This window comes from Globicephala melas, chromosome 3, assembly GCF_963455315.2.
Source record: "Globicephala melas chromosome 3, mGloMel1.2, whole genome shotgun sequence".
NCBI lineage: Eukaryota > Metazoa > Chordata > Mammalia > Artiodactyla > Delphinidae > Globicephala > Globicephala melas.
The window spans coordinates 162,361,186-162,431,043 of NC_083316.1; the positions used below are offsets into that span (position 1 = coordinate 162,361,186).

General features: G+C 48.8%; 4 protein-coding genes and 1 pseudogene across 6 annotated transcripts in view; 4 read left to right on the forward strand and 1 right to left on the reverse strand.

Moving 5' to 3' along the window:
• Positions 1–10,172: 10,172 nt before the first annotated feature.
• LOC115865564 (small nucleolar RNA SNORA62/SNORA6 family) lies at positions 10,173–10,333 on the reverse strand (annotated as a pseudogene).
• Positions 10,334–39,489: 29,156 nt separating this feature from the next.
• On the forward strand, positions 39,490–52,767 carry YJU2B (YJU2 splicing factor homolog B). Of its 2 annotated transcripts, none has more exons than XM_030879894.2 (11): positions 39,490–39,536; positions 42,111–42,197; positions 42,288–42,512; positions 43,906–43,959; positions 45,418–45,500; positions 47,203–47,258; positions 48,933–48,993; positions 49,471–49,613; positions 49,709–49,881; positions 52,031–52,169; positions 52,280–52,767. In XM_030879894.2, the coding sequence occupies exons 3-11, from the start codon at positions 42,510–42,512 to the stop codon at positions 52,759–52,761; spliced, it is 1,194 nt and encodes a 397-aa protein (XP_030735754.1). In that variant the 5' UTR covers positions 39,490–39,536; positions 42,111–42,197; positions 42,288–42,509; the 3' UTR covers positions 52,762–52,767. The 2 variants fall into 2 exon arrangements, with proteins under 2 accessions (XP_030735754.1, XP_069901414.1); XM_070045313.1 differs by having other exon boundaries at positions 39,519–39,536; positions 42,323–42,512.
• Positions 52,768–53,630: 863 nt separating this feature from the next.
• Positions 53,631–59,212, forward strand: MRI1 (methylthioribose-1-phosphate isomerase 1). Its single transcript, XM_030879892.3, has 6 exons — positions 53,631–54,209; positions 54,285–54,523; positions 55,360–55,535; positions 56,877–57,053; positions 57,134–57,358; positions 59,059–59,212. The coding sequence occupies exons 1-6, from the start codon at positions 53,631–53,633 to the stop codon at positions 59,202–59,204; spliced, it is 1,542 nt and encodes a 513-aa protein (XP_030735752.1). The 3' UTR covers positions 59,205–59,212.
• A 1,290-nt stretch (positions 59,213–60,502) lies between these two features.
• Positions 60,503–63,541, forward strand: C3H19orf53 (chromosome 3 C19orf53 homolog). Its single transcript, XM_030879895.3, has 3 exons — positions 60,503–60,641; positions 60,719–60,774; positions 63,098–63,541. The coding sequence occupies exons 1-3, from the start codon at positions 60,545–60,547 to the stop codon at positions 63,239–63,241; spliced, it is 297 nt and encodes a 98-aa protein (XP_030735755.1). The 5' UTR covers positions 60,503–60,544; the 3' UTR covers positions 63,242–63,541.
• Positions 63,542–69,726: 6,185 nt separating this feature from the next.
• The window catches only part of ZSWIM4 (zinc finger SWIM-type containing 4), a 19,302-nt gene continuing 19,170 nt past the window's right edge, over positions 69,727–69,858 (forward strand). For both annotated transcript variants that reach the window (XM_030879883.2, XM_030879884.2), the window contains exon 1: positions 69,727–69,858. This exon is cut by the window's right edge and continues 239 nt beyond it. The gene's annotated coding sequence lies outside the window, so the exon portion shown is untranslated.

Consider the following 69,858-nt stretch of genomic DNA (forward strand, 5'->3'; position numbering starts at 1 on the left):
ACACAAGTGACCAGGAGAAGGGATGCACTGAGTCCTGCTGGGAATTTCCTCCCTCCCCACAACATGAAGTATTAGCTGGGTAGAAAGAAGAGGAAATCTGAACAGAACTGTGTTCCCAGACCTGGGCAAACTTGCTGTGCCCAACTCCTGTCTCTGGGGCCACTGTCTCTAGATGACTGGGAGATGTTAAGGAAAATTCCATATGCCAATATTGACACCATTTCTCAGCCCTTCACTCTCAATGTGGGTTCTAATCCAGTAATGTGGGGGCTTCTGCCATGGAATGCAATTGTCTTTGCTTGGGTTCCCCCAGAAGTAGATACTGACCCAAACACTCGTGGGTAAATCATTTATTCTGGAGGCGAACCCAGGAAACACCAGTAGGTGTTCAGGGATATGCGAAAGAAAGGGGAGGGCACCCGATACTGGTGCACAGATGAGCAGGTTTCCCCTGTAGGCAACTCTGGCCCAGCCCTGCTAGGAAACTCTGGGGGACTGCATTGGACATGCCCCTCAGAGTCATCCCACCCGAGGGCAGAGGGAACTGGGGTATTGATCCACCAGTTCCCATCAGTTGTTAGTTGACGGCTGCTGATGGTGACGGGGTGGAGATGTAGCTGTTAGCTGTTCATTCCCAGGCACTTCTAACCTGCTGGGCAGGCTTTGGCAACTTTAGGGAAGCCTGTTGGGCAAAAGATGCAGACACTAGCGGCTGGGAGTATCTACCAAAGGTTACGGCCATTCATCTTTAGCATCAGCAACTCATAACCCTCACGGTGTCCACTAGACCTCCAGAGAGCCCTCAGTTTCAGCCCTTTCTCCAAGTCTATTTCTACAGCTGTTAGTCAATTTTGTGAGCCCCTGATATTATTTCCAAAAAACTCATCCTTTAAAGCCAGTATGCACAGGATCCATTTCTGTTGCATGCAGACAAAAACTCTGACTGCTGTTCCCTGCCCTCCTACATTTGGAGTGAAATAATCTGTAAGTAACATAACTGGGCATGTAAAAACTTTTTTCCCAAAGATAATTTTCAAAGTAACACTAAGGAAATTAAAGAAAAAATATTTGTCCAGATTTCAGGGGCACCCCACATACTCAGGTTAATAGTCTCTGTTGAACTGCTACCACCCTGGTCCAGCCTCCACCATCTCCTACCCGGTCTAGTACAGTTGCCTCCTCTCTGGTCTCTGGGTTTCCACCCTCACTCCTCCCATCCCTATCTCCTCCCCACAAGCAGCCAGAGGGCGCTTGTAAGAACTTAAGTTAGATCATGTCCCTCCTCTGCTCAGAACCCTTCATGGCTCCCACCTCACTCAGAGCAAAAGCCAAAGTCCGTCTTGTAGCCCACAAGGCCCTGCCTCATCATCTCCCTGCCTTCACCTCCTCCACTGCTCCCCTCGTTCACTCTGATCCAGGTTCCTCACTATTCCACAAACGTGCCATGCCTGGTCCAGCCTCAGGGCCTTTGCACTTTCTGTTCCTTCTTCCTGGAATGCTCTTTCCCAGGTAACCGTGGGGATTGCTTCTTCACTTCCTTTAATTCCTTCAAAGTCATTGAGACCATCCCAAACCATCTGATCTAAAATTGCAAACAACCCTGTTTTAAAATGTAGATTTTATTATCATTCAGGTATGGTGAGGCCAAGAGATCAAGAGAGGACTGCCATGGAAAAGACACAGTTCCCAGCAGGAGGGGAGGCACACCGTGCCTTGAAGAGCCACACAGAGGAGCACCAGGATTGGTCAGGAGGCAGGGGGAGCAAGGGGAAACATGGTGGTTTCATTGTGGTTTCTGCAGAAAGGAATGGGTGAGGCACAGTGACCAGGCTTAGGCGTGATGAGTCTGGATAATTTCAGTGGGTTCTGGGCATAGGAACTGTCCTTAGTTGTCTGGTATCTGGCTCTGGAATGATTAGGATAGGTAGATAGTGGCCCAGAGTGTTGGAACTGATAAAAAGAGGTGATTGGGGTGTGGAATCTGGATTGAAGTCCTTTACTAGCTGTAAGCATTGGCTAACCCTGGGAGGGACAGTCTTTTGAGACTCAACCAGGCCCCAGATGTCAAAGCATCAGAAACATGGTTAACGCAGAACCCCGTGCCAACACTCCATTCCCTTTTACTGCATGGTTTTTCTCCACAACAATGAACAATCCGTGACATACTGTGCAGTTTACTTCTTTACTTTGTTGACTGACTCCCAGACTGGGTGTCAGCCCCAGGAAGCACAAACATTTGTCTGTTTTAGTAGTCCCTGTTCTAACGCCAGCACCTAGGACAGCACCTGTCACCGTGAATTGTATGAATGAACTGATCAATATACTCCAGGAGTTATGGAATGATTACTCTTCAGTAGTTGGTAGTGAAAGTCCAGAGCCTGCATAGAATCTTAGTGGTTTCCCTGATTTGACCCTCAAACACTGGGTTTCTTTGCATCCCCAGCAGAGCAGGAAATCTGCCTAGTATTCACAATCCAGTAATGGGGGAAACTGTATCCTGTGAACATCCACTTCTCAAACTTGATCCGTTCACAGGAGTGGGCATCTCTAGCTGGGTGATGCCCCTAGTTCTGAGCCAGAGGAAGGGGATGCTTCTCCCTGGAGGTGACTCTCGGTCACATTTTTCCTTCACCCCCTCCTCTGTCCTAAAAATAACCAGGATGCATTGAGCTATTTTTAACCTTAGGATCTAGGCTTTGACCAGGCTGGACTTAGCTGCAGCAAAAACATGTCAGTGGAGAAGGCTCGCCTCAGAGAGGATTTTGAGCATCCTTATAATGTGCAAGTTACAATATCTGATTTAGTAGATGGTGTGAATTGAGAGTTATTGGGGAAGCAGCAGAAGAAAGAGTGAAATGAAAGAATTTATTCATTCATTCAGTGCCAGGCTTTTTTCTGGGTACTGGGAATACAGTAAGGAAAAAGCAGACAAAAATCTGTGCCCTGGAAATAAACGGGATGAGCTTAGAATATCTACTTGTGTCTGAAAGCAAGGAAAGGGCTTTTAAAGACTAAGGGTTCTGTCAAAAGAACACACAAACTAGCCTGAAGGGGCTCCCCCTGGTCAAAATTGGGATAAGATCCTACCCTGTTAGCCAAAATCCCATGTCATAAAAACCTTGCTTACAGATGTTAAATTCAATTTCTTACAGCTCCAATCAGAGCAATTAAATAAACAGACTGGGGGCTTCCCAGGTGGCGCAGTGGTTGAGAGTCCGCCTGCCGATACAGGGGACGCGGGTTCGTGCCCCGGTCCGGGAAGATCCCACATGCCGCGGAGCGGCTGGGCCCGTGAGCCATGGCCGCTGAGCCTGCGCGTCTGGAGCCTGTTGCTCCGCAACGGGAGAGGCCACAGCAGTGAGAGGCCCGCGTACAGCAAATAAATAAACAAATAAATAAATAAGTAAATAAACAAACTGTCCGGAAGTTTCACACAACACGAATAAATAGCCAAATGCCAAGGATTTTTGAAAAGCAATATGACGCATTATTTCCTCTGGGATAGTCATACTGAACCATGGATTAACCAAACATGGAGCTGGCGCCCTAGAAAGTATTCTGCTATCAGGATGTGTCATTTCTTTTTTTTTTTTTTTTTTTGCGATACACGGGCCTCTCACTGTCGTGGCCTCTCCCGTTGCAGAACACAGGCTCCGGACGCGCAGGCTCAGCGGCCATGGCTCACGGGCCCAGCCGCTCTGCGGCATGTGGAATCTTCCCGGACCGGGGCACGAACCCGTGTCCCCTGCATCGGCAGGCGGACTCTCAACCACTGCGCCACCAGGGAAGCCCAGGATGTGTCATTTCTGATTGATTTATTCTACTCTGGAATAGTAGGAGCTGCCAATTTCTGGGTCCTTTCTGGGTCACTCTTCTACGTGCTTCAGGTACATTATCTCACTTGATCCTAACCACAAATGAACAAGTTAGGTTCTGATTACCAGTGTTTCCTAGAAGAGGCAACTGAGCATCCAGATCCTCTAAAGCACAATTTAGCAAAAAGGAGGAGGAAGAGAAGGATGAAGTATTTTAGTAGTCGTCTTTTTCTCTTTCAGTAGGTGAATAAGTCTATCAATCAGAATTCAATTCTGCTGCACAGATCAGGAAACTCAAATAACAGTGACTTAAACAAGAAAGAGGTATTTTTTTTCCCCATTGTAGGTGTACAGTGGTAGGCAATTCACAGCTGGTAGGGCATCCCCACAGTTATCAGGGACCTAAGGGACTTCTAACTTTTCGCTGTCTTATTTTTGGCTTCCATCCTCATGGCCACAGAATGGGTGCTACACCTCCGGCCATCATACACATGCTCCATGCAATCTTAAGAGGTAAAGGGCTAGGGCATACCTGCCAACTGAGTCATCAACATTTGAGAGTTTACTAGAAGTTCCACTCAATAACTTTCATTCATATTTCATGAGGCCACTGCTATCTGCATTAAAGGTTAGGAAATGTGCTTTTAGCTGAGCACATTGTCACTCCCCGTAAATATGGGGAGTTCTGTTAGAGCAAAGAATAGAGGATATATACTGAGGATGCAACAAGCAAGCAATCTCTGACACAATAAGCATGCTGCATTTCCCTTCTTGCTTTTATTTCTTGCACAGGAATTCTGACCCATGGCCCCTTGCCCTTACCCTTCAGTGCATACCAGCCTGTCTTCCAAATACCAGAATGGAAGCTTTTGTTGCTGTTGAATCATGCTTTGCCACACACAAGCCACAGAATTAATAGCCTGGGGAGCAGCCCTCAACCAGTAACTGACAGGAGTTGGTGGGTAAATACCTCAGCTCTCTCGCCCTTCAGTGGGACAGCTCTGAAGTGTACATGCCTTATGCTGTCTCCCATAGGTCCCCAAATAGACTTAAGCTCCAGTTGCTCCAGCAGGAAAACACACGAAACACACCCTTTACTGTCTTCCTCCCCTTCCTCTCTCCTCCACTGGTGTTTCTGGGGGTCACCTCCCAAATAAATTATTTGACTTCAAATCCTTGTCTCAGGATCTGCTTTGAGAGGAGCTCAAACAAGAAAGAAAGAAAAAGAAAGAAAGAAAGAAAGAAAGAAAGAAAGAAAGAAAGAAAGAAAGAAAGAAAGAAAGAAAAAACCGATTCGAAAAGATACATGCACCCCAATGTTCATAGTAGCATTATTTACAAATGCCAAGATATGGAAGCAACCTAAGTGTCCATCAACAAACGAATGGATAAAAAAGATGTGATATAAAATGGAATACTACTCAGCCACAAAAAATAATGAAATGTTGCCATTCACAACAATGTGCATGGACTTGGAGGGCATGCTAAGTGAAATAAGTCAGACAAAGACAAATACTGTATGATATCACTTATATGTGGAATCTAAAAAATAAAACTAGCTAGTGACTATAACAAAAAAGAAACACTCACAGATATAGAGAAAAAACTAATGGTTACCAGTGGGGAGAGGGAAGTGGAGAGAGGGAAGACAGGGGTAGGGAATTAAGAGATACAAACTACTATGTATAAAATAAATAAGTTACAAAGATATAAAATACAACACAGAGAATCTAGCCAATATTTTATAATTATAAATGGAATACAACCTTTAAAAGTTGTGAATCACTGTGTTGTACACCTGAACCTTATATAATATTGTACATCAACTATACTGCAATTTTAAAAATTAAATTAAATTAAAAGATCAGGGCTTCCCTGGTGGTGCAGTGGTTAAGAATCCACCTGCCAATGCAGGGGACACGGGTTCAAGCCCTGGTCCAGGAGGATCCCACATGCCGCAGAGCAACTAAGCCCATGCACCACAACTACTGAGTCTGCTCTCTAGAGCCCATGAGCCACAACTACTGAGCCCACATGCCACAACTACTGAAGCCCATGTGCCTAGAGCCCGTGCTCCACAACAAGAGAAGCCACCACAATGAGAAGCCTGCGCACTGCAACGAACGGTAGCCCCCGCTCGCCGCAGGTAGAGAAAGCCTGCATGCAGCAATGAAGACCCAACGCAGCCAAAAGTAAATAAATTAAATAAATAAATAAAGATCAGTGGCATGTCTACATGTCTGCTACAAAAGGGGAAAAGGTTTTGACCCCTTTTATTACCCTGGTAGTATCCAAACACTTCTCTTGCCATATCTAAGGTACTGAAAGTCACGTCTCTCTCTTTTCTCTAATAGAAAGAATAAACAGTGTTTGGTGTTCACCCATATGTTCTCCTCCATTTCCCAGACCCTCTTGCAGTTAGAACAGACCCATGTGACTCATTCTAGCCAACGGATTATCACTACCAGATGGAGGCAGTTAACAGCTGGTGTGCCCCCTCTATCCTTCTCTTCCCCTCCCAAGGTAGCTTTGGAAGCCTGTGAGAGATGGTGCTGGTGCAAAATGGAGGAAGGTTGGATCCCTGAGTCACTGCTTGGATGCAAGCCCTGCTAACCAGCTTCACAGGAACGAGAAACAGACTTGTGCTGGGCACAGCCACTAAAGTTTCCAGTTTGTTTGTTATCACCACTGAACGCAGCCTTATACTGACTAGCGAGCCTACTTTGTGGACAAAGGGAGAACTCTCAGGGAAATTTTGCAGACGTTACATGTCATTTTCCCCAGCTACAATTTGCATAGTTCATTTTCCGAGAAGAATTCACAGAACTTAGTGAAGAACTAAGACCTATAGGCAGCAGTTTGCTGATCCCCTTTTCATGAGAGAGGAGAAATCATTTATTACATAGTGGATGCCACGGGGTCTCTTTAAAGGGGATAGAGCCAAGAGCCTCTCCTAGGAGTGAGGCACATAAATCAGTTCACCCATGTGGGCCTCAGTTTCCCCATTTGGAAGGCTGTATGGGAAAGTCTCTGCAATCCATTCTCTCATTTTAAAAACTTTCCTTGATTTTAATTTCAGTCTGAAAAAAATCTGGGCAAGGGGAGAAGAGAGGAAATTTGGAAATAATTACCCTCCGTATCGCAACCCCTGAAGATCACAAAAAGGTTATAGTGAGCATGGGAGCAAGAATTCTAAAGCTTCTCCACTCCTGGGGAACCTGCTATCCTAAATTTAAACTTGGCAGAGATGTTGGCAACATCCTCAGGCCTCTTTCTGCCAAGAAACTCACTGAAATTAACAAATGGCTTATTTGCTTATGTTTGGTCTGTCCTCAGTACAGGAACAGTTTTCCAGGCACATAACTGATGATATCCAAATTTACTTGCAGTTTTCTCCTCTCTGCAGTTGTGTCATGTCCTCAGTTTGAAAGGTCACATTCGTCAGATCAGAATATGAGAGGTTGGCATGCAGACATCTCATGTAAATGCCTGAAGCAGGATAAGGAGGAAACAAACTTCTGCAGAAGAAACATCATAACAGCTCAGGCACAGTCTTAGAGTTGTACATATATTAAATTTAGTAATATCCAACTTTTTTAACCACCTGAGCTCCTTTGCCGTATGTAATTTCTTTTGCCCAGACCATTCCAATAAATTTGTAACCCGTAATAATGAATTTATCATACAAAAATGCAAAAGGTGAAAATGGATGATCTAAAATAACACAAATTGTTAACACCCTGGTCTAAGCCTCCATCATTTCCCACATGGACCAGTGCTGTTGTTTCTGCCCAGGTCTCCTGGCTCCTGCCCTCACCCCTGATGGTCTGTTCCCCCTGCAGCAGCCAGAGGACGCCAGTGAGCACCTGAGTCCAGTCACTGGCCTCCCCTGCTCAGAACTTTGCACAGCTCCCACTTCATTGGGATAAAAGCCGAAGTCCTTCCCACATCCCCCAAAGCCCTGCACAGTCTGCCGCCAACAACTCCCTGCCCTCGCCTCCTCCCACTCTCCCCCTCACCTACTCCCTCCAACCACACTGACTTCTTTGCTGTTGCTCAAACATACTAGGCATGGTCCTACCTCAGGGCCTTTGAACTTGCTGTTCCCACTGCCTAGAAAGCTCCTTCCTCCCAGCTTCCTCATTCACCTGCAACAAGTTTACTCAGTTCTCACATTTCTAACCTACTTCTAACCCCCTGAAACTGCAACTCACTCCCCAGCACCCCCCGATCCACTTACCCTGTTCTATATTCTTTCTTCCATAGTATTTAGCAACTTTTTCTTTTAGGAAATAACTTTTTATTTTATATTGGAATATAGTTGATTAACAATGTTGTGTTTCAGGTGTACAGCAAAATGATTCAGTCATACATATACATGTATCTATTCTTTTTCAAATTCTTTTCCCATTTAGGTTGTTATATAATATTGAGCAGAGTTCCCTGTACTATACAGTAGGTCCTTGTTGGTTATCCATTTTATTTATTTTTTATTTTTTTACTTTATTTTTGGCTGCATTGGGTCTTCATTGTGGTGCACAGTCTTCTCACTGCGGTGGCTTCTCTTGTTGCAGAGCACGGGCTCTAGGCGTGGGCTTCAGTAGTTGTGGCACATGGGCTCAGTAGTTGTGGCTCGCAGATTCAGTAGCTGTGGTGCATGGGCTTAGTTACTCCGCAGCATGTGGGATCTCCCCAGACCAGGAATCAAACCCGTGTCCCCTGCATTGGCAGGCAGATTCTTAACCACTGAGCCACCAGGGAAGTCCCTGGTTATCCATTTTAAAAATAGCAGTGTGTACATGTCAATCCCATACTCCCTAACTATCCCTCCCCTCACCCCCCTCCCCTCCCCCGCCGCCATAACCATAAGTTCATTCTCTAAGTCTGTGAGTCTGTTTCTGTTTTGTAAATAAGTTCATTTGTATCATTTTTTTTAGATTCCGTATATAAGCACTATCATACGATATTTCACTTTCTCTGTCTGACTAATTTCACTTAGTATGATAATCTCTAGTTCCATCCATGTTGCTGCAAATGGCATTATTTCATTCTTTTTAATAGCTGAGTAATATTCCATTGTATATAGGTACCACATCTTCTTTATCCATTCCTCTGTCGATGGACATTTAGGTTGCTTCCATGTCTTGGCTATTATAAACAGTGCTGCAATGAATATTGGGGTGCATGTATCCTTTTGGACCACGTTTTACCACCTTTTAACATACTTTATGTCTCGGGAGGTTTTAATATTTATTTATTTACTTTGGCTATACCGGGTCTTAGTTGTGACATGTGGGATCTAGTTCCCTGACCAATCTAGTTCCCCTGCACTGGGGGCATGGAGTCTTAACCACTGGACCACCAGGGAAGTCTCTATGTCTCGTGTTTATTATCCACCACCCTCCACTCGAATTGAAACCCCTTGAGGATGGGAACTTTGTTTATTCACTCCTGTAGCTCAGACATCGAGAAAGTACCTGGCCCATAGTAGGTACACAGTACATATTATTGAAGGAACGGATAAATGAACAAATGAATGACTTGCTTTACAATATCTGACTTATGGAAATTTTGGAATATCTCAGTGTTGACTTTTTAATAGGTTTTGATTTTCTTCTTCCTCCCTATTGTTTCCTGTTTGAGTTCAAATCCCATCCTTGGTCCTCTAGAATTCTCTCCACCCACAGGCATACAGCCCCCATGCTCCAACCTTCTTTATTTTTTGTTGTTTTTTTTTTAGAAACTGTTTATTTTCCGTCAACCTACTTCCATTTTAAGAGTTTGTGGAAGAGCAGCTTAAGACCACTCAGTGGTTGTTCCTACCCATTCAGTGGCCTGAGCAGTGGGAGCTGCAGACCAGTCTTCAGTGGCAGGCTGAGCACTCCAGCACTCCAGTGGGGAACTGCTGAATGGGCACACAGGGCACCTGCACACCTTCGGACCAGTCCGCCACCTCAGGCTGAGTAGCAGTGAACTCAGGAGCTGGAGCAGTCCATTCACCCTGAAAGTCCTCCTTGGTCACAGCTTTCTCAGCTGCCGCCTGCTCTTCCTTTTCAGTCTCTTCAGGATCTCTGTAGAAGTAGAGACCACGCATGACCTCCCATGGATGTTCACGGGAGATGGTGCCACGCATGCGCAGAACTTCCCGGGCAAGCATCCACCACATCAGACCCACTGAGTGAGCTCCCTTTTTAGGATCGTACAGCAGGATACACCAAGTTAGTCTGAAAACAGAAAGGCCAAACAATTCCTGAGAGGTCCAAGATTAAGAAATCATGGAGAAAAGCAGAAGAAAACACAGGTCATCTTTAAAATGTTTTCATCTCTCCTTAAAGCTTTCGTACATTAAAATCATACATTTGTAGCAAGTATTACTATCAAACTCCACTCATTGGGCCAGAGACCCTTGTGGTGTTAGCGAAAAACTTGCCCCTCATGTAGAACACTACCTACACTTGTGAGTTCATCGGCCAGTGGCTGTATTTTTACTAAACCTGAATCTCATGGAATAGTACCAACACCTGGGCCTTTCTGGGGGCATGACAGCTCTGTAGGTTTCATATAAACAGAGACCGGGGTTTCTCAACCTCTGCACAGTTGGGTCCAGATCCTTCTTTGCAGTGGGGGCCGTCCTGCACATTATAGGAAGTTCACAAGCATCCCTGGCCTCCACCCACTAGATGGAAGTAGCCCCCTCTGACCCCATTCACGACAATTAAAAATGTCTCCAGCTTTATCAAACTCTCCAAGGAGAAAAGGCACCCCAGGTCAAGAATCACTGGGTTAAATGTTCCTCGCAGATTACCAAACCCACAATCCAATAAACTTCCCAGATAGTGCTCTTCGGGTTCATTGTTAAGCTAGCACCATTTTCTTTTTATCCATGTGAGACAAAATCCAAGTGCACACTAGAGCCAAAAAGTCCCCAGCCATACCCAGAGGTGAGCACAACACCACTTCCACAACTTTCGCACCAAAATGGCATTAATTAGGAGGAAACATCAGATAAAGCCAAACTGAGGGGCATTCTACAAAGTACTCAACCTGTGCTGTTGAAAAGAATCAGGGTCATGCACAGCGTGGTGACAAAAGTTAACAATACTGTATCATATATTTGAAAATAAGATCTAAGGGAGTAGAGTGGATATATGTATACATATGACTGATCACTTTACTGTACAGCAAGAAACTAGCACAACATTGTAAAGCAACCATACTCCAATAAAAATTAATTTTAAAAAAAAGAGCTTATGGGGCTTGCCTGGTGGCGCAGTGGTTGAGAGTCCGCCTGCCGATGCAGGGGACGCGGGTTCGTGCCCCGGTCCGGGAAGATCCCACATGCCGCGGAGCGGCTGGGCCCGTAAGCCATGGCCGCTGAGCCTGCGCGTCCGGAGCCTGTGCTCTGCAATGGGAGAGGCCACAACAGTGAGAGGCCCGCGTACCGGAAAAAAAAAAAAAGAGCTTATGTCCCTGGTAATGGTCTGTCCTATTGATAACCTGGGACCACTATCAGTGTTAACATAGATTAAAATATTCTATTGAAATTCTTGATTTTATTTGTCATTTAACAATTGAGGGATTTACTACTTGCAAGGCACTGTGATGGGGTATTGGGAATGATTATAATATTTGCTGAGCACACACTGTATGCCAGACACTAGACAAAGCCTTTTCTGTGGGTTATTTTGTTCAATCCTTACAATAATCTTGTGAGGTAGCAGCTGTCCCACCTCTCCTCACTACATATTACAAATAGAGAAAATGAGATGCGAAGAAGTTAAAGCTAATTTTTTTTTAATTTTAAGTAAAAAAAAAAAAAATCTTAGGGAGCAGATCTGAAAAGTTGTCTTCACAATAAAAAGATTTTTGAACTATGTGCAATGATAAATGTTAACTAAACTTACTATGGTAATCATTTCACGATACATACATATGTCAATAAACAAGGACCTACTGTCTAACACAGGGAACTATACTCAATATTTTGTAACAACCCATAAGGGAAAAGAATCTGAAAAATACACATATATGTGTGTATACATAAATATGTATATATGTATAACTGAATCACTATGCTGTATACCTGAAACTAACATGACATTGTAAATCAACTACACTTCAAAAGAATAAAAAATATATATATATACATATATCAAATCATCATGTTGTACACCTGAAACTTATACAATGTTATATGTCAATGAAACTGTAAAAAATAATACATGTGTAAATGTATATACATATAAAGACAGACAGAGACATAGGGAGATGAAAATAACATGGAAAATGTTAATAATTGGAGAGTCTAGGTGAAGTGTTTGTGGATGTTCATTGTACTGTTCTTGTCATTTTTCTATAGGTTTGAACATTTTCAAAATAAAATGTTAGAAGAACAAGTTACCTAGTCTATTGCCAAAATTTTAATTAATTCAAGTATGGAATCTGGGTATCAAAATGCCCCCCAAGTTAGAGTTTAATAAAGGATATAGAGGAAGAATATTGGAGATTTTCAGAAAATACTTGGTTATCGATACACATTCGCCATGAATGATCTACATTTTCCAATCTCTACCCACAAGCAAATTGTGTTGTCCAGATTAAAGAGCCATTTTTCTCCTCTGAAAGTAGGAATGCTTTCAAGATTTGCATAAACCATTTCAGGGCCAGGGAACCTTAGGATAGATGCGAATCTTGGAATGTGGGTTGTTAGAATATTTTGAAGCTGGTGAGAAAAAAAAGACAGAATATCTGCAAGACAAAATAGGCATCTGCAACTCCCGGTCAACACAAAGATAAGTAGAAACGTCTCTGCCCTTGTGGGAACAGATTGAGTGGAAGGAGTTGATGGGTGTGAAGGCGATGCTGTCAAAATCCCGAAATAAAGATGTTCAAAACGCCCTTTCACAGCATGTCAGACAAATGCCGCGTGGGGACCTCGACATCCCACAGTGATGGAATGTCAAGCAGAGATTTTGAGAAAATGAGAGAGTGCGGAAGCAATGCATGAAAACATACCCTTTTCCTCTCTTTCCAAATCTGGGTCAAAGTGCCCAGCTGTGGAACCAGGACAGTTTCTCTGCTGTCTGGGAAGCAACACCACCTTATCCAAGTCTATCAGGGTGCCAGAATAGTTGGGCTTCCTATTATTAATTGATTTGTTTGATATACATTCACGGAGTGCTTACGTTCTAGGTGCTATGCTAAGCTTCGGAAAACACAGAGGATTCTGCCAGTTCCTGCCCTTGGAAGCTTGTAGTACAGTGAGGAGTACAAGAGAAGTAGTAACAAGAGTAAATAGTAACAAAGAGAAGTAGTAACGAGTGTGGTAGATTGAATTACTGGTCCCATTTCTTTACCCCTCCCCAAACCATACCCCGCACCATGGGACTTTACTGTCATTCTCACGAGAGATAGAATCCCTGCCCCTTGTGTTTTAAAATAGTGCATTTTAGGGGGAATTCCCTGGCCGTTCAGTGGTTAGGACCCCGTGCTTTCACTGCCATGGTCCGAGGTTTGATCCCTGGTCGGGGAACTAAGATCCCGCAAGCTGCCCAGTGAGGCAAAATAAATAAAATAAAACAATAAAATAAAAATGTATTTTAGAAAGCTTGACTTAGAGTAAGACCAATAGATCAGGAGATGATTTCCATTGAAAAGATAGTGTATTACTCCAAGTTCCCATAAGGAGGGGTTCATGACAAGCCATGTGAGGCCACACGTGGATGCACCACGGTCAGCCAGAGGAAGAGGGAAGGGGGAAGTGTGGGTAGGAGACTTTATTGTGTTTCCCTTAGGAGGAAACAGGTGAGGCTGGGTACACAGACTTGGGATTGGCTAGTTTGAGTACTTTCAGCGGTCTCTGGGCATAGATGCTGTCCCTAGTTGTCCAATACCTGGACTTGAGTTGATTAGGTCAGGTGGATAGTGGCCCTGAGTGCAAGAGCCCAATAAAAGAGGTGGTTGGAGTGTGAACTCAGGATTGCCCGGTTTGCACGTGAAAGGTACCTTCATAGGCAAGTTGTTTATTATCTCTAGGAAATGACTAACCCTAGGAGGGGCAGTATCTGCAGGGTCAGCAAGACCCCAGATGTCAAAGCATCAGAATACAGAAAAAAAAAAAAAAAGAAGACATAGTTAATATACGTTGATACTCGGTCATATGCCCCACTTTGGTCAATGGAATGTAGTGGAAGAATCACTATGACCTTTACAAGCCTAGACCTCAAAAGACCTCATGTGTTTCCACTTGCCCTCTTGTCTCTGTCGTTACCAGGCAGAGAGCTTCCCCCTGGGAACAGCTACTTCTTTGGCTGAGGCCCCAGAATAAACACATACAGAGTAGAAGTGGACCTGGATGCAATCTGCAGAGAAGCTCGTGCATGAATCCAGGCGGGCCGGCTGATCCTCACATGTCTCAGCCAAGTCCCAGTCAACCCTCAGACGTGGAGGCAAGATTAAAAGATAGTTACTTTTGGAACATTCACCAGAGTAGCCCATATGCTAGGCTGGAAAGCAAGTCTCAATACATTTTGAAAGACTGAAATCATACAGAGTATGACCACAGTGGAATTAAACTGGAAATCAACAACAGAAAGATAACTAGAAAAGTCCCAAGTGTTTGGACATGTAACCACATAGCTCTAAATAACCTATAGATCAAAGGAAAAAATCACAGTGGAAATTAGAAAATATTTTTAACTGGATGAAAATGTATCATGTAAAAAGTTGTGGAATGCTGCTAAAGAAGTGATTAGAGAGAAATTAGCTTTGAATGCCTATATTTCAAAAGAAGAACGTTTACAACATCGTCATTTCAAGATACTGAGTATTGGGGGGTTCTTTTCTTATGCAGCAATAGGTGACTACTACAATAACTAGCATCCACAGTGTATACTAAATATCTTATAGGGACTTCCCTGGTGGTCCAGTGGCTAAGACTTTTTGCTCTCAATGCAGGGGGCCTGGGTTTGATCCCTGGTCAGAGAAATAGATCCCACATGTTGCAACTAAGAGTTCACATGCTGCAACTAAAGATCCCACATGTTGCAACTAAAAGATCCCACATGCTGCAAGTAAAAGATCCCGCATGCTACAACTAAAGATCCTACATGCCACAACTAAAAGACCCTGCAGGCCGCAACTAAAGATCCCACATGCTGCAATGAAGATCCCATGTGCCGCAACCCAGACCCAGCCCAGCCAAATAAATTAATTAAATAAATAAATATTTTTAAATAAATACCTTATAAATAATATATCCATATTTTTATATTATATCTAAACATATTTATATATTTATATAAATTTATTAAAACCTTATAAGTGTAATAGGAGGAAGATACTATTATTTTCTCCTTTTTTAGATGTATGTAAGCAGAGTCACAGAGTTTATGTAAATAGCTAATAAGAAACAAAAGCAGGATTCCAATTCAGGCAGACTGACTCTGGAGTCTAGGTTCTTAGCCACTTTGCTGCACTGCCCTTAGAGGAGAAAGCTAATTATTACAACATTGTGATAAGTACTATTAATTCACAGAGGTGGGAGGGGCCTAACTCAAAGGATAAGAAAAAAACTTCTGGAAAGAAGTGATGCTTGAACTGAGCATTGAGTACAAAAGGAATTACATAGATGACTAAGAGACAGTCAAGACTGATGGAAAAGTTGTGTAAAGGCCCACAGCCATGAAGAACACAGCACAGATTTGGCTGTGGCTTGCCCTTAGGGTAGGCATGAGTGGCAGCAGGAAGTGAAGTTGAAGAGCTAATCCAGACCCAATCAAGAAAGGTCTTGCAGGGCTTCCCTGGTGGCGCAGTGGTTGGGGGTCCGCCTGCCGATGCAGGAGACGCAGGTTCGTGCCCCGGTCCGGGAAGATCCCACATGCCGCGGAGGGGCTGGGCCCGTGAGCCATGGTCGCTGAGCCTGCGCATCCGGAGCCTGTGCTCCGCAGCGGGAGAGGCCACAACAGGGAGAGGCCCACGTACCACAAAAAAAAAAAAAAGAAAGAAAGGTCTTGCTAAGAGATGAATGGATACAGAAAATGTGATATATATATATCACATATATGTATATACATACACACACAATAGAATATTACTCAGCCATAAAAAAGAAGGAAATAATGCCATTTGCAGCAACATGGATGGAACTAGAGATTATCATACTAAGTGAAATAAGTCAGAAAGAGAAAGACAAATATCATATGATATCACTTATACATGGAATCTTAAAGAAATGATACAAATGAACTTATTTACAAAACAGAAGTGCAGCATGGTCAAAACAACAACAACAACAAGACAGTATTCGGGACTTCCCTCATGGCACAGTGGTTAAGAATCTGACTGCCAGGCTTCCCTGGTGGCGCAGTGGTTGGGAGTCCGCCTGCCGATGCAGGGGACACGGGTTTGTGCCCCGGTCCGGGAAGATCCCACATGTCGCGGAGCGGCTGGGCCCGTGAGCCAGCCAATGCAGGGGACACGTGTTTGATCCCTGGTCTGGGAAGATCCTACATGCCGCAGAGCAACTAAGCCTGTGTGCCACAACTACTGAAGCCCACGTGCCCTAGAGCCCACACACCACAACTACTGAGCCCGCATGCTGCAACGACTGAAGCCCGCATGCTTAGAGCCCATGCTCTGCAACAAGAGAAGCCACCACAATAAGAAGCCCACGCACGGCAACGAAGAGTAGCCCCTGATTGCTGCAACTAGAGAGAAAGCCTGCGCCCAGCAATGAAGACCCAACACAGCCAAAAAAACAAAAAGCAAAAAACAAACAAACAAAAACAGAAGTAAACACAGACATAGAAAACAAACGAATGGTTACCAAAGTGGAAAGGTCAGGGGAGGGGATAAATTGGGAATTTGGGATTAACAGATACACACTACTATATATAAAATAGAGGGACTTCCGTGGTGGCACATTGGTTAAGAATCCATCTGCCAGTCCAGGGGACACAGGTTTGAGCCCTGGTCCGGGAAGATCCCACAAGCTACAGAGCAACTAAGCCCATGAGCCACAACTACTGAGTCCACGTGCCACAACTACTGAAGCCCGTGTGCCTAGAGCCTGTGCTCCACAACAAGAGAAGCCACAACAATGAGAAGCCCACAGACCGCAACGAAGAGTAACCCCCACTCGCCACAACTAGAGAAAGCCCATGCGCAGCAACAAAGACCCAACGCAGCCATAAATAAATTTATTTTATTTTTTAATTGTTTTTTAAAAATTTATAAGGTTTAACCTTATTTCTGGATGTACCTGTGGGAGGGGGGAGGGGGAGGAGGGAAGAGGAAGGGAGCAGAGGGTTGGGGGGAGGGGAGGGAGGGAGGGGGAGGGGAGGAAAGCTCTTCAAATATATATAGATATAGATGTATGTAGCTATATAGAGAAAGAAATGGAGATGGAGGTAGATAGATAGAGAAATAGATACATAGATAGCTACATAGTTAGATAACTAGATACACAGATAGATACATAGATAAATATTGGGTTGGCCAAAAATTTCCTTTGGTTTTTAAGTAAAAATAAGTCACCAAGAACTTTATTGAACAATGTATTCACCATTTTGTTCCACTACCTTCTGCCAATTTTCAGACAACTTCAAAATTCCATCTTCCCAGAACTTTTTATCTTTTTGAGCAAAGAACTGTTCCAGGTGCCTTTTATAGTCTTCCAGGGAATTGAAATTTTTTCCATTAAGAGAATTTTATAAAGACTGAAATAAATGGAAACAGATACACGGATAGACACACAGATACATAGATAGATGACAGACAGAAGTTCTATTGGTTCTGTTTCACTGGAGAACCCTAATACGAAGCCTATCCTAATACAGGATGACCTCAACTTAACTAATTACATTGCAAAGACTTTATTTCCAAATAAAGTCACATTCTGAGGTTCCAGGTGGACATGACTTTTGAGGGGACACTACTCAACCCTGCACAGATAGTAAATTGAAAACCCAAGGCAGACACTTTTTTGCCCCATGTCCCATGCCCTTAGCCCACCTCTGATTTCAACACAGAAGCGGCGTAAGTTCTGTGCATCCACAATGCCTCCCACCTCAAGTACACTCCATGATAACTCCTTTTGCTGCCTCAGAGATTTTCTTAAGCTACAGAAGTCTCCTCTGAGTGCAGGTGCAGCCCAGGAGTACAGGGGAGATCAAGCCCACAGGAGGAAACTCTGAGCCCATGGAGAAACGGAGTCAGTGGATGAATGTCCCAAACTCCCTCCTACACAGGGCCCATATTGAGGTGTATTCTTCACCATGTGCCCGCAGGGATAACCAGCTCAACAATGCAGCCTTTATTGGGGTTCCCTTCTTACTTGTCTCCCTCTCCCAGCTTCTCTGCTACTACTTCCTGAAGCCACTTTCCAAATAAACTATCAGAAAAACAAAACTAAGACACAATGGCAGAGAACACGTTTAAAAACAAAGAGTGGTCATGATGTCAAATGCTACAGACAGACCACAAATTATAGTCACAGTGAGACGAAAAAAAGAAGAATTGGGATTTGGGGGAAAGAAAGCCATTTCAAATCACTAACTCATCCCAGGGCAAAAGGAGAAGTGTTTGGTTCTATTCTGAAAATAGTTAATTAAAAGTTATAGAGAAAGTAAATAAATATGTTTCCCTCTATCTCTACCTGTCTTATTTCTCTTCTTCCAACTTGTGGGTAAAGGTATTGGAGATATTCAGAAGAGCAGAGTTGCTAAGAAGACATGAAAAAACTTGGAAAACCCTCCTGGTATGAGTTCATACCTAGGGACCGACCCATAACACCTGTGCTCATTCTAAGAGCGGGAAGAAAAATACAATTTCTCATCTTAAAACTCCAGGTACATTATGCTAAGCAAAATAAGACAGACACAAAAGAACAAATGTTGCCTGATTCCACTTATATGAGGTGCCTAGAATAGTCAAGTTCATAGAGACAGAAAAGAAAGTGGTGGCCGCCAGGGGCTGAGGGGAGGGGAAATAGGAAGTTACTGTTTCTTGAGTACAGGGCTTCAGTTTGGGAGGATGAAAGCGTTCTGGAGATAGAGAGCGGTGACAGGTGCACGTGATGGTGGTGATGGGGATGGAGTGTACTTAATGTCACTGAACTGTATACTAAAAACGGCTTAAATGATATAGTTTATGTTATGCCTATTTTGCCACAATTTTTTTAATCCAGGGAGGCGATAATAATTGTTTCAGGGAAGAACCATCATTAGATACTAAAATTAGTGGTCAAAAGTTTGCTGAGAAATAGGATATTTGCAGAATCTCAAAGCATTCCCCCCACAAGACAGTGTTTCATTCCTTTTTATGGCTGAATAATTTTCTATTGTGTGGATACACAACGTTCATCTATTTACCCATTGATAGATATTTGGGTAGTTCCCTCCCTTCGGCAGTTATGAATAATGCTGCTATGAACATTTGTGTACAAGTTTTTGCTTCCAAAGTACCTCTTTCCAGTTCCTTGGGGTGTATACCTAGGAATGGAATTTCTTCCGCTATTTTGGCCACTTATTTTGTAAGGCTGACATTCTTTCCAAATGTTAGAAAAAAATAAATAATCAAAATCCAGGTAGGATTTGTGAATAAAGTCACATTCGTGGAGCAAATTAGACGGAAAGGGTAAATAAAAGAACTCTTTCGGAGACAACGTCTAATATCTGGGTACGGCGACAGATTTCCTGTACCCTCCTGTGGGTGTCATGCGCCAGAATGGGTAATGCAGTTCGAAGCCCAACTGGTGAGAACCACAGGGACTCCAAGCCTTTCAGACACATGCGATCTGAAGCATCCGCCAGCCGAGTTCCAGGCAGCAGTGAGGCGAGCAAGTTGGAAGGACATAGCAGGAGAGAGTGCAAACGAAAAGCTGGATGAAGCGACTTACGACACAGTGTCCTTTACACCAATGATTTTGAGAGCCTCCGAGAAGCTGGAAATGTCCTACCTCTGGAAGCTAGTCGTGGTGACTTGGGTGTATACAAATGTAAAAATTCATCGAGCTGTATGCTTAAGATTTATCCATTTATGGATCTAAGTTTTAGCACCAGCAAGCCTTTCCTACCACTGCAACTGTTCCCACCCCCAGCTAGCTGCTCTTCTTCAGTTTCCAAGACTCTCTGTCCACACTTTAAATTTGCCATAATTATATATACCAAGGGTTGATGAGCCTTTTTTCTTAAAGGACCAGGAAGTAAATATTTTCAGCTTTTCTGGTCAAATGGTCTCTCAGCTCTGCCCTTGTAGCATGAAAGTAACCATAGACAATAGGTAAACAAATGGGCATGTCTGTGTTCCAATAAAACTTTACTTACAAACACAGGTGGAGGGCCAGATTTGGCCCTGGGGCCATAGTTTGGCAGCCTCTGATACTTACCATGCCTGAATTGCTTCACCTCCTCTATCAAGTGTAACTACCTTGAGGCAAGGGCAAGTTTTTCCATCCCTGTAGCTTCACCATCTGGTCCAGCACCTGACACAAAATAAATGATTGTCCACAAACAAATCAGTGAGTGATTTAATTGATTGTTTACTCAGCTTGTACCTAATGAGAAGTGGGGAAAAAGCAAAGTGGAGTAATATAAGGGCATGACAGAGGGTGCAGCCCCACACAAGGCATAAAAAAACCTTCCAAGTAACCCCAATATTATGGGGGTTCTGGCTATTACATTCAATTTCCTTTAGAGTGATGAAAATATTCTGGAATTAGATAGAGGTGATGGTTGTGTTACCCAAAAACTGAGTTTGCCTCTTGGTACGATATTAGGCCAAAAGGCACAACAAAGCCAAAGATGGGAAGAAGGAAGGATTGATTACCTGCAGCAAGTAAGGGGAACACTGGGGATATTTCCCAAAGCAGTGTCTCCCCAAACAGCGATATTGGGGAGGTTTTAAACTAAGGGTACGAGCATATTCATGAAGGGGCTTGAGCAGAGGAGAGCTCAGCATAGAATTGGAGCAAAGGTCGACAGAGTCCAAGCTTTAGTTGCCTGAGTCGCGAGGGTCAACATCATCATGCCATCCTCCACCTGGGTGGGAGCCTTAGTTCCTGCAGAACTCAAAGACACGTATCAGGTTTTTGTGGGGGTTTTGCGGTACACGGGCCTCTCACTGTTGTGGCCTCTCCCGTTGCGGAGCACAGGCTCCGGACGCGCAGGCTCAGCGGCCACGGCTCACAGGCCCAGCCGCTCCACAGCATGTGGGATCTTCCCGGACCGGGGCACGAACCCGTGTCCCCTGCATCGGCAGGTGGACCCTCAACCACTGCGCCACCAGGGAAGCCCTCAGGTTTTTATGTATACCCTCGAGGAGGAACTAGGACTCTGTTCTATCACCAAACTATTGTTTCTTGACTGCTTTTCCTGTGTTCCTGCATTCCCTCACTTCCCTGAAGATCATTGATTCCTGAGACGTGTTCAAGGGCAAGCACTGCATCCAGGTTTAGATCACAAAATGGCTTAGGCCGGAAATGGCTTCACTTATGTCAAGAAAGCCAGTCCTGGGCACTTCCCTGGTGGTCCAATGGTTAAGACTCTGCACTCCCAATGCAGGGGGCCCGGGTTTGATCCCTGGCAAGGAACTGGATCCCACATGCCACAACTAAAGATCCCGCAAGCCACAATTAAGAACTGGCGCAGCCAAATAAATAAATACTAAAAAAAAAAGCCATGCCTGGGACTTTCCAGGAGGTCCAGTAGTTAAGACTCCGCATTTCCAATGCAGTGGGCGCAGGTTCGATCCCTGGTTGAGGAACTAAGATCCCACATACTGGGAGGCGTAACCAAGAAAGAAAAGAAAAGAAAGCCATGTCTGGTTCTCTTTCTCTGGGGACCCCTACCTTATCTGCCTACAGTTGCACAACCCTGTGAATGTACTAAACGCCACTGAATTCTTCATATCGAAATGGTTAACTTTATGTTTTGTGAACTTCGCTTCAATTTTTTAAAGCAAAAAAAGAAGGGATATACAAATGTGAAAACTTTGCTAAAAGGAAAAACAAAGGCTCCCTCTGGCTGCTGTATGGAGAATAGACTCACTACAAGGCAGGAGCAGAAGCTGAAGTTACCTAAGTCCTCCAGCTTCAGTCATGTTACTTTTGTTGGTTTCTGAAATATTTCTTGAGAGACACAGAATGTTTGGTCTCAGTGCTACTGGGACTGCTTAGCTTCTTGGTCTTAGGAAATGCCAAGAAATGAAGGTGCTGCCACTGGGTAAGCTGGTGGAGTCCACAGTTTGACAGTCTCGGACAGATACTGCCCCAGAGTTGGCATCTTGTAGTAGTAGCTAACACCCTTGTTTGTTTTTTTGTTTTTTGCTTTTTTTGGCTGTACGGGCCTCTCACCCGTCGCGGCCTCTCCCGCCGCGGAGCACAGGCTCCGGACGTGCAGGCTCAGCGGCCACGACTCACGGGCCCAGCCGCTCCGCGGCACGAACCCGCATCCCCGGCATCGGCAGGCGGACTCCCAACCACTGCGCCACCAGGGAAGCCCAGCTAACACCCTTGTTGAGATTGCTATGTACCAAGTACCATATTAATCTATTTACTCTTGAGCATACTCTTGGGAGCTGATGGGCTGTTTTGTCATCCTTTCTGCAGTAGACCCTCTAGTGCTACATGTCCCTTTCTTTCAGCCCCTTCTGCTTTCAGCCTCAAGGCACAGTTCCTGCCAGCTTCACGTGACCTCTTGCTGACTGTGTCCCATCTCAAGACTATGCCACACATCTTTTCACTTAATCCAGACTTCTCCAACCCTGCAGGCTGGAGGAAAGTGTGGGGTTGAAGACCCCTGGGGTGCAGCTTGTCACGGTTAACATCAACATACCACATCACATGTTCCCTAACAGGATATAATCAAAAGGACTGCCATAAACTTAAAGTCTGTGTCCTTCCAAATTTCATATGTTAAGAGTCTAAGTGCCCATGGAATGGTATTAAGAGGTGGAGCTTTGGGCTTCCCTGGTGGCTCAGTGGTTAAGAATCCGCCTGCCAATTCAGGGCACACGGGTTCGAGCCCTGGTCTGGGAAGATCCCACGTGCTGCAAAGCAACTAAGCCCACGCGCCACAACTACTGAGACTGTGCTCTAGAGCCCACGAGCCACAACTACTCAGCCGGCGTGACACTACTGAAGCCCATGCGCCTAGAGTCTGTGCTCCACAATGAGAAGCCCGTGCACCGCAACGAAGAGTAGCCCCCGCTGGCTGCACCTAGAGAAAGCCCACACGCAGCAACGAAGACCCAACACAGCCAAAAATAAATAAATGTTTTTTTTTAAAAAAAAAAAAAAGAGGTGGGGCCTTCGGGAGGTGATTAGGTCATGAGGATGGAGCCTTCATGAATGGAATTAATGCCCTTATAAAACAGACCCCAGATCATTCCCTCAACCCTTGTGCTATGTGGAGACACAGCAAGAAGATGCCGTTTATGAACCAGGAAGCCCTCACCAGATGGCAAATCTGCCCATCCCTTGTTCTTGGTCTTCCCAGCCTCCAGAACTGTAAGAAAGAACTGTTTGTTGCTTAAGCCACCCCATCTATGGTGTTTTGTTACTGCAGTCCAAACAGCCTTAAAACAAAGACAATACAACATCACTTCTATGAATTCCTGCCAGCAATGTGTAACCTCATACCTAGAACAGTCAAATCCATAGAGACAAAAAGTAGATGATGGTTGCCAGAGGTTGTAGCAGAGGGGAATGGGCAGTTAGTATTTACCGGGGACAGAGTTTCAGTTTGATGATGAAAAGAGCTCTGGAGATGGATGGTGAGGACGCCTGCACAACAATGTGAGTGGGGTTTTTTGTTGTTGTTTTCAGAGGGGTTTCTGTTTGTTTGTTTGTTTGTTGTTTTTCAGCCCTGCTGAAGTCTTGCAGGATCTCAGTTCCCCGATCAGGGATTGAACGCGGGCCACAGCAGTGAAAGCAGCAAATCCGAACCACTAGATGGCCAGGGAACTCCCAATGTGCGTGTATTTAATGCCACTAAACTGAGCACTTAAAATGGTTAAAATGGTAAATTTTACGCTATACCTATTTTACCACAGTGTTTTTTTTAATTGAAGTATAGTTGATTTACAATGTTGTATTACTTTCAGGTGTACAGCAAAGCTATTCAGATATAAATATATATAGGTATATATATTTATATACTCTTTTTCAGATTCTTTTCCATTATAGGTTATTACAAGATATTGAATATAGTTCCCTGCGCTATACAGTACGTCCTTGTTGTTTATCTATTTTACATATAGTAGCATGTATATGTTAATCCAAAACTCTTAATTTATCCCTCCCTCCCCCAGCCTTCCCCTTTGGTAACTTAAGTTTGTTTTCTTTGCCTGTGAATCTGTTTCTGTTTTATAATTAAGTTCATTTGTATCATTTTTTTAGATTTCACATATAAGTGATGTTCTATGACATTTGTCTTTCTCTGTCTGACTTACTTCACTTAGTATGATAATCTCTAGTTCCACCCATGTTGCTGCAAATGGCATTATTTCCTTCTTTTTGGGGCTGAGTAGTATTCCATTATGTATATATACCACATCTTCTTTATCCATTCTTCTGTGGATGGACATTTAGGTTGCTTCCATGTCTTGGCTATTGTAAATAATGCTACTATGAACATTGGGGTGCATGTATCTTTTCAAATTAGAGTTTTCATCTTTTCTGGGTATATGCCCAAGAGTGGGATTGCTGGATCATATGGTAACTCTAGGTTTGGGGGGGGGTTGTTTTTTTGGTTTTTGGCTGCCCACAGGATCTTAGTTCCCCAACCAGGGATCGCACTCGTGCCTCCTGCAGTGGAAGTGTGGAGTCTTAACCACTGGCCCACCACGGAAGCCCCTAGTTTTCGTTTTTTAAGGAACGTCCATACTCTTCTCCATAGTGGCTGCACCAATTTACATCCTCACCCACAGTGCAAGAGGGCTCCCTTTTCTCCACATCCTCTCCAGCATTTATTATTTGTAGATATTTTTGGTGATGGCCATTCTCTACCATAACGTTTTTAACTGATTTTCTGGGTGTAGAACTATAATCCTATTTCTACAAGCACTTGTAAAATAAAATAAAATAAATGCATAACCTCATTCTGAGGAAACATCAGGAGGGATATTCTACAAAATACGTGGCCAGAATGCTTCAAAAATGTTAAGATCATGAAAGATAAGGAAAGACTGAGGAACTGTCACAGACTGGGAGAGACAAAGGAGATATGACACTAAATGAAATGTGCTGTCCTGGATGGGTTCCTGGTCCAGATAAAGCTTTCACTAGTGGAAAACCTGGTGAATTCCTAAGAAAGGCTGTAGCTGATTTAACAGTATTCTACTAATGTTGATTTCTTTCTTTTGATAAATCTCTGGTTATATAAGATGTTAACCTTCAGGGAAGCAGAGTTAAGTATATAAGAACTCTCTGTACTCTCCTGGTAACTTTCCTGTAAATCAAAACTCATTTCAGGGCTTCCCTGGTGGCGTAGTGGTTAAGAATCCACCTGCCAATGCAGGGGACACGGGTTTCAGCCCTGGTCCAGGAAGATCCCACATGCCGCGCAGCAACTAGGCCCGTGCGCCACAACTACCGAGCCCACGTGCCACAACTACTTGAAGACCGCGTGCCTAGAGCCCATGCTCCGCAACAAGACAAGCCACTGCAATGAGAAGCCCGCGCACCACAACGAAGAGTAGCCCCCATCCGCCCCAACTAGAGAAAGCCCTCACACAGCAACAAAGACCCAACGCAGCCAAAAATAAAAATAAATAAATTTTTAAAAATTAAACAAAATAAAATCATTTCAAAATAAAAAGTTTAAAAAGACAGGCTTCAGGTTTTGACCTTCAACCGATGGAGAACCTGATCCAGTGGATAAGTGCTCCTGCCTCCAGCTTTCAAACAGACATTGTTAGGAGGAATCTCTACCCTGTGGCCCACAGCAGTGACCGCAATAACACACCTTATCTTGGCTTTTCCCCCTTGTTGGTCATATTCTCCTCACTCATGCTCCCTGGGGTCACTTCTGACAAGGACCCCTCTCTTTGGCCAAACCTTAGTTGGGCTCCTCTGAGCTCTCTCTGGCCAGCCCTTGTTCTTGTCCTTCTGAGCCCAGTTGAGCAAGAATCTCCCCACACTTGACACATAACCAAGTTCCTCTTAGTAACTGTCCATCCACTGATTCCCCCACCCTACCCATTGGTTATAACCTCCCAGCTGCCCCTGCTGTATTAGGAGTTGAGGTCAGTCTCTCTCTCCTGTTTCCATAGTCTTGAATGAAATCTTCCTTGCTTGTTTAACACTGTCCAGTGCAATTTTTCTTTGATGCCTTCCAAATATACAACCTGATCCCAAGTCCTTGTCTCAAGGGGACCCAAACTAGGACAATCCCCATTTAACAGATGAGGAAAATGAGGCACAGAAATTAAGGTGTTCTCCCAAGGTCTAACAGTCAGGAAATGGTTGAGATAAGGCTTCAACCAGACAGCCCAGCACCAGAGTCTGCCCTCTTGATGACTACACTACACTGTCTCTAAGAATTAAAGTATTTTCCCCTTTAAATTTCACTAATTTAAACCCAGGTTTGTATCCCCATGATTCCCTAACACAAACTCAAACACCATTCTCCTGCCAACTTATTCAAATAATGTGTGTGGGGCAGAGAAAAGTGACAGCTTGAAACTACTCTAATTTTACTTACAAATAATTTGGTTGATTCATGCTGTTTTCTCCAAAACCTTCCAAAAAAAAAAAAAAAACTGGTAATCTGGTTGGTGTTACAGAATGCCAAGTTTGTCACATACATCTCTCACAACTTCTACAATTCTCCCTCGAAAGCAACACTCAAAAGCAGTCAGTCACAAAACTAGAGTAGTAAACAAGGGATATTCCAAGAGAGGAAAAAGTTAGCTTTCTAAAACAGATGGAATGAGAAAAAAAGGAAGGAGGAGGAAAGTGAAAGAGCAGCTTCTGGAAGAAAGAAACTTCAGTGTTCCGTGTTGTCAAGATCATTAACAGGGTAAAAAAGAACTAAGTTGCTATAACAGACACCCAAAAACATACCGGTATAAAGAATGCAGAAGTATGAACCTTATTCAGGTAACTGCCCTCAGGTAAGTGGTCTTGTTGTGCATAGCAGCTGCTCTCTGTTTGATCACTCGGGACCCAGGTACTTTCATTCCCTTGCTCTGCTATTGTATTAGTTTCCTAGGTCTGCTCTAAGAAACTGCCACAAACTGGGTCGCTTAAGACACCATTTATTCTCTCATAGTTCTGGTGGCCAAGAGTCCAAAATCAAGGTGTTGGCATGGCCATGCTTCCTTGGCCTGTGATAACAACATTTCAATCTCTGCCTCTGTCTTCATGTGGCCTTCTTCTGTTTCTCTCTGCAGTGCTCTCTTCTTATAAGGACACCAGTCATATTGGAATAGAGCCCCCTTAATGACCTCTTCTTAACGTGATTGTATCTACAGAGACCGTATTTCCAAATAAGGTAACTGCTGAGACGTTTTTACCTACGCTTTTGACACCAAGTGTATTTTTTCCACACCAATAACCTATTTTCCAACTCTCTGGACACCAGCTGGGTGTCCAACAATTCAATTCAGTTCTGACACTAACTACTCAGGGTTCATGCCAGATGCCAAAAGTTAAGGGCTCAGTTCCACCTCATATGCCAATCACAAATCCTGGGCCTCCTGTACTTATGACCAACCATCTATACATCAGGGGCTCGCAGGATCCCCTCCCTGGGTTCAATAATTTGCTAGATCAGCTCACATAACTCAAGGAAAACAGTTTAGTTACTATTACTGGTTTATTATAAAGGATATTATAAAGGATACTTTATACACTTAGAATAACTGAGGCTAGGAAATGATAAAATTTGGTCAAGGTCATACAGTCAGTAAGAGGCACAGGGAGGATTGGAATCCCTGCTTCTCTACTATGCAATGCTGCTTATCAAATATAACAGGACCCTTCTTCATCAACCAAAAACAAAACATTTACCATGTGTCTGCTTATTTATTCAAAAAATTTGATGAGCCAGTCCTTACCGTCAAGAGGTTCACAACTTAAAAAAAAAAAAAAATCCCCAGCATCCAATCTCTCTTTATTCCGTTAAGTAATACAACCTCCTGAATTGTAGGGGTATAGATGGCCCCCAGCTAGAAACTACATTTCCCAGGAACCCTTGCTGCCAGGTGTGGCCGTGTGACTACGTTGAATCCCAATGGGATTCAAGCAAACATCAGAGCAATTTGGAGGTCATCTCCTTAAACACAAAACTACTCGCCTTAGACTTCCTCCTCCCCCTTCTGCTGGGAACTTGGATATAGAGGCAAGCCAGCTCCTACTGTGTATCTGAGGACAGACCCTAGGAGCTGGAGAAGCAACAAGATGGAAGGAATCTGGGTTTCTGGATGACATGATGGAGCACAGAAAAGAATTAATACCTGTAAGGCCAACTGGCCCGAGGCAGGGGAACGCAATCAGACTCACAGGTTGCATCAGACCGAAACTCTCCGGACCACCCAGTTCCAGACACTGATCTGGAGACTTTCCGGACCACCCAGTTCCAGGAACTGACCTGGAGACTTTCCACCCGGCCCAGCCTTCCCGCCTTTCGCGGGGCGGGACTAACGGTCCCAAGACTGATGCGACCGGACCAGATATTGCCACGATACCCGAAGAGACCACCAAATAAGGAATACCCTGCACCCTCCCGGATTCGCCACACCCCTTTCCCTTCTTCCCCTATAAAATCTTGCCCAACCCTCGCCCGGGTGCGACTTCTCCGGCCCCTTTCTCTCGGACCAGTGAACCTCGCCCGGGAGCGCTCCCTAATAAAGCTCACTTGAAGCTTTCCTCTGTTTCACGGTGCCGTTTGTTAAGATCCGACCTTACAATACCCAATCCTACATGACCTTATTTGCCCTGTTTAATTTTAATCAAAGACTTGAGTCCACACAAAGTCTGTGGCATGAATGAAATGGAATGACATACTATAAAAGCTTGTTATAAACATTCCATAAAGCTAAAAGCCATGCAACTAATTACGGTAAAATTATTATGTGCAGGAAGGTAGCTGGCGTGGATGCAAACTTCATGCAAAGTTTCCATGAAAAAGGCATCCATTCTAACAGAATTAGAATAAGATGCACTGTCCTTCAACTTGAGGAACACAGCCTAGGCTGGATTTCAGCCCCTTTCCAGCGTCTCAGTCAGGCACAACATGAACAGCCATACACAGCAGTTTATATCTATATGCAGAAAAAGGGGGGTGGGATCTTGTATTTAAATGAATTTTATATAAAGTGAATCGTTTTGAGTGCACTGAGGAAGTTTTCTATTTAAAGAAATCCTGCTGCGAATTCCTTTGCAGAGAATGCTTTCCTAATAGAATTAGTCACCAATGAGTCATCTCCACAAAATTCAGATTCGTGATTTGGCCTTCGCAGGATATGGCCGGAGAAGTCAGATGAATTATAGATATCGGTAATAAATTATAGAGTACACGAAAGCAAAAGAGTTAAGAAAAAAATGGCACGTGGGTGTGAACCGGACACAGGGAGATCTTCAAAGTGGTCCCCACCAGCACCCGATCTGGGCCGGGATCCGCCCGCCCGTGGTTGTCATTTAATGGTCATGGGGATAGAAAATCAGGTTCTGTCCAATCGGAAAGTAAATGAACGAAGGGACAACAAAGAACAACTCGGAGAAGCGTCACCAAGTTGAGGTAAAAGGCTGTGAACGAACAAAGGAAGCCTAGGCCTTCAAGTTCTCGGCCCGCCACGCCCCGGTTGCCCTGACAACCGAGCGGGCGTCAGAGCAGAGCCTGGGACACTTGGCCAGCCTCCCAAAGGCCCCGGCGCACTGGCGCTCGCGCATGCGCCTGAGGACTGGTGTTGCGCTGCGGAGGCCGCACCTACCTTGGGCTCCTCAGACCCTGGCTTGGGTCTTGCTCATCTCTGAGAGCCTCGCCTGGCGGGGAAGCGGGGTCACAGGGAGAAGACACCCGCCTTCCAGACCGGCACCTTCCTTCACAGCTGTGAGACCGCACTCCAGGTCCCTGGCTAGACTCAGTTTCCCCATCTTTAGAGTGGGGATTCACAGTTCCTACCTCAGAGACCGAAGAAGATTCATAAAACTGGAAACAGGGCGGGCTCCGTGGTGAGCGCTCAGGGGCCTTCGTGGTGGGAGTAGTAGCGTGAAGGGATGCCCTTCAACAAACCGAGGAGGTGGGCATATTCTCTTTTTACAGGGAAGGAAACTGAAGCCAGAAAAATGAAGTGAGACCCACTCAAGGGGCTCAGCCAGTGCCTGGCAGAACGAGGAGGGGAAGCTGCCCACCCTGGGGTAACCCCCGTTGGAGGATCTAGGGGTGCGATGAGCCTTGTGCCGTGGCAGGAGTGAGCAGGTTGTGTTTAAATGTTGGGGGTGGGAAGTAGGAGCGAGGGCAAGAGATAGCAGCCCCAAATGCCCCGAATACCATCCGGATTATAAACGGGATGGGGAAAGTGATGGATTTAAGAGCCCAAAGATGCTTACCTTTTGAAACAATACCTTTGCTGGCAAATTCTTCAGCCCGCTTAGCATCTCCACCAGGGTCCAGATTCCAATCTGAGCTCCCGTTTTGGTTCCTGTGCCTCTAGCGCAGGGTTTCTCTACATCAGCACGACTGACATTTGGGGCCGGATCATGGGACTGTCCTGTGCACTGTAAGATGTTTCTGTCTAGCAGTATAGCCAGCCTCTACCCGCAAGATCCCGTGAACATGACCCCCCCCCAAGTTGTCACAACCAAATGTCCCCTGGGGGACAACTCTCCCCAGCTGAGAACCACTGACCAGGGCCAAAAATTAAAAGACAGATAAATTTATTCCTTTTTCACTAAGTAAATTTTGAATTCATGAACCATGTTCTATGCCCCGAAGTATATATTAATTCTCGCTCTCTCTGGAGACCCTAAAAATAGCCCAATATTCTGGAAATTGGTTATCCCAATTGCATTATATGAAGTACAATGGATGATTGTAATGGACAGGTCAACTATGGAATAAGCGTTGGGCAAAAATCAGGAGACCTGGGTTCTGTACCAAGTTCTGCCATTACAAACTCTGTAGCCTTTTCACTTAAGCTCTCTGGACTGATTTTCCCGTCTGTCAAATGAAGACAGTGAGATGATTTCTAAGGACATGGAAACGCTCAGATTCTGACAAGATACCTCCCCCAACCTTGAAGTCATTTAAGCCACCCAGCCTCCCTCCAAGTGCCCCCTTCACTCCCAAATGTTACTTTTGTTACTTCTCTCAGCCTCCTGGCCTGGTCCCTTAAACATGTTAAAGAGTCAGTTTGGGGGCTTCCCTGGTGGCGTAGTGGTTGGGAGTCCACCTGCCGATGCTAGGGGATACGGGTTCGTGCCCCAGTCCGGTAGGATCCCACATGCCACGGAGCGGCTGGGCCCGTGAGCCATGGCCGCTGAGCCTGCACGTCCGGAGCCTGTGCTCCGCAACGGGAGAGGCCACAACAGTAAGAGGCCCATGTACCGCCAAAAAAAAAAAAAAGAGATTAGAAAAGAGTCAGTTCGTCCAGGCTTTTGTTACCACTCAAACAAACTCATTATTATTCCTGATTCTAACAAGTAAATTATGGTGGTGTTTAACACAGCAGTGGCAGGGGCTTGTTTAAGCACAAGACATCCTGATGTTTGCGTGAGGAAAAATTAAATTAAATTAAAACTGGCCTTTTAAAATGGCCCATGAGGGCTTCCCTGGTGGCGTAGTGGTTGGGGGTCCACCTGCCAATGCAGGGGACACGGGTTCATGCCCCGGTTCGGGAGGATCCCGCATGCCGTGCGGCGGCTGGGCCCGTGGGCCATGGTCGCTGGGCCTGCCGCGGGAGAGGCCGTGCTCCGCGGCGGGAGAGGCCACAGCAGTGAGAGGCCCGCGTACCGCAAAACAAACAAACAAACAAACAAAAAAACACAATAAAATGCCCCATGATGTGATGCTTAAATTATAGGAATGTCCCAAGAATCTACGTAAGTTATTCTGACCTGGCTGGTCTTCGTACAAAAAGCCATAGATCATCCCTTTAATTAATTCTCTTCAGCATCCACCTGCCTTTCCATGTACTCTGCAGTTGCCATATTGGAGCAATGGGTCAGAAGATTCTATGACCTAACTTCAAAGAGCAGAAACTTGGAGGAATCAAGATCCTGCTCATAGAAAATGGTCTGCCCAGGATGATGCAACCTGAGCCCACCAGAATGTAAGCTCACGAGGGCAAAGATCGCTGCTGAGGGCCCGGGTTCAGTCCCTGGTAGGGGAACTAAGATCCTGCAAGCTGCGCGGCGCAGCCGAAAAAAAAAAGAGGGCAAAGGTTGCCCGTCTTGTTTATCACTGCATAGACCAGAGCTAGACACCTAGTAACACCTAGTAACCTCTGGTGCTTAGACCAGAGCTAGACACCTAGTAACACTGAATAAATGTGTCAAATGAATGACTGAACAAGGCATATTTGGGTAAGTCATCAATAAAGTCAATCTAAATATTTTGCTTGAGGTTTAAGATTATGTTTCAGCCTTCTAGGAAGTTTTGGTGTACTAGACAACATTTCCCTTTTTTTCCCTCCTCCCTTTTTTCTGTTACCCTCACCAGTTCTCTCATCTGACAAAGCATCTCCTCCCTCATCTGGGTCGGCTCTGTGTCATCAGCACACTTTCGGAGGGCGGCATTCACCTGTGTTCCTGGTCACAAGAGGTGAAGGAATCGATTACCTGGGGCTCATGGTGTGGGGGATGGGGGGCAGTTCTGTGGTCCCTGAGCCTGATTCCTGTGCCCCGCCCCTGCTGTGTTGCATCCTGGTCTTATCCCAAAAGCTTGTTCCATATGCTTCTGGTTCGCTGTTTGAAAACATCACCTTAATGCAGGTGAGTCAGACGGTGGATGCCTGACTCACCTTTTTTTTTTAAGATTTTTGTTTTTATTTATTTTGGCTGCGCCAGGTGTTAGTTGCAACACACAGGATCTTCTTTGCGGTAGGCGGGATCTTTTTGTTGTTGCAGCATGCGGGCTTCTTAGTTGCAGCATACAGATTTCTTAGTTGCTGCATGCATGCGGGATCTAGTTCCCTGACCAGGGATCGAACCCAGGCCCCCTGCATTGGGAGCACGGAGTCCTACCCACTGGACCACCAGGGAAGTCCCAAGGCTCCGAGTTCTGAATTTCTCTTAGCGTCTCCATGCTTTTATTAGATCCATCTCAGAAGCAACAAAAGGAGAGACTTCCTCTTAAAATTGTCAATAGTACTCATTTCTTTTGGACAACACACTCCTTAAGGAGGAGAACCATCTGTAGTAAAAGTCTCTATTGGGCATTCCCTGGCGGTCCAGTGGTTAGGACTCTGCTCTTCCACTGCACGGGGCACGGGTTCGATCCCTGGCTGAGGCACTAAGATCTCGCAGCCGCGTGGCACAGCCATAAATAAATAAATAAAAAATAAATAAATAAATGTCTCCATTTGGCCAAGGGGGTGGTATGGGTAAGGGGGTCCATTCCATTTCTTCCATATTTCAATTGTCTGTATAGAGCAGTTACATCAAGCCTAACTCCCAAACATTCTTTTTTAAGATTTTAATTTATTTTAAGGGTGATATTCTGGACACACTTCTTTTCTTTAGGGCCATTTCTCCTATGGACAGTGTTTATCATCACGAATTGATGGAGTGACTCAACATAGATGTCCTAGATGCAAAAGACCAAAAGTTACAAGTACTGGTTGTCTCATGCCCATTTTGATACACATCAATTCATGTATTCAGTGGAAAGGGGAAGACCTATTTTCTAAGCCAAAGACTACAGAGTCAACATTGGTGGAATCTAGACTAAAGCACCAGGCATCATGCTAAGTGCCTTCCCAATGTTATCCCATGAAACCTCTTCCACAACTCTGAATTTTAAGGATCATTCTCCCCATCTTGGGGTGATGAAATTGAGCCATACGGTAGTTAACAACTGTGCCCAGGTCACAGAATTAGGAAGTGATGGGGCCCGAATTCAAATCCCTAGATTTGAAGTTAAAATCTTTGTAACAACCAGTAAGCGAATGATCATGGTCCAAACACAGGACCTCCCTGCATCCTATCCACAGCAGCTTTGCAGCTGCTTTTATCAAAAAGACTTGTAGATCTGAATTGTAGGTGCACTGAAGATAAAGATTTCACCTGTTTGATCCCTTGGACCATGGCTAAGCAAACCATCTGCCCTCTGCCTGATTTTACTTTTTATTCTTTTTTATTTTTGGCTGCGTTGGGTCTTCGTTGCTGCACGGGCTTTCTCTAGTTGTAGCGAGAGGTGGCTACTCTTCACTGTGGTGCGCAGGCTTCTCATTGCGGTGGCTTCTCTTGTGGAGCACGGGCTCTAGCACACAGGCTTCCATAGTTGCAACATGCGGGCTCAGTAGTTGTGGCTCGCAGGCTTAGTTGCTCCTCAGCATGTGGGATCTTCCCGGACCAGGGATCGAACCCGTGTCTCCTGCAGTGGCAGGTGGATTCTTAACCACTGCGCCACCAGGAAGTCCCCCTCTGCCTGGTTTTAGAAATACAGTTGTATTGGCACACAGGCACACCTGTTCTTTTACGTACTGTCTGTGGCTGCTTTCATTCAACAACCCCAGAGCTGAGCGGTTGCTACGGAGCTGTCTGGCCCAGCTATCTGGCTCTTTACAGAAAGTTTGCCGACGCTGCCTTAGACTCTAAGGCTTCATGGACCAAAGCATGCGTTAGCCCAAATTCTGGCCCACCTACCTGTGACTGATCACAGCACCCTTGTGCTTATTGCCCCCGTGTCCTTCAGATTTGGTTGTCAGAAGGACATTATGAAGTAAACTGCATTTGTGGGCAATTAATGGTAAATAAGGCACCACTGCAACAGGGCCACCAAGAGAGCAGCAAATGCCTTCCTCATGCACTCTGTTGGTACCTCCCCCCGGCCGCAAGCAAAAATGCATTGAGTTATTCCTTAAAAGACTTAGAAAACCAGAAATGCTATGAGTGTCTCTGCATCTCTGCTTCCTTGCTCTCTCCTTAAATTTCAAGAACAGTAGACTCCAAGAGATTGTCAAACCCTTCCTATGGCACACCAGGTCAACTAAAATACCAAGCAGCAGAGCCAAGAATAGAACCCGCTGCTCCCGAGAACCCAGTTTTCCTAAACCCATAAAGGCGCAGGCCTCCTTTAAAAGTCCTTTGAACCTGGTACAGTAGAAGCAGTGCCTGAGTTAAGCATGTCATTCTTCCTGTTTGGAGGTAGTTTGCAGATGCCATTGAACTCTTCAAGGTCCAGACCTGCTCCATGTTCTCTCTTTCTGATTACAGAGCCACAAAGCATGATGGGGCCTCGTGGCTTCAAGGTGTCCTTCCACCACTGGGAAGGGAGGCTCCCTCTCTCAGTTAATCCAATCCTGTCTTCTTCCTCTTTAAAGACAGCAGCCCAGTTAAGTAGCTCTCACTACCCTGCGTGGGCTCAAAGCCCTCTGCATCGCCACACTCCTCTTTTCACACACGAAACGTATTTCTAATCAGATGTTCCTTTTCTTTTTTTCTTATTGAAGTAAAGTTGATTTACAGTGTTGTGTTCATTTCTGCTGTACAGCAAAGCGATTCAGTTATACACATATATACATTCTTTTTTAGATTCTTTTCCATTATGGTTTATCTCACAATATTGAATATATATAGTTCCCTGTGTTATACAGGAAGACCTTGTTTACCTGTCAGATGTTCCTTTTCAATATTTTTGTTTCCCCCAAAGAATTTAACTGCAGAATAAGCCAGGTGCCGTAGCTAACAATTGGAGGTGTGGCACTGAACTTGCTCGTTTTGCAGGTCCTCTCCTGCCCCTTCCTCTGGAGTTACAGGATCATGGCAAGGACACCAAGTTTCCCTGGGTGCCCTGTGTGCTCAGAGCCTGGCCACTGGAGGAGTGGCCCACGTAGGAGCTGGCCCTGTCCTCTCTGTCTTCCAGCTTGCACCGGGAAGAGGATTTGTCCGAGAAACCCAAGTGTTGTCCTGATCTCATCAGGATCTGACAGAGGCAGATATATAGGCCTGTCATTGAGTTTTCTGTTTTGTCTACAGTGGATTTGAAAATGTGTCCAGCTTCCTTTTGTCGAGTTCTTGATTCTGCCTTTCATTTTCTCTCTGGACTCAGACCCCCTCAACCACCAAATCTGGAACTCTGATACTCCTGGGAAATGTGTTAAGTAACCTGCAAGCACAACTTCATGTTAAGAGACCCAGAGCAGTAGGATTGCACAAAGATCCATCGTCCTGGTTTTGTAGCCCCCTGAATTTCAGATCCTGTTACCTTGTTTTCCATAATCAGAGAGCTTGCATTATTGACCAGCCTCAGTGCTCACTTGTAAAAGATGATTAATTTGGTTTGGACTTCATTTTTATCATTCTATAACTATTTCATACTTTGCAGTTCTATCTATAGAATGAATTGTTTGAGGCCCCCTAGTCTTGGTGTCAGTTTTCACAAAAAATGAGGTGAACGATCTGGAGTTTGTAAATTCCACATACCAACACTGCATCCTAGACACAGACATTGTTAAAGTTCTGTTGCTTGCAAGAAAGAGAAACTTGTTCAGATTAGCTTAGTCAAAGAGGAGAGTTTATTTTAGGGATACAGGGATATATCAAGCCACTTAAGAACTGAAAGGTCTCCAGGGATAAGGAAAGTTTTTCTATTTCTTTCTCTGCCTCTCTATTCCTTTCTCTTTCTCTCTCTTTCCCTCTTTATCTCTATTTCTTTATCTCTCTCTTTCTCACCACATGGTTTTCATCTCTGCTTTTCTCTGCACGTGGCTAAAGATGGCTTCCCACTAAGTCCCAAAGTTCTATGTCCTCAGATTAAGCCACAAGCAGATTCCTGTGCATGTCTGGATCCCAGTTGTAAATTGCCAGGAGAAAATCCCATTGGCCCAGCTTGGGTTAAATCTATACCCCTGATCCAATCAGCTGTGGCCAAAGATGGGCCATAAATAGAAATGCTGCAGCACCCTCTGGAGGTTGGACGTTCTCACACAAAGGTAGGGGTGGGGGCTGGACAGGCACCCCAAATAGTTTTGGTCACAGTCACAGATTAAATATAAAATGTCTAACCTATTGGGCCTGCTTTCTGAGCTGGTTGGTGATTGGGGCATGAAGACAGAGGTAGGCTTGAACCACAGACTCTTAGAGGTGGGAGGGAGCTGGAGGGCTGGCACGTGGAAGAGGGGTCGGTCCTCTGTGGCCCCGAAGTTAGGAATAGGGCCACATAGTGGGTGCCAATAGCAGGGAAGTGGGTTTCAGTTTTATGTAAAGAACTTCCTGGTGCTTAGAGGTCTCCTCCTCCTTGGTCATTCTGCTCTTGTCCCCCAAAGACACACCGTGATCTTGGAACGCCCTTCCCGGCCCACTGGCTTCTCTTTTCCTCTTCAAACTGTTTTACAAATGCATTGGTAGGCATTTACTGCATTTGTTCCCATGGGCAGGGCTGAGATATCCCACTTTACAGGTAAGCAGACAGAGGTGATGTGACTTGGTCAGGGTCCCCAAGAGCTAGAATCCAGGTCCCTTCCTGTCACCCTGCCCGGTCTGTCTAATAGTCTTCCTCTCCCTGAGCCAGTTCCCTTGGTCCCACAGGAACTGCCTTGCGCTTGGCATCTTTATAGACAGTCTGTTCGTATCCCAGGCTGACGTTTGTTTCCATCACCTGAGCTGTGTTTGAGTAATAAGAGTGAGGCTCGGGACTTCCCTAGTGGTGCAGTGGTTAAGAATCCACCTGCCAATGTAGGGGACACGAGTTCAAGCCCTGGTCTGGGAAGATCCCATATTCTGTGGAGCAACTAAGTTCACGAGCCATGACTACTGAGCCCATGCACCACAACTACTGAAGCCCGTGCGTCTAGAGCCTGTGCTCCGCGACAAGAGAAGCCACTGCCCTGAGAAGCCCGTGCACCTCAACGAAGAGTAGCCTCCACTCGCTGCAATTAGAGAAAGCCCGTGCACAGCCACAAAGACCCAACACAGCCGAAAATAAATTAAAAATAAATAAAGGATTTTTTTAAAAAAAGAGTGAAGCTCTACATGTCCCTTGAAAGCCCAGGGCTCTCACACTTCTCACCAAAATATTACTCACAAGGGAGTATTTTGTGGCTTTTCAGTCACTAGCTCTTCTTTCAGGTGCAAGACAAGGACTCAACCAAAATTCAGAGGTAGCAAGCAAGATTACTGGGGTTTGAGTGCAGCTCCATCTTGTTCCTCAGGATCTGTGAGCATTCCTCTGCCCTGCCCCCCCCTTCCTCTGCTTGGCTTCTCTTTATCCAGCTCCGGTGTCACCCATCACAGGGGTCTTGCTCACCCTCACTTGTGCCCGCTCCCAAACACCCGACCCTTGTTAAAGATTCCTCCTGGTTCCCACAGCCCTTATGTTTAATGCATACAACCCAAAGCAGTATAGCTCAGAGGTTAAAGGAACAAGGTTTAGTGTCAGCAGATGTAAGACAAATCCTCCACCTTTCACTATCTGTGTGACCTTGGGCCAATTGCTTAATCTCTCTGGGCCTGTCTCTTCATTTGTAAAATGAAAATGGTAGAGTATCCATCTCCTGGAATCAGCATTCCCTGAGGTGATTCATGTGAATAGTGAGCACTGGTGAATGATGTCTGGGGAGTAGTGAGCACTCCATAGGCAGCACTATGATTACACGAGATCTGACCTCTGAGAGCTTTAGAACAGGGCCTGGCACCAAATAGTATAGTAATAGTAGCAATCGTAGCAGTACCAGTGTCATCATTTTTCACACTGTCTTCGATAAATTTCCAGTTGACATGCCAGCCTCATCAGTGAGAAAAGGGTGTGTCCTTTGCTCCATAATCCCCTGACATATAGCAGGCACCTAGTAAACAGCTGTTGAGCGAACAAATGAACAAACAGATTTTGCTAAACTCTACAAGGCACAAAAGTACATTCAAAAGCCATTGCCCTGTGCAGAAGGCAAAATCAAGCTGATCTGAAGGTTCTAAGACAAGGGCTGACCCACTGCTGTAAACGGCCAGACAGTACATTTTCAGGTTCCATGAGCCATAGGCGCTCTGTGACAACCATTCAATTCTGCCACTGTAGTGGGGAAGCAGCTACAGACAGGTAAATGAGTGGGCGCAGATGGATTCCAATAAAATTTTATACACGGACACTAAAATTTGAACTTCATTTGATTTTCACAAGTCATAAAATGTTATTCTTTTGATTCCCCCCCCAACCATTTAAAAATTTAAAAACATTTGTTAACTCGCTAGCCATTCAAACACAAGGGGCTGGTTTGATTTGGCCCAGGAGCTGGAGTTCGCTCCACCGCTTCAGCTGGCGAAATCCCGCTCTCTGGAGAGCATCATCAGAAAGGCGGTCCTCGGATTGGGTCAGGCAAAGTGGGCGGGGCCGAGGGTGGGGCATTGTGTAGTGCGCGCAGTTGGGAAGGGCAGGCCCGGATTGGTCCACTCCGGCGGCTGTGAGCGAGCGGCGTGTTCGACATTCAGCCAGTCAGCGCTGCGCTGCCGCCTCGCCCCGCCTCGCGCAGGCGTCCCTGTCACGCGGGGAGTGCGCCACGCCCCCTTACGCGCCCAGCAGGGACTTCCGGGACGGGCGCGGAGTGACGTCAGGAGGAGGGCAGGTAAGTGCAGGCGGGCAGAGGGGCTGCTAGGCCCGGTACGGCTGGGGGTCCGTCCACTGCTTCACCCGGCCTCGGAGCCGCCCTATGGGGTCGAACGCGCCGGGGGCCGCGGGGCTCTGGGAACGTGGGCCCGATGCTCGGAGCTGCCCGCCCCCCAGCCGCGACCCCCGACACAAAACCCCGGGCCCTAGCTGCGACCCCAGACCTGACCCTAGCCCATATTATACCTCTTCAGGTTTTCCTCATCTGGAAAATGGGACAGTAAGCCCGTATTTCTTTGGGTCTTGGTGAAGATTTTTTTTCAATGATGCTTGTAAAACGGTTTGGCATGAGAAATAATCAGAACTACAAACGTTTAACTCAGCATCAGGCGCTCTTCCAGATACTTTAACTCACTGAGTCTTGACAGCAACCTCATCAGGTTGATACTTGTATAAACCCCATATTACAAATAAGATAACAGGCTCAGAGAGAGAAGCAGTTTGCCCAAAGTCAAGCCGCTAGCAAGCAAAGCAGAGTCGGGATCCAAGCCCAAGCATTATGCCCTGAGCCAGTGGGGTTTATCATTATTCTCGACACCAAGGACCAGAGATTTCTATACATCCACCCTGTAGCCCCACCTGTACCACTCACTGGGGTGATAAAACCACGGTAAGACCCCCAACTCCTGTAAGTGGAGTACTTACTCTGTGCAAGCATTACCCATGTTTGTATGTTATTTCATTTACAGCAACTCCAGAAAGTCCTCTTGCCGTCATCCACTCTTTACAGGTGGGGAAATATGAGCTCAGGGAGGCTCAGACATTGGCCAAGCTAGTGAGGGATGGAGCAGGGATTCCAGCCCAGGGAACTGTGCCCCCAAAGCTTGGGTGGGCACTTAGCTATTTTGTTGGCAAAAGCATTTTTAGTTTGGAAGTGACTTTAAGAAAATCTGGTCCAGGGGCACACTTTACAGGTGGAGGATCCGAGGTGGAGAGTAGTTTGGGGGGATGGTGGAACACTTTATATCTGGGGCTTTGCACCCTGGCTCTGCCTTCCTATCAGCTTCTGACCCCTGGCAAGTTACTTAAGCTCCCACGTCCTCATTCGTCAACTGGAGATAATACTAACATAATATAGAGTAAATGGGGCAATGATGTTGGACTCTGTGTAGCAGGTAGGACACAGTAACTATTAGAGAGCGCGCAGCTAAGTTTGCAGAAACAGAGACTTCCTGACTCGAGCACAAGGAGCCAGCAAACTACACTCACAGGCCAAAACCAGACCACTGCGTGATTTTGTACAGCCCACCAGCAAAGAATGGATTTAACTTCTTAAATTGTTGGGAAAAAATCAAAAGGAGAATAATATTTTGTGACATGTGGCAATCATGTGAAATTGAAATTTCAGGGTCCACAAATAAAGTTTTGTTGGAATGCAGCCACACCCGTTCATTTACATATTGTCTATGGCTGCTTTCTAGCAGTGACAGCAGAGTTGAGCCAAGTTGAGCTGTTGGGACAGAAATTCTGGCCCTCAATCGAGAAAATCTGCCAGTCCCCATTCTGGACTACGCTTTAGTCCCTCATAGTGTCTCTCTTTTTTTTTTATTTATTTTTTATTTTTTTAATTGAAATACAGTTGATTTAAAATGTTGTGTTAGGGCTTCCCTGGTGGTGCAGTGGTTGAGAGTCCGCCTGCCGATGCAGGGGACACGGGTTCATGCCCCGGTCCGGGAAGATCCCACATGCCGCGGAGTGGCTGGGCCCGTGAGCCATGGCCACTGAGCCTGCGCGTCCAGAGCCTGTGCTCCGCAATGGGAGAGGCCACAGCAGTGAGAGGCCCGCGTACCACAAAAAAAAAAACAAAAAAAAAAAACGTAAAATGTTGTGTTAATTACTACTGTTCAGCAAAGTGATTCAGTTAAACATATATATATATGTTCTTTTTTTAATATTCTTTTCCATTATGGTTTATCTTAGAATATTGAATATAGGTCTCTGTGCTATACAGTAGGACCTTGTTGTTTATCCATTCTATATGTAATAGTTTGCATCTGCTAACCCCAAATTCCCAGTGTCTCTGTGTCATCCACACTGAGTCTTATGGAACCTCAGTCAGTTATCAGAGGTTGATGAAGCCAGCATTTATCAGGAGCTGTCCTGGGTGCCGGAGACGTAGCACAGTGGCACCTGGCGGAGGAGACAGACTGTAAACAAGTAAACAGACACAGGGTGATGTGGTGGAAGCTCCAGGGAAGAAGTGACTTTAGATCAGGTGATCAGACGAGGCCCCTGACAGAGGTGATGTTTGAGCTGAGACCTGTGACAACACTTGTGGGTGTTATCCTGTGTATTGTAGGTGTTTAGCAGCATTCAAGGCAGTTGGCCTGCACCTGCTTAGCTTTCGAAGGCAGCCAGGAAGCCAGTGTGACTGAAACAGTGAGGGAGAGGGAGAGGGGTAAAAGGTGGGCTCGGAGAGGCAGGCAGGGGCCCCATAGGCCATGGGGAGGGGTTTGACTTGATTCTCAAAGCGATGGGAATCACTGGAGGGGTTTAAGCAGGAAAGTGATAGTTCAGATTTATATTTTCACAGATCCTTCTAGCCCTTACGAGGAGAACAGACCGTGAGAGTCAAGGGCAGAGCCAGGAGCCTAGGGAGGAGGTGACTGTACTCGTCCAGGTGAGCAATGATGGGGGCCATGGAGGGATGAGAAGTGTCAGCTGGGAAATATATGTTGGATGGAGAGTGGACAGGACACTCCCTTTCCAGACAGACAAACGCCGCTCCTTGGATGCCTCCTACAGCTGCGGAGAGGATCATCTGAGCCGCCACCAGCACCACGCACAGCCCACCGCATCTTCACAGGGAAGCCGCGACTGTCTGCCAGGCTGTCCAGGAGGGTGGCACTGGGCAGTGAGTCGGCAAAGCAGTGTCTCATCGTCTTTTCAGATTGGCTGAGTGGCAGCTGAGGACCAGTAGGCAGCTTCCAAGATGGTGAGTAGACAGGCTGTGCTCATTGGGTTTGTCTTCTGATCTTTAGGTGAAGGGAAGGGGTCCCCTGAATAGCCCTTTCCCTCCCCTAAAAGTCTCCTTCCCCACCCCTGTCCCCAAGCTCTCAGGTATTTTCAAACTCTGGATCATGGTCTTCGGGTGCAGTGGTTTTCAAACTTTGCTGTGTACTAAAATTACCCGGGGGGCTTTTTTCTTTTTTTTTCCTGTTTTTTTTTTCTTAATGAGGTGGAATTCACATAACATAAAACTAACATTTTAAAACGTATGATTCAGTGGCATTTAGTACATTCACAATATTTTGCAGTGACCACCTCTGTCTAGTTCCAAAACATTTCTGTCACCCCAAAAGGAAACCCTATACCCAACAGCAGTCACTCCCGTTCCCCCACCCCAGCCCCTGGCAACCACCAGTCTGCTTCCTGCCTCTGTAGATTTGTCCGTTCTGGACATTTCATATCAATAGAATCATGTACCATGTGTCCCTTTGTATCCAGCTTCTTTCACTTAGCATGATTTTTTCGGGGTTTACCCACATTACAGCATATATCAGAGCTTCCTTCCTTTTTATGGCTGAATAATATCCCATGATATGGATGGACCACGTTTTGTTTATCCTTTCATCCACTGATGGACACTTGGGTTGTTTCCACCATTTGGCTATTGTGAATGGACCTGTATGTACAGGGATGTGTATACACACGTGTTTTCCGGGGTTGCTTTGGAAAAGCCCTGCGTCCAGGCACCATGCCCTAGAGCAGGTCCTCTGTCAGGAGAACCTCTGGGCGTGGGTCCCAGGCATCAGTATTTTAGAAACTCCTCGGGTAGTTGTAACATGCAGCCAAGTTTGAGACCCACTGCTTCAGTGGATCGTTAAGTCAATAAGTCAATTCAGCAGTTGGCTGTCAGCATTTAAAAGAGAGATTCACAGCTGGGTGAGCATTCTTTCCTGAAACCTGTGCTTGTGTATTTGGGGTTAAATATGTCTTACCTTAAGTCACGGTCCCAAAATAACTGTGAAAGCCATGGCTCTAGGAGAGTCTAACCCTTGCGGAATTTTCCACAGCGACGACAGTGGGTTTTGTTTTGTTTGTTTTTCTTTGGCTGAGCCGCTCAGCTTGCCGGATCTTAGTTCCCTGACCGGGGACTGAACCCAGGCCACGGCAGTGAAAGCGCTGAGTCCTAACCAGTGGACCGCCAGGGAATTCCCAACAGTGGGGCTTTTTCCCCCAAGTCACCAGTCCTCGATGGGACACGGAGCCCTGGGCCATCCTCCAGGATACCCCTGTCTTCCTTGTCCAGGTCTCGTCCCTCAAGGCTGCACAAGTAGGTCTCCTGTAGGACCCTCTCTGACTCACGTCTCTCTTCTGCTTTCCAGGGTGAAAGGAAAGGCGTAAACAAGTACTACCCTCCGGATTTCAACCCTACAAAGGTAAGGGGCAGGCTTCCTTCTCCGTGTCCATGATAGCATAGCGACCCCGCCGGGTAGGGGCCCCACGCTCTTCATCCCGTCCTGGAGTCAGAACCACAGCTGCAGAAGCCCGGGCAGCCCCCGAGGTCTCCCTGCCTTGCGCTTGTCACCTGAGTCTTGGGGCAGCCTTCCCTCCCAGGTGGTCAGTGTGACCCTGGTCAATGACCCATGTAAACACCAGCATGCCCAGTGTCAGGTGTGGTGTGTTTCCAGTGGAGTCCAGGATGAGGTCCCACACACGGCCTCTGGGTCAGATCCCCTCACCCTCCCAGCTCCAGCTCGTCTGGCCTCCTCACTGTTCCCTCTGCCTGGAACCTCTCCCTCCCTCTGACCCCAAGACTCCTTTCCTTCCTTTAGGTCTCTCCTCACAGAGGGCCCCCCTGACCACCCTCTCGTTCTCTATCGCATGACCTAGTGCTTTATTTTTCTCCGTAGCCTTCTTAACTCCTCGATGCGTCACCCATTTATTTGCGTATTATCCATCTCCCCCTCTATTTATTTATTTTATTTCTTTATTTTTGGCTGCATTGGGTCTCTGTTGCTGCACGCGGGCTTTCTCTAGTTGCAGCGAGCGGGAGGTACTCTTTGTTGCAGCGTGTGGGCCTCTCTTTGCGGTGGCTTCTCTTATTGCGGAGCATGGACTCTAGGCATGCGGGCCTCAGTAGTTGTGGCTCGCAGGCTCTAGAGCTCAGGCTCAGTAGTTGTGGCACACGGGCATAGTGGCTCTGCGGCATGTGGGATCTTCCCAGACCAGGGCCTGAACCCGTGTCCCCCGCATTGGCAGGTGGATTCCTAACCACTGCGCCACCAGGGACGCCCCCCATCTCCCCCTCTAGAACGTCCGCGCCTCAAGGGCAGGGATGTTCATCTGTCTCATTTGCCTCTGTGTCCCCACACTGTGGGCGCTCAGTAAGGGGCTAGTAAATGAATCAGCATGTCCCAGCTATGTGGTCCCCTGCACATGACTCGGTCTTTCTACACCAGAGTCTCCCCATAGGTCCGAAGGGGAAACAAAACAACGTGACCTCCCAGAAACGCTGAGGGATTAAAGTGAGGTGACACACTTAAAGTACCCAGCAGAGGTTTGCTGGTCTTGTCATCTCACCTGATCCCACAACACCTGGAGGTAATTATTATGATCCTCGTCCCCAGTTGACTCATAGGGCTGTGGAAGGCAAAAGGTGAGGTCACTGCCCAGGGTCACACAGCTCTTTTAGCTCCTAAATGGGAGAGGTAAGATGCAGACTCCTGTTTTCCTGATTCCAAGCCCACTTGCTTCACCAAAGCCTAAGTGCCTCCCATTTTGCTGTTAACACTCCCAGCAGGACATAAGAATGAGGTCTCTCTCGGCCTGTGAGAGAGGGCCTGAGCTCCCCCAGCTCAGCAGTGCTAATCTGCTCCCTCTTCCCTTCCACACAGCATGGCTCACTCAACAGATACCATAACAGCCACCCTCTTCGGGAGCGGGCTCGGAAGCTGTCCCAGGGCATCCTCATCATCAGGTAAGGCCCTGGCATCACCTGAGGACCCCTGCCCTTTGTGCCACCTGGTGTCAACCTTAAGGAGCGTTCAGCACCCCCTGATTTTGCCCAGTGCTGCAGGGTCTTAATTCCATAAAGCAGAAAGTTGCTGTATCAGTCAGCCATTGCTGCGTAACAAAACGATAAGCACATGTTAAGCACTCGTGTTGTTCACGAGTCTGCAGCTCAGCTGGATGCCTCTGCTGCCCTTGGCTGGTCTTGGCTGACCTGGGCTGGGCTGTTTCACATGTTTGGGGGTTGCCTGGCTGGGGACTGGCTGGTCCAGCATGGCTTTGGTTGGTATGACTGGGCTGTGTTCCAAGCCTCATCCTCCAGCCGGCTAATCTGGGCTTGTTCACACAGCAGCAGCCGGGTTCCAAAAGAGAGCTAGCAGAGGCATGCAAGGCTTCTTGAGGCAGAGACCCTGAGCTGGTACCCTGTCACTTCTGTCTCATTGATTCCCCAAAGCAAGTCATGATGCAGGGAGGGGGTGGGCAACATACTCCACCTCTTGACAGGAATGGCTGCAGAGTCATCTTGCAAAGGGCACGGACATGGGGAGGATAAAGGATCACAGCCATTGCTGCAGTCAAGCCAGGACGATGGCTATTCCGGGGTTCTCCTCTTATTTCTGGCCAGCACCCCGTGGGTCAGCCGTGGCGGGAAGCAGAAGCCCCTCTCTGCCTCCTTCTCTGCCTCATGAACTCTGCCCTCAGCCTCTGGGGTCCGCCCTGGGCCTGAGCAGAGCATCCAGTGACAAAACCATCAGAGGCAGGAACATCTATGGAAAAGTAGTCAAGATGCAAATCTCAGCAGTGGCCTCAAGAGTCACAGAGCTGAAGGTCACCTCCAACTCCCGCCATGCCTCCACACTCCAGAGCCAGCCACCCACCCTGCCTTCTGTTTGCCAAGCCCTCATCTCATCTGTACAGTGTCTTAAATTCACCTCATTATTCATGACTTAATGGTTCTGTTTTAAAAGAGAAGCTCCATTACTGCTGTTAATGGAAATTTACCAGAATTGCACGTTGCAAATAGAACTGGATAAAAGAAACCCAGGGACTTCCCTGGTGGCGCAGTGGTTAAGAATCCACCTGCCAATGCAGGGGACCCGGGTTCAAGCCCTGGTCCGGGAAGATCCCACATGCCACAGAGCAGCTAAGCCCGTGAGCCATAACTACTGAGCCTGTGCTCTAGAGCCTGTGCTTGGCAACGAGAGGAGCCACCACAGTGAGAAGCCCGCGCACCACAATGAAGAGTAGCCCCCGCTCGCCGCAACTAGAGAAAGCCCATCCGCAGCAACGAAGACCCAACACAGCTAAAAGTAAATAAATAAATGTATTAAAAACAAAAAAAACCCGGTGTCACTACAACAACTTAGCTAAACTGGAATCAAACACCAGTGCTCCCTGAAGCCTGCTTCCTCCTCTGCTTGGAAACTTGTGTAGCTGACGTGGTGGGATATGGAAGACAGGGCAGCACCCAGCAGAGACGCTCGCCCAGACTGGGTCAGCTGGCCAGAGAGCCACGTGATGGGCCTGGCCTGGTTGCAGGAATGACCACCGTTCTTTACCCTCCCACTTGCATGCCCTTTGCAATGTGACTGCAGCCAGAGTCGCTGACCTGGAGATCCTGGGAGAGCCCACGTGGATGGGGACAAATGAGCTGTTCTCTGTTTGTGTAGATTTGAGATGCCCTATAACATCTGGTGTGACGGCTGCAAGAACCACATCGGCATGGGTGAGCTTCCGCCCGCTCCCCTGCTCCCCACCCTGACCCCCACCATTCAGCCCCACGGCCAGCGAGCCCCTTAACTGCTGGGCACCATGAGAGACCGTCTCTGCGGGGGTCCCGGTCAGGAGTCGAGTAGGGGACAGTGGGCTCAAGTGCCTAGTGGGCTGTGGGTGCCTCGTGGCAGAGCGGTTAGGAGGCTCTGGGTTCAAATCCCATCTCTGCCACTTCCTAGCTGGTGACCCTTGGCAGGCGACTGAGCCACCATGCGCCTCGAGTTACCCATCTGTGAAATTCAGGTGGTATGAGTGCCCGCCTGTGTGGCATATAAAGTGCTTAGTGCAAGGAATTCCCTGGCTGTCCAGTGGTTAGGACTCTGCGCTTTCCACTGCAGGGGGCGTGGGTTCGATCCCTGGTTGGGGAACTAAGATCCCAGAAGCCGCACAGCGCCGCCAAACATAAATAAAAAATAAAGTGCTTAGTGCACAGCATGTGGCATGTGCGAGGGCTCGTAAACTCAACCTGCTGCTGCCACTACCCTTACTGTTAACGTGAGCATTCAGACCCCTGATCGTGCCCACAGGGGCGCAGATGGATGGACAGACATGGGTCCGCGGCCCTGCTCAGCAGCCCTGAGGCCTGCGGCAGGTGACTTGACCCTCCTGGCTTCCGTTCCCTCCACTATAGTACAGGGATCCTCCGCCCTTCCCACGGCGCCTGGCCCAGGGCAGCAGCTCGCTCTGTAAACAGGAGCCGGCAGCTCTCGGCAGGAGGGTCCAGTGCAAGAAAGAGGGGCCAGGCCACCCCACTGCTGAAGTGGAATGACTCCCCCCAACACATGCCCCTGATCAGACCCAGCAAGGGGCATCTGCCCCAAAGGCCTCCAGGCGCTCAGGCGACAAAGAGCAGGGCGCAGCCTGACGCCACACATGGGTCAACCTCAGGGCCGTGAACAGAAGCAGCCCCCCAGAAAAGGAACAGCCGGCCAGGCCACACCACCAACCCCCCCAAGCTCTGTTTTTCTAGTTTAAGCTTTTTTCACTCAGTAAGCAAGATAAGAGTCAAGAATATACCATCTAATTAGTGAAAAAGGAACAAAAACCTGGATTCTCTAGAAAAATAATAAAAGCCAACCTTTTTTTTTTTTTTGGCCGCACCCCACAGTTTGTGGGATTTTAGTTCCCCGACCAGGGATTGAACCTGGGCCCCGGCAGTGAAAGCACGGAGTCCTAACCACTGGACCGACAGGGAGGGAATTCCCAAAAGCCAACCCTTCTTGCATGCTTGCTGAGCACCTGGCCCAGTATTAAGCGATCCGTGTGTATTAATAGCCTCTGCAGTTCTCACACCAGCCCTGTGCGGTAGGCGTCATAGGCATCCCTATCCAATCGATGGGGAACCTGAGGCCAGACGGCCAGGGCAGCTGGCCTAAGGTCGCACAGCCGGTGGGGTGGCGCCAGGGTTTGAACCCAGGCCCTCTGGCTCCATCCAGCCCACCCTCCTCTGTGGCCTGAGCACCCATCCCGCAGCCTAGACATGGCTCTTTTGTGCTTGAATTTCAGTGTCCTCCAGAGGTGTCTCCCCTGCAGGGGAGTAAAATACCACCCCCATCTGCTCCCCACCCCAGGAAAAGACGCTGAGGGTGGCCTGAGCCCTAGCCTCATTCTCTCCCTCTCCTCCTAGGTGTTCGTTACAATGCAGAAAAGAAGAAGGTTGGCAATTACTACACGACCCCGATCTACAGGTAGAGGCAGCCTGGTGGGCGGCAGGGTGAGGGGGCTACAAAGGAGTCTGAGTCAGAGGGAAGTTTCTACCCTCTGCCTGATGATTATTCCCTGGGAGGTCTCCTGGAAACCATCATGGTCTGTCAGGGCACATCCTGCCTAGAACCCTTCATGGTTCCCACCTTCTTCAGAGTAAAAGCCTGAGTCCTCCCCGTGGCCCACAAGGCCCCGCAGGCTCTGCTCCGTCCCCTCAGGAGGGTTTGTTGAATGAATGAACGAACGAACAAATGAATGGATGGATGAACAAGTGAACAAACTCCAGACAGAAGGTCAGTGCCGGGGTGAAGGAACCATATCTGTCTCACCCACGGCTGTCCCCCGGACATGGAGCCCAGCATGTAGCAGGTGCTCCGTGAACACTAGTTGATGACACGCACGGATGGAAGGAAGCAGGCCACAGTGTCCTGACTCTAACCCATCACCCTCCGCCCTGCCAGGTTCCGAATGAAATGCCACCTCTGCGTCAACTACATCGAGATGCAGACAGACCCCGCCAACTGCGACTACGTGATCGTGAGCGGCGCCCAGCGCAAGGAGGAGCGCTGGGACATGGCAGACAACGAGCAGGTGCTGACGACAGGTGAGCGCCCAGCGTGGGCTCCGAGCCCACTGCCAGCCCTGAGCCCAGCCCCGAGCCAGGGCCCTGAAGGCCCAGCCCCGCTCTCACTCTCGCAGAGCACGAGAAGAAGCAGAAGCTGGAGACAGATGCCATGTTCCGACTGGAGCACGGTGAGGCCGACCGGAGCACGCTCAAGAAGGCCCTCCCCACCCTGAGCCACATCCAGGAGGCCCAGAGCGCCTGGAAGGACGACTTCGCCCTCAACAGCATGCTGCGGAAAAGGTTCCGGGTGAGCAGGGCTCCGGCCCGGAGTCAGGACCCCGGGCAGGCGGGGGTGGCCTGGCATCACCAGCAGTGCAGCGAGGAGATCAAAAAGCAGGCTGAGACCCAGGTCCAGCCCACTCCCTACCACATCCTAGCTATAGGCAGGTCATTTCACCCGCGGTTTCCCCATTCGCCACCACATCCCCACATCACAGCGCCCACGGAGGCATCTAGCCCAGCAGCTACTATTAAGCATGTGGCCCCTTCCCCTGGGGACTCTGGCCCTCACAGCAGCCTCTCAAAGGGAAGAAATCCTCAAGCTGGGGCACAAGTGAGTCCCGACACCCCCCCGTGGCCGGGGCAGGCAGAGGCCCAGGAGGGCACCGATCAGCTCCTAACATATTTCATGGGCCCGCTCAGCTGTCCTGAAACAAAATCCATAGTTTGACAACCCACCCCCACGTAATTTCCACAATCATCCCTAGAGTCAAATCCCTAGAGATAAAAAAGGAAATTACCTATAAAATGTATAATGCCTATCTCAACATGTAAATGCTTGGGCCAGACACCTGTACCTGCTTGTAGAGCCACTGAGGGCGCAGGTGCAAACGCAGACTCCCGACCCCAGGGGCACAGGGTCGTAGCTGGAGGACACCCTAGGGCGTTGCTGTCAGTGACACAATGGCTACTACAATTGTGCCAAAAATACTCAGTGGAGCTAAGTCACAGGGAGTGGGGGTCTGGGGTCAGAGGAGTATAATAGACCTGGGTTTTTTACCCTCGCGGGCATCCGACAGGGCAGTGGAACGTCCTTTGGGAACATGAGAACTTTTGCCTCTTGCCTCGCTTTGCGGGGCAGCTTACACCCCTGGAGCCTGCAAACAGAGCCCGGGCAGGAGCATCCCGGGCGACCCCACAAGGCACAAGCTGCATGTTCATCATCTTGCCACTCCCATTTTTTCACATCACCTTCTCTGATCATCCTGTGGTTGTTATTATTAGGAGTAAAATTGTGGGTTTTCTTACTAATTATTTGTTACTGAAAGTGTATCTCTCTGGCCAGGCCTCTGCCCAGAGCTGGTGTCCCCTGCCTTGTGGGCATCCCCGAATGGGGTCTAAGGACCCTCAAACGTAACATCCCAAGGAGCCCCATCAGTCCCTAACCTGCCCTGCCTGCATCCTCCCCTTCTCAGTAATGGAAGCATCTCTGTCCTTCCGGACACTCAGCCCATAAAGCCCAGAGTCAGCCTTGGGTCCTCTTGTTATAACCACCACTCCCCTCTCCCCATCTGTCAGCAAATTCTGGCAGGCTCTGACCACTTCCCAGCCTCCATCATCTCCTGCCTGGACCAGCACAGTCCCTCCACCCTGGTCTCCAGGGGCTCATGCCCTGTGTCCCACAGGCTGTTCCCCTCACAGCCACCAGGGGGCGCCAGTGAGCGCCTGAGTGGGATTACATCCCTGCTATGCTCAAAACCCTCCGTGGCTCCCAATGGCCAGAGTCCTCCCCTTGGCCCACCAGGCCCAAATGATCCTCCCCTTCCCCTCCTTACCCCCATCTCCACCTTTCCCTTGCTCATTCTGCTCTAGCCACATAAGCCGCCTCACTGGCAAGCACACTTCTGCCTCAGGGCCTTTGCACAGGCTGTTCCCTCCACCAGATACCCACATGGCTCCCTCACTCAGACACCTTTTCTCAAACATGATTTTCTCAGGATGCTGTCCCTAACTCTCCCCTCTACCATGCACACCACATTTAAAGTTGAACCCGCTGCCTATTTCCTACCCTCTTCCCAGCATTCTTTCTCTCCTCACCACTTTGTCTTGCTCACCCACTAGAATGTCAGCTCCACCAGGGCAAAAGATTTTGTCTGCTCACTGCTGTGTCCCTAGTGTCTAGAACAAGGCCTGGCACCAGAAAGACATTCTGTAAATATCTGTGGAAAGAATGAATGAGTGAAGAACCCAGTGGCACACATACTAATGATTGTGTCTCCTGCTGTTGAACAAATTCTATGTCCCGAGCGCTGTGTGAGGCCTTTTCCTCGCATAAGCTTGAAGAGAAGGAAACTGAGACCCTGAACACTGGAGAGATTCTCCCCTCCAGCTCAGAGGGCAAAGAGGCACGGCTTTGACACCCACCATCCCTCCCCAACCCCTTCTCCCCAACACAGGAAAAGAAAAAAGCCATGCAGGAGGAGGAAGAGAGGGACCAGGCCCTGCAGGCCAAGGCAAGCCTGGACATCCCGCTGGTGCCGGAGACAGAGGATGACCGCAGGCTGGCCGCCCTGCTCAAGTTCCACACCCTAGACTGTGCGTGGGGGCCAGGGGGCGAGGGGGTCGGGGTGGGGGGAGATGGGGGGCTGCTCGGGCAGAGGGCGGCTCTGGACCTCCTCCTCCCCCCTCCCTCTCCCCATCCCCAGCATATGAGGACAAGCAGAAACTCAAGCGGACAGAGATCATCAGCCGCTCCTGGTTCCCCTCCAGCCCGGGACCTGGCGCCAGCAGCAGCAAAGCCAGCAGTGTCCTGAAGAAGCTGTCCCAGAACCGCAGATCTGCTCCCACGGGCTCCCCCATCACCGTGGGGCACCTGGGCATTGTGCGGCGGCGGTCCCGGGAGGTCCCAGAGAGCCCTCAGCACACAGCTGAGACCCCCAAGTCTGGGGAGCCACGGGTGCCGGAGGGGACCGCCCAGGACAGGCCCACATCCCCCCGAGACTGTTCTCAGGAGACAGCCAAGACATGCAAGAACAGTAGGCCACCGGGGCAGGAGGAGAGCTGTCAGGATAGGCCCCAGCCCCTGCCAGGCTCCTCCCAGGAGGCAGCCAACCCCCAGGACACACCCCAGCCCTGCAGCCTCAGCTCCTCCCTCGTGGCTGACTACTCCGGTTCGGAGAGTGAGTGATTCTGGGGGCCAGATTCACTCAGGAGGCCAAGACCCACCAAGGAGGCCCCTCACAGGCTGCAGCCCCTTAACCCGCCAGCCCTTGGAGAGCTCAGTGACCACCCTCCCCAGACCTCACCTCCTCACAGTAATGGAGTTGTTATTTATTTGGTCCTGGAGAGAGTGTCTGTGCCTTGTGGGACCCCCGACCTCCCAGCATTAAAACCCTGCTTCTTTGCCTCTGCCTCAGGTTACTAGATGGGCCCAGGAGCTATGCCTGCACCCCTCCCCCCGCAACCCAACTAAGCTTGCCCAGCATCTCATCAGCCAATGCTGATGCTGTGACCACAGCCTGGGTCCCCACCCAGCTTGATGAGAGTTGAAAGGTAGTAGCCCAGGCTGGCCTGTAATCGGTGCCAACTTCCTGGAGGAGGTGGCACAGGCTGGGTATGAAGGATGAAAATGGGACTGGACAGCAGGGGTGCTCGGGATCCAGGCCGGATGCAGAAAGGGATGGAGCACACAGGCGTGGGCTGTTCATTATCCCCCACCCATGGGGACACCCTGGAAGGGTCATGAAAGAGTCCCCAGCGTGTTGCTTCCTTTGAAGGAAACTAGTAAACTGAGCAAAAAAACAGCTGAGCATCCACCAGGTGACTCATGGCCCAGCACCTCCCCCTAAATCCTGGAGAAGGATCATTTCACAAATATTAACGGAGCGCTTGCAGTGCACCAGACGCTATCCTAGCCGCTGGAGATGCAGTGGTGAACGAACCAGACATACGGACCTCTCGGGGCTGAGGTTCTGGCTGAATTCCGCTGAACTTGTAATGTGCCCTGTCCGGAGGTAGTGGTGGCCCCCAGCCCGCAGGCCTTTACTCCCCGCGGGGATGGGAAGGTCTCAAGGCAGCAGTAAGAGTCTGTTGGATCTCAGAACCCCCTTCTGGTGCCTTGCTCTACGTGAGGCCACAGGCAGCACTGGCTCTGGCTGGAGAAGTCAGGCACCTGAGGGTACCCACCTGGCACTTAGGAGTCTTGCTATAGCCAGACGCCAAACACAGGGCTTGGCATGCAATAGTTGCCCTGTGAATAGTGGCACCATTTTGGTTCCGAGGGTGCGGCTAACTGCCCAGGTTTGGCGGAGAAGGTGGAGTAGGACCCGGCGCCTGGCTGGCGGGTCCCAGGAGCCCGCGAAGTTGATGTGCGCACGCTCCTCCTTCCGGGAGAGGTCCCACCCCTGGGGCCCTGGCCTCGCCTCCTGCGCCCTTTCCGGCCCCGCCTCTGGTGCGCGCGGCCAGCTGAGCCCCGGGAAAGGCGGTGATCGCGGCTGCAACAGCATGACTTTGGAGGCGATCCGCTACTCGCGGGGCTCACTACAGATCCTCGACCAGCTGCTGCTGCCCCAGCAGAGCCGCTATGAGGCGGTGGGCTCGGTGCGCCAGGCCTGGGAGGCCATCCGCGCTATGAAGGTGGGGTCGCTCGGTGGGACCGGGGTGGGGGGCTTCCCATGCCTGCAGTCCCTGATGCCCCCATTTCCCCACCAGGTGCGCGGCGCCCCAGCCATTGCGCTCGTGGGCTGCCTCAGCCTCGCCGTGGAGCTGCAGGCGGGCGCCGGGGGACCCGGACTTGCCGCGCTCGTGGCCTTCGTGCGCGACGCTCTGAGCTTCCTTGTCACCGCCCGGCCCACCGCCGTCAACATGGCCCGCGCCGCCCGAGACCTGGCCGACCTCGCAGCCCAGGAAGCGGAGCGGGAGGGCGCCACGGAGGAGGCGGTCCGAGAGAGGTAGAGGGGCCTTGTGCCAAGCGCTGCTTTAACCGGCGGCTATTCATTCTTTTTTTTTTGCACAACGACCCATGTTACAGATGGGGAAACTGAGGCAAAGTGCTCTTAGTCCAGTGCCACACAGGCAGGGCTGGGACTCACCACCGGACAGCCTGGCCCCGAGATCCTTGAACTCAATGCCCTGACTTTGACCTCCCTGAACGTCCCCAGCCCTATCTGCCCTTGGAGGCCCTTTTAAGTGCCACCTCATTTACCTAGTTTTTGCTTTTGAAGAATTTTGTTTCTAGCCCTCGTCCTCTCCCTGCTCTCTTCCCACTCTCTCCCTCCCCATCTGCTGCACAGATACTCTCCATGTTCCTTAACCCCCACCAGGGTCCCTTCTGCCTCAGGGCCTTTGCACACACCATTTCTGCAAGCCAGGTATCCATCTACTTAATCTCCTCTCCTTCGAATTTCAGGTTTGTGCCTTCCCCCCCCCCCCATATAATACAGCTCATTCCTGTCCTCTGTCTCCTGACTCCGCTGCCTTTTCCTTCACTTTATTGTCTGTTCATCACCTGCTTCCCTCACCTCAGTGTCAGCTCCAGAGGAGCAGAGATTTTTGTCTTGCTCACTGCTGTGTCCCCCAGCCCCTGACGCACAGGAGGTGCTTAGTAAGTGTGTCTCAAGAGCAAATGGAGTTACAGTTAGGTGGCTGTGGCAGAAGGGTCCAGACCCACAGCTGTGAGAGGCTTTCAGCAGGAGAGCTCCAGGAGAGCGGTGTTGGGCAGGGAGGAGGGGCTGGTGTGGGCCCTGAAGGCTTGTGACTTGTGCTCAGAGTCCCTTGTCGGCGCCAGAGTGATCCGCTGGACCGAGGACATGCTGGCAAAAGACCTCCGGGACAATCGGAGCATCGGGGACCTGGGAGCCCGCCACCTCCTAGAGCGGGCAGCCCCCGAGGGCGGCAAGGTGATAGTGTTGACCCACTGCAACACCGGTGCACTGGCCACTGCTGGCTATGGTACAGCCCTAGGTGAGTGGGCATCGCAGGGATAGGGGAGGGCCCTTTTTGGATGCAAGAGAAAGAAACCCAAACCCCCCCAAATGTGAATTATACACCCAAACCCCCCCAAATGTGAATTATATACCCAAACCCCCCCAAATGTGAATTATACACCCCCCAAAATGTGAATTGATTAGTTTTTGTACAGAAACACTCAGGGGGTTGGCTTCAGGCATGACTGGATCCAGAGGCCCAAATAATAGCATCAGGGTCCATCTATCCGTATCCCTAAGATCTGCCCTCCTCCATGGTGGCATCACCCTCATGCTCCACTCGTCGGCCAGGGTTCAGATCACAAGGAAAAGAGCCTAAGGTCTCTATTCCGACAGTGTTAGAAAAGTCTCCTTGTACCTCGGGGGCTCTGATGGAGTCATCTGTCCATCTAGGATCAGTCACTCGATAGGCCTGGCCTGTGCCATGTGCCTAGAAAATGGGTGGGGGGAGTTCCCTGGCAGTCCAGTGGTTGGGTCTCAACACTTTCACTGCTGTGGCCCAGGTTCAGTCTCTGGATGGGGAAGTGAGATCCCACAAGCCAGTGCAGTGCAGCCAAAAAAAAAATTAAATAGTTTTTAAATAAAAATAAAGTTAAATTAAAATTTAAAAGAAAGAAAGTGGGTGGGATGTGGACTCCAAGAGGACTGAGGGGTAGGGCGTAGCCCCCTAAAGAAAGATTAGGGTAGCTGTGACCAGGACCAGGGGGACTGGGTCCTGGAGTTCAAGGCAGCGGATTCCACTTGATCCTAAATTCTCCAGGAGGTTTCCCTACCTGCCTAGGTGCCACCCTTGGGCCTGGGGACTGAGGCTCTGATGGCAAGACATTCATTCATTCACTCAACAAATATCGATGCTTAGTAAATGCTTATCTCCTGTGTACCCCATCATTCATACATGCATCCATTCCTTCAGTCACTCAACATTTATTAAGCACCTACTGTGTGCCAAGCACAGTTCTAGGAGTTAGGGACCCAGCAGTGGAGAAAGTAGATCAAATCTCTGCCATCAGGAGCAGGAAAATAGGAGGAACAGACACAGGAACAGAACAAATACGTATGATACATTTGAAGGTGGTAAGTGCTAAAGAGAAAGAGTAGGGGTTGGCAGTGTGAGGGTTGCTCTGTGAGATGGAGGAATCCCGGAAGACCTCACGGAGAAGGCATTCTCTAAACACATTTGTACCAGGCAGAGAGAACAGCCACTGCAAGGGCCCGGGAGTGGGACTGCATGGTTTGGAGAACCATGCTGCTAACCATTGGGCTGCCCTGCCCATCTGTCCCTTTGCATCTCATCCTCCTGGTGGGCTGGGCCCCACAGGTGTGATCCGCTCGCTGCACAGCCTGGGCCGTCTGGAGTGTGCCTTCTGCACGGAGACCCGGCCCTACAACCAGGGAGCCCGGCTGACGGCCTTTGAGTTCGTCTACGAGAAGATCCCCGCCACCCTCATCGCCGACAGCATGGCGGCAGCCGCCATGGCCCACTATGGAGTGTCAGGTCAGCAGGTGGGGGGTGCCAGTGGGCAGGGCTCCAGGCATCCAGGGCCCGGTGGTGACTCCCGGCATCTCATTCCCCAGCTGTGGTCGTGGGAGCCGACCGCGTGGTTGCCAATGGCGACACGGCCAACAAGGTGGGCACCTACCAGCTAGCCATCGCCGCCAAGCACCACGGCATCCCCTTCTATGTGGCTGCCCCCAGCTCGTCGTGTGACCTCCACCTGAAGACAGGCCGGGAGATCATCATTGAGGAGCGTCCTGGCCAGGAGCTGACCCATGTCAGTGGGGTCAGGATTGCGGCACCCGGTAAGCCATCCGCTCAGAGGGGGGCACCATAGGCCTGGGCACCTCTGTTGAGGCACCCTGACCCCTTCACAGGCAGCAGGTGGTATTTGGGGTGTCATCAGCCTTCTGGGGCATAAGGTGCTCCTTCAAGCCATATTTTAGAGCAGACACATCTTGGAAGTCAGATTCAAGGTCAGAAGATACAGCTAATGAGTTGGGAAGCCTTGAGCGCATTGCCTTGCTCTTCTCCACCTCTGTTTTCTCACCTGAATAAGAAATAAGAGTACCACCTGGCCGAGTGCTTATGAAGAGACAGATATCTCTCAGCCTCCCCACACTGCCTGGCTGTGTAGCCTGGTTGCCTAAAATTCATCCCTAAGAGCCCCATGAGCTGTTTTCATGACCTACCTCATATACCCGAGGCGGTTCAGTGTAATTAACCCACGTGAAGTGGAGAACAGTGCCTGGCCCTTAGTGCTCGTTAAATAGTAACAAGTATGATCAAAAACCTTTTATAAAAAGGACCAGTTAGGGATAGGGAATTTGGGACTGACGTGTACACACTGCTATATTTAAAATGGATAACCAACAAGGAGCTACTGTCTAGCACGGGGAACTGTATTCAATATCCTGTGATAAACCATAATGGAAAAGAATATAGATAGATAACAAAAATAGATACATTCATTCTGAAAAAAAAAATTTTCTCGTGATTTTTTTGGTGCCCCTTCTTTCCTGGAGGCTTAATTATTTAGCACTGATCAAGACCCATAAGACCATGGAAAGCAGAGTTGACAACCCCCCGTGTCCCTGCCCCCAAGAAAGCTGGGTAACATGGGCCAGGTGCAGTCTGGGGACCCCGATACTCTGTTCTGGCCAAGGATCACGGGAATGCAGACCCCAGGAGAACTTCTGATTTTTCCAAGAGAAGCCTTACGTTTGTTATATGTTTGAAAGCTCCCACACTTTGAAAGCTGGCAGCTAATTCAGTGGTCTTAAAAAACTATGAACCAGAGAAAACAGAGTTTGCAGCCTCTTGTGTAAGAGATTGTTATTCATTCAGCAATTATTTTTGAGCACCTGGCCAGTGCCAGGTGACATGATAGGGCCGGGGAAACAGGAGTGAAAAAAAACATAAACGTCCCTGCCCTCATAGAGCTGACAGTCCAGCGGGGAGACAGACAACAAACAAGATAAATAACAAAATTCCAGTGTATGTTAGAAGGGGGTAAAGGCTGAGGAGAAATAAATGAGGCACAGAAGGATATGGGAAGTGTCTGTGCAGGGGGTGGATTAGACAGGGTTATCAGAGAAGTTCTCACTGAGAAGGTGATATGTGAGAAAAAACCTGAAGGCAGTGAAACATCAAGTCATGTTCGTATCTGAGGGAAAGCATCCAGGCAGAGGGCACAGCCCATGCAAAGGCCCTGGGGTGGATTCTTGGAGTTTCCTAAAGAAATTCCTGGAGCAGGCACAAGTGGGTGGATGTATATGACTTTGAAGGCTTCTTCTTAGACAGTGACAATCCAGGAATGTAGGGGGTCTAAATTCATTACTGGTATCAAAACCCATGCCTTCATGCACTTTCGGGGTGAGGATCTCTAGATTCTCAAGGATTCCCCAATCCCAAAAACCACTGTGAGTGAGACAGGTGACAATAGCTTGAGAACTTTCAATGAGCCTAATACCTGCCTTTCTTGCCTCCCCCCTCTCCCCTGAAGGAATTGGGGTTTGGAATCCTGCCTTTGATGTCACCCCCAACGACCTCATCACTGGCGGCATCATCACAGAGCTGGGTGTCTTTGCCCCTGAGGAGCTCCGGGAAGCCCTAGGTGCCACGGTCACCCTAGATGGACCCCAGAAGTAACCAACCTAGCTGTCCATATCCTGCCCCCATTATTTTTATAATAAACTTATTGAATGGCCTGCCCAAAAGCTGACCTTGTTCCCCCAACCACAATTCTTCCCAGAACAGAGGAAGCAGACAGGGCCTTTGCATGGCTCTTAAGATTCCAGCAGCTGAAGTCAAGCTGCCTGAGTTCATATCGCAGTTCCACCGCCTTTTCTTTTTCTTTTTTTAATTAATTTATTTATTTTTGGCTGTGTTGGGTCTTCGTTGCTGCGTATGGGCTTTCTCTAGTTGTGGCGAGCAGGGGCTACTCTTCGTTGCAGTGCGCGGGCTTCTCGCTGCAGTGGCTTTTCTTGTTGCAGAGCACGGGCTCTAGGCGCTCGGGCTTCAGTAGTTGTGGCACACGGGCTCAGTAGTTGTGGCTCGTGGGCTCTAGTGCGCTGGCTCAGTAGTTGTGGCGCACGGGCTTAGTTGCTCTGAGGCATGTGGGATCTTCCCAGACCAGGGCTCAAACCCGTGTCCCCTGCACTGGCAGGCAGATTCTTAACCACTGCGCCGCCACGGAAGTCCTCCACCGCTTTTTCTGTTGTGTGATCTTGGCCAAATCACTTCACCTCTCCATGCTTTGTTTTCCTCATTTACAAAATGGAGACAATACTGGTACCTCCCTTTTTGGTTGCTCTCAGGGCTGGAATTAGGGTGACACCTCAGGTGCAAAATTTTAGAGGAGGCCCTGAGAAGCTCAGTAGTCAAGATAAAGAATAGCTTCATGCATTACTTTTGAAAAATCAAAATTAATGCAAAAACAATCCATGGTGAACAAAATATAAAGATATTAAATAGAATGAAACCCTGACCTTGCGTATCCTGACCCTACTCCCTTCACTCCTGATACCAGCCCTCGTTCCAACAAAACTTTATTTACAACATCAAGCAGCCAGTCCACAGGCTGTATTTGGACGATTTTCCTTTGTATTAAAATATTATTTTTGAATGTTGAATATTTTTATCTTGATAACTGAAGTTCGGGGCACCCCTTAAATTTTGCACCAGAGTGCCTCACTTGCCTGACCGTAAGTCCTAGACTTGAAGTTTATGTATAAAGAGCATAAAACAGCATAAGTTTTATAAAGCAGATAAGCACCCAGTAAGTGTTAGCTTATCATTATAACCTTTACTTCGAAATTTTTGCGAAATGCTGGCTATCATCGACCGTCGTGGGTAGTGGTCACTTTAACTCTTTGCCACGTTGTATCCCGTGAGCCATTCCGCCCTCCGGCCCCACTGTATCCCATCGTGCCCTGCGTTTTTCGTCTGCGACCTCCCACAGCCCCGCCTCTTCCGGTGCATGACTGATCATGGCGCAGGGGCAGCGCAAGTTCCAGGCGCGGAAACCAGCGAAGAGCAAGGCAGCGGCGACAGCCTCGGAGCGGAACCGGGGCCCGAGGAAGGGCGGTGAGGAGCGGGCCGGGGACTGGGGGGCGAGGTGGGCCCGAGGTTCTCCGGCCTCACGAGATCGCATCTCTCCCCAGGTCTCGTTATCGCACCCAAGAAGGCACGCATCGTGCAACAGCAAAAGCTCAAGAAGGTGAGTTCGAGCGTGTGAGAGGCCCGGGATGGAGAACTCCCAGAGCTGTGAGCTTCAGTTTCCTCCCTTGTGCAGTGGGTACGGAAACATTAGCTCCCAATCAGTGAGACTCCTAAACCCACGAGTGGCGCGCAAAATGTGTTCGGCACACACTGTCTGCTTTCGCTGAAATTGTCCTCGTTAATAGGCCCCGAGAGGGAAGGCAGCCTGGGAAAGGGGTTGAAAACCCCAGCTTTGCAAGAAGACAGTGCTGGGAGCAAAGCGCAGTTCCATCGACAGCTAGTATATCTTCACCCTGAGCTTCTTAAAGAAGAAATGGTTGTAGTGATAGCACTTTTCTCCTAGAGTTGTAAGGATTCAATGCCATAGGACACCTGTAAAGCCCTGAGAACAGCACAGGGCTGAAATAAACGTTTTTGTGGTTGTTTTTAAGTGTAGCTTTTTCGTGTGCAGGTGAATAGGGTTGATCTTATAAAGAAGTTGCAAAGAGATTTTTGTTAAGGTTGCAAAGAGAAGTTACAAAGAGATCTGGTGGAGGCAGACCTGAATTCTAACTGTACAACACACACTAACTCACCCTACAATCTTGAGCAAATTGTTTAGAGCCTCAGTTTTTTGTTTTTTGTTTTTTGTTTTGGCTGCGCTACACAGCTTTCGGTAGTTCCCCGACCAGGGATTGAACCCCGTGCCCCCTGCAGTGGAAGATGGTATCTTAACCACTGGATCGCCAGAGCCTCAGTTTTCTTAGACTGGGAACCCAGCAACCTGCTTACCTCCATGTCTCAGCCGGAGGGGGAATGTGTCTCGTGAGCATCTCAAGCTCAGTATGTCCAGAACCAGGGTCCTGGTCCTACCCCCACTGTGCTCCCCAACTCCACCATGATCCTGCCACAGTCTCTCCTTCCAGATACTCGGGATTCTCCCTTTCTCTCACATACAGGTTGGATCTCGTCCTTTTTGCCTTCAGGATTAATCTAGATTCCACCCACTTCCCACCTCTCTGACCCCCCAACCTGGTCCCATCCCATCATCTCCCACCTGGACCAGGGCAGTCACATCCTCCCAGATCTCCTGGCCCTGCCATTCCCCATAGCAGCCAGAGGGCACCTGTGAGCACCTGAATCAGGGCACTTCCGTTCTCTGCTCAGAACGCTCGGTGGCTCCCACCTCACTCAGGAAGAGCCCAGGTTCTCCCCACAGCCCACAGGACCCGGCACACTCTACTCCTGTCTTTTCCCTGCCCTCACCTCCTCCCTCTCTCCCTCCAGCCTCACTGGCCCCATAACTGCTCCTTGCCCCACCTCAGAACTTTTGCACTAGCTGTTTCCTCCGCCTGGATTCTTCTCCCAGAAATCTACACGGCTTCCTTCCTCCCAGTCAAGTGTGGCTGCAAGCGTTGCTTCTGAGCGGCTATCCCTGATGGCAACCCCACCCCATCCCTCACTCATCATCCCTTGTATTCTTTTCTCCATAGCAGCACTTGTCATCTGTTATCCTTCAACAGTTGAGCAGAGGGACTTTCACTGGCGGTCCAGTGGTTAAGACTCTGCGCTTCCACTGCAGGGGGCACCAGTTCCACTTCCGATCCCTGGTTGGGGAACAAAGATCCCGCATGCCACTGGGCGTGGCCGAAGGAAAAAAAAAAAAACGGTTTACCAGAATTTGTCACTGACAGCTGTGTTGTCCACACGCACTGAGTGTCAGCTTCATGAGGGCAGAGGTTTTTCTGTGTCTTTGCTGTTGTTTCCCTTGCGTCCAGGCGTGTGGTGACAGTCATGGTTGTCATGGTCATTGGAACTCACAGGTAGGGCAAGGGAGCAGTTTAGGTAATATGATTAAACTACCAGTTTTGGACCCAAGCACTTGGGTTCTGATTCCTGTGCCTTTACTTGCCTGCACCCCTATTTCTCAGAGCCCCAGTTCACCATTAGCAAAGCAGAGACAAGGGGAGGCTGCCCGCCTGGAAGCTGAGGCTGGAGACTCTGGGCGTGCTGGGTTCCAATCTCCCATCACTCACATGATTTGGGAATCCTGGGCAAGTGCCTCCTCACTACATGTGCCTCAGTTTCCCCAGCTGTCAAGTGGAAATGGGCAGAGGTTTAGAAGCTGAGATCCAGAGATGAGAAGGGGTTTTTCGGTGTGCAATGTTCCCAGAGTATGGGGCAGAAGCAGGACTTAACCCCCAGCCACCAGACTCTCAGGTGTTGTTTCGGGGGGAGTTGCTGATCCAGCCCCTTGCGAGCTCACAGGTGAAAGGGCAGCAGACCAGGCCCTCCCTCCCGCCTCAGGTCCCAGTCTGATTGTGCCATGGTTGCTCCCTCAGAACCTGGAGGTCGGGATCCGGAAGAAGATCGAACATGATGTGCTGATGAAAGCCAGCACCAGCCTGCCCAAGAAGCTGGCGCTGTTGAAGGCCCCCACCAAAAAGAAAGCAGCAGCGCCCCCCTCCACCAAGACGCCTTCCTAAGGGTGCACCCCAGCAGAGGGCATCGCCGCAGCCCTGTCTGTGCTCAGACCTGTGCAGGGAGGAGAGGCCGTGCTCCCCAGAGCCTTGGGTTGCGCCTCAAACTTTACTGGGGGCCTGGCCCGTGAGCAGGGGATCAGCAGGTCAGAAGTGCACTGGCTGGCTTCCCAGGGTGCCAAGGCCAGGCCAAGCGCAGGCCAAGGCCAGGAGGATGCCTTCACCAACTTCCTGTGTCCCCCTACCCCTCCCCACATCCTGTCTCCACTGGTTTAACCCAGAGCAATAAACCTGACTTTGTCATTCCTCCCACGGTCACATGCTCCTGTGAGCGGGACGTGCTGGGGCCTGCGGCCAGGTGCCCCGACCAGGTCATCCCCAGCAGTTTCCACAGGAGACTAGCCACGTGCTAGGGAAGGACGAATGGGCTTCTGCACCTCCAGCCTGGGAGCCAGGGGAGAGTGTTCTTTCCTCCTGCCTTGGGTGACTCACCTACGTACCCTCCACGGACATGCCTGTGTCACCCCCTCTGCCGGGGACCGGCCAGGCAGCCTAGTGAGTCACTTTCCCGTCTGCAGGACAGGTACTGACACCACCTTGTAGAGTCAAAATGCCGATTAAACCAGAATGTGCTTACAGACTTCTCAGTGCCACCTCGACCTTTAAAAAAAGTCATAAGTCATAACAGCAAGTATGAAGCACTGCCTGTGGCCCAGGCACTGCTCTGGTGCTTTCTACACATCACCTCAGTCCTCATGATGCCCAGGTCAGGTCACATTAACATTCCAGAGCAGGGACTTGAACCCGGCACTGGCGGAGCCCCAGTACGTGTTCTCGGCTGCCCATCTGCTGCCTCTCTTAACAGACCAAGTTTCTGTTCTGTTCCATCCTGGGCTCCCCTCCCCTAAAACATCTGTGCCTGTGGGATCGGCTGAGCCACTGTCTTTGGAGGGATGTGGGAGTGCAGTGGCTGTTCCCCGGAGGTGGGTGACTGAACTCCCAACATTTTTCTTAAAAGCAAGGGACAGACACTGGAAAACAGTTTGGTGGCTCCTCGGTAAGTTCAGGCTGGAGTTACCACGTGACCCAGCCGTTGCCCACCAGGCACACACCCCAAGGGATCGAACACAGACTCAGTATCTCGTACACGTACGTTCACAGCAGCACCGGTCATGGTCACCCAAAGGTGGTAGCAACCCAGATGCTGCCAACAGATGACTGGATAAGCAAAGTGTAGTTTATCCACAGGATGGAATATTATTCAGCCATAAAACAGAATGATACAGTTCACCGTGGGTGAACTTGGAAAACATTCTGAAAGACGCCAGACACAAAAGGCCACATAATGTGTGATTCCATTCATGTGAAATGTCCGGAAGAGGCAAAGCCATGGCGACAGTGGTTCCCTATGGGGTGCCAGGAACTGGGGGAAGGGCAGTGGGGAGTGACAGCAAATGGGTATGGGGCCATCTCTGGGAGGTGATAAGGTTTTGAAACTAGATAAAGTTGGTGGTTGCAAATGTTGTGAAGGTGCTAACTGCCACTGAATTATACCCTTCTCAATGGTGACTTTTCCATGTGAGTTTTAACCCCCGGAAAAGGCAGGAACGGTAATTTCACATGCAAAAAAAAAAAAAAATCCTGATTTACATCTCAAAAACACAGGAATTGTGGCAGCAGAGCCCTAATTTGATGGCGAGACTTCACAGTTTGGAGTTGTCTGGAGCCCGGGGCTCAGGGTTTGTGTTAGGGGGAGGAGAGAGGTGGAGGATGGGGCCCAGGCCCGGGACTGGAAGGCAGGGCTGCCGCTTGGCTCTGTGATGCCCAGAGTCTACCGTTCCTTGAGCCCCACCTACAGGACCTGGACCCTCCTGCCATCTGCCCACCTCACAGCAGTCTCTCCCCTAAGCAGACAGCGAGTGACTTCTGCCCTTTGATATGGAGTCGCTTTGCACGTTGGGCATCTATGTGCGCCTACTGCATGCCAACCTCTGGGCTAGGTAGAGCTGAGAACTGACATTCTAGTGGGAGAACAGAAAGCAAGGAAGCCCCAGGCCACCCCCTCCAGACCCCCGCCTCCACCCAGTCCTGCCCCCTGGCCTTTTTCACCTCCTGTTCCTTCCCCCTCCCAGGTGTCCCCTGCTCCTGGAAGGGGTCACTCTGTGCCACTCTCATCCGTTTTCTACTCTGCATCTTTGTTGTGTCTCCAGCACCTGGAACAGCGCACAATAGTTGCTCCAGGAACAGGTGTTTGTTGAATGAAGGAAGGAAGGAATTGTTTCTTTCTGCAAGGAACATTTTGCGTCTCTGTAAATCAGTTCTGACCATTCAAAGCGTCATCGCTATACAACACGTCCTTCCCTTCCGGGTTAGCTGGTTCATAACAGCGTCTTTGAACTATTTCACAGCTCCATCCATGAGTTGTAAGCAACTGATAGCAATACAGAACCACTCTTATCTGCTCATTCTGGCCCACGCAGCTGAGGTTCCATTGACAGCCCTCCTCCCCTGTGGAAAAACCAATTTGCCTCCATTCGCACATTTATTTGCTCAAATAATCTGATCTGTTGTAAAAGTGCCCGTTTTCCGGACTCTCTTTTGAACCTCGTATAACATCTGCCTGGTTCCCACAGGAGTTCAATAAAAAAAAAAATCTTAACACGTGTTCATCTCTATTTGTCGGTGAGAGCCTTGACTGCACCCGCTTTTGAAAATTATCTTTTAACCTTTCTATCTGGAATCTCGAAAGGGTGAGGGGTGGGACCGGCTGGGCTCTGGGCGCCATCTGGCGCTTCCCTCAGCCACCAGGAGGCGCCTCCAACCCGGGCCAAGCCCACTGCCGCTGGCGGCGCCCGGGCTGGCCAAGGACTCCTGTAAACTGGCTCCCTTTGTCCCTCTGACGCCAGCCCCTTTGAGGGGGACCCCAGGGGTGAGGAAAGGCATTCAGGTGTGACAGGTTTCGGATCTGGAATGTCAACCCACCTGTTCCCTCTTCACCCCACTCCCTCGGCCTCCCCAAACAGCCTCACTTTCCCACCACCTCCACCCTCCACCCCATCACTGACCTGGGTGACTTTTCCCTCCCATGCTAGGTCCTTCCTAGCATGTGGGTCCTGCCCACAAATCCCCCATTAGTGTCGCAGCCAAGAGCCCCAGACTTTGGGAAATCCCTACACCTCTTGTTCTCTTCAGCAAGTCCCTTTCTGAGCCTCAGTTTCTTCATCTGTTAAATGGAGACCCTAACACCCCTCCCTGAGTGTGGAAATGTGGGGCGCCTGAAGACTGTGACAGCTGCCTTTGTTTTCCTGGACGGGGAGGGAAGCCCAGTTCCAGCCACTCAGCCTGTCTACTCCCTGCCTTTTCCCCTGCCCCTCCCCACTCCCCAGGGCCAGGGCAGTCATTAAATGTTGCTTTTCAGACAATTATTCCTGCTCAAGCCTTTTCCTCTCCTGCCTCCACCTTCCCCCTCTGCCTGGAATGCCCATTTTTCCTGGCAGGGCCCTGACTCTCTGCCCATGAACTTGTGTTCCAAAAGGGAAGAGAAGAAATGTAAGAAGCAAATCTTGCCAGCTGGGCAGCCCAGAGGGGCTGCATCGGGACCAGGAAGTAAAACTGCCCTGGCTGGTTTCCTGCCTGAGTTAACAGGGGCATTGGGGTGCTTCAGGGGGGTTGGCAGAGGGAGGGACCCTCAGAATGTTAGGATGGGGTGGCACAGAACTGGGGGGTTGGGGGGGCCATGGGAACCCCTCATCCCAGCCTTCAGAGTCACCCTGTTTCTCATGGGTATTGATGTCAGTACACATGTGGGTTTGGGGTCAGGAGCTGTGGATGCCTAGACAGTGAGCTCACAGTGGCAGGCGGGATAAATGTGGCTCCATTTTCCTGAGGCCCAAACTGGCTACACTGAGAAGGGAGGACTTGCGGGTAGCTAGAACACCCCTTGCAACGTCACCCTTCCTAAAAGTGTTGCTAGGAAGAGGGTAGGCGTGAAACAGTCTTGGAGACTTCATCCTGGAGGCAACCCCCATTTTCCCAAGGGCCTTTCTGACTTCTCACATTCTCCAGGGATTGCTGTGTGGCCTTGGGCAACTTTCTGACCCTCTCTGGGCCTCATTGCCCTCATCTGTAAAATCGGAGGAACGGAATAGAATGTTGATGTTTCCCAAACTGTGCATTTGATCCGCAGCCAATGTGACAAGACCAGCCCACCCACCAGGGCTTGAATGCTGGCCCTACCCTTTCCTGCTGTGGACCTAGGTTAAGTCACCTGACCTTTCTGTGCCTCAGTTTTCTCATCCATGAGATGGGGATGATGAAAATATTAGTATCTCTTGTGAGAGAATAAAATAAAACATCCTCACCCTGTGATGTCCCATTCTCTATTCCTCCCATACATCCTGTTCCACTGGCCTGGAGTGCCTTTTCTGATTCAGCATCTCAGGACATCCACCGAAGCATCCTCAGGGACAAGGGCCAGCCACATACTAAATGCTGAAGGGGGCTGCTTGGAAAACCTGGACCCTGGGTCCTGTTTGCTAGGGGAGCACCTGAAAGACTTGTTTCACTGGTGTTCTCCCTGCTTTCCTCCCCACCCATTTCTCCTTCCCCATAAGTCTATCTTTGCCTCAAATCCTTGCAGGAAAGACATGCTCTAATAAGTCTAAGGCTTCCCAGTCAGGCAAGAACTCCACCTCTCTAAGCCTCAGTTTCCTCATATGAGAAATGGAGATGACATCCCCATTTCGCAGCACTGTTGGAAGGCTTACGTTTGATAATGTGTCTGAACAGCTAGAGCACCACATAAGCAATCAGTACATTATTATTATTGTTGTTTCATTGTTGTCATTGTGGTCAGCTCTGGTTTCTCAAGACCACTGCTGTCCCATAGAAATTACAATCCAAATTGCATATGTAACTTTAAACGCCCTGATGCCGCATAGAATAAAATAAAATAAATACACAATGAGACAGGTGGAATTAATTTTAATAATGTATTTTACTTAACACAAACATCTAAAATAGTATTATTTCAACATGTAATCGATATAAAAAATTCTTAATGACATATTTTGCCGCCTTTTTTTTTCTATTAAGTCTCCAAAATCCAATGTGTTTTACATTGACAGCACAGCCCAGTTCAGCTTGGTCCCATTTCAAGGACTCAAAGGCCACTTGTGGCCAGTGGTGACCATACTGGACAGTGCAGGTCGGAGGGAGTTTACTGAAGGGTGGGTTGGGGACTGGCCAGAAAATGCAGCTGTGAAACTGGAAATTCCTGGAAGGAAAAAGGCAGAGTTTCCATGTGGGGAGAGGCAGGGGGCAGCAATCAGGCCACTTAGGGGCCAGCTTCGGTTTTCCTGGTCTGTAGATCATTTCAGTGGAATGGGAGCAAAGCATGAGCTGGTTTATTCAACAAGTTATATAGAGATTGAGTGACTGCTGTATGTCCCGAGGTGTTCAGGTGCTGGCAGTGAAGCAGTGCATCAGTTAGACAGTTAGACTGCCCCTTGGAGCTCACCGTGGAGCGGGAAGAGACAGAAATTAAACAACTGCTGAAATAGATAAAGAAACGTAATGATAACGGAGAGAAGTGTGGCGAGGGGGAAATGCAGGGTTCTCTAGCAACATGGAGATGGCAGGGGTGGTGGCGCCGGGGACCGGCGATGAGGACCACTGCCTGCTTCAAGGTCACATCAAGAGATGTGACCTAGACAAGCTGAATCAGAAAAAATAATCAGAGGTGGTCGGATTTGACATCTATTACGTTGAACCTTATGAAATTGCCATTTAGTGTATCAAAAATTGTTGAAAATCAGTAATTTCATAGGACTTAACGTAATATATAGGGCATAGAATGGATTGGAGATTCTTAGCTTGGGGCTCAAGGATGGGCTTGGATTGGGCTCTATTTCTAGCGAGGGTGTCCGCAGCCCCCATAAACTCTACCAAGGGACCTGTGATCCCTCCATCCCGCAAAGCATCAAAACTTGACCCGCCGCCCAAAGAGGCTGAATTTCTCGTCACACAGCCCAGAGGGAGGCGGGGCTGAGGGGCTGCCCGGGGATCCCGCCGCTCTGTCTCGCTCCCGGGCCGAGCAGTGTTGATTGTCCCCTCGCGGCGCCCGGAAGCGACCCTCAGTAAACAAAGCCTTGTGTGGGCGCAGCCCCAGCTGCCCGGGGAGCGCTGTCCAGCCCTAGTGGGGCGGGGGAGGAATGTTGTGAATGAACCCAGGACCCGCCCCGAAACTCCGCTTAAGGCCGGCGCCGGTGGTCTCCTCCCACTGTGATTGGTCTCCGGCGTCCCGTGATTGACAGCGCTGCTCGCTGAGCGCCCTGACTGAGTAGTCCCGAAAAGACAGGCAGTGCATACAACGAATGAACAGCAGCAACTTGGAGACGGATCTGGCGGTGCAGCCAATGGCGGAGGAGGGCCTCGGAGGCCGAAGGGGGGCCAATGGGGACGGGCGGTGGGGGCGGGACGACGGCCGAGGATAAAGCGGAGGCCGAGGCAGCTTCATTGTTGTGAAGGGTCTTAAAGGGGCCGCATCACCCCGCCGGCCCGGGGGTGGGTGCGGAGCGAGTACCGGGGCGGCCGAGCGCGGACGAAGGACAGGAAGGCGGGCA

Excerpts from the sequence above, each read along its gene's own strand:
- YJU2B (XM_030879894.2), top strand. Across the intron at positions 47,259-48,932 it reads CAAGAACCACATCGGCATGG|GTGTTCGTTACAATGCAGAA; the intron begins GTGAGCTTCCGC and ends CTCTCCTCCTAG. Across the intron at positions 48,994-49,470 it reads TACACGACCCCGATCTACAG|GTTCCGAATGAAATGCCACC; the intron begins GTAGAGGCAGCC and ends CCGCCCTGCCAG.
- C3H19orf53 (XM_030879895.3), top strand. The coding sequence starts at position 60,545 with ATGGCGCAGGGGCAGCGCAAGTTCCAGGCGCGGAAACCAGCGAAGAGC. Across the intron at positions 60,642-60,718 it reads CCGGGGCCCGAGGAAGGGCG|GTCTCGTTATCGCACCCAAG; the intron begins GTGAGGAGCGGG and ends ATCTCTCCCCAG. Across the intron at positions 60,775-63,097 it reads AACAGCAAAAGCTCAAGAAG|AACCTGGAGGTCGGGATCCG; the intron begins GTGAGTTCGAGC and ends TTGCTCCCTCAG.
- MRI1 (XM_030879892.3), top strand. The coding sequence starts at position 53,631 with ATGGGAAGGTCTCAAGGCAGCAGTAAGAGTCTGTTGGATCTCAGAACC. Across the intron at positions 54,524-55,359 it reads GAGGAGGCGGTCCGAGAGAG|AGTGATCCGCTGGACCGAGG; the intron begins GTAGAGGGGCCT and ends TGTCGGCGCCAG. Across the intron at positions 57,359-59,058 it reads GGTCAGGATTGCGGCACCCG|GAATTGGGGTTTGGAATCCT; the intron begins GTAAGCCATCCG and ends TCTCCCCTGAAG.